The sequence below is a fragment of the Telopea speciosissima genome, chromosome 1 (assembly GCF_018873765.1).
Source record: "Telopea speciosissima isolate NSW1024214 ecotype Mountain lineage chromosome 1, Tspe_v1, whole genome shotgun sequence".
NCBI lineage: Eukaryota > Viridiplantae > Streptophyta > Magnoliopsida > Proteales > Proteaceae > Telopea > Telopea speciosissima.
The window spans coordinates 37,914,796-37,986,884 of record NC_057916.1 but is presented as its reverse complement, the minus strand read 5'-3'; the positions used below and the strand labels follow the sequence as shown (position 1 = coordinate 37,986,884).

The 72,089-nt window shown below is 39.6% G+C and overlaps 3 protein-coding genes and 2 long non-coding RNA genes across 7 annotated transcripts; 1 reads left to right on the top strand and 4 right to left on the bottom strand.

The window, feature by feature from the left end:
- The first annotated feature begins 18,239 nt into the window (after nucleotides 1-18,239).
- Nucleotides 18,240-39,666, top strand: LOC122661389. The gene is made up of 3 exons (XR_006332880.1): nucleotides 18,240-18,251; nucleotides 20,780-20,782; nucleotides 39,492-39,666. It is a non-coding gene; the product is annotated as an uncharacterized LOC122661389 (long non-coding RNA).
- On the bottom strand, nucleotides 30,784-32,594 carry LOC122661379. 3 transcript variants are annotated; one of them, XR_006332877.1, is made up of 3 exons: nucleotides 32,169-32,594; nucleotides 31,522-32,073; nucleotides 30,784-31,015 (listed from the first exon to the last, which is right to left on the bottom strand). It is a non-coding gene; the product is annotated as an uncharacterized LOC122661379 (long non-coding RNA). The 3 variants fall into 3 exon arrangements; XR_006332878.1 differs by lacking the exon at nucleotides 30,784-31,015 and having other exon boundaries at nucleotides 31,536-31,620; nucleotides 32,020-32,073; XR_006332879.1 differs by lacking the exon at nucleotides 30,784-31,015 and having other exon boundaries at nucleotides 31,536-32,073; nucleotides 32,169-32,313; nucleotides 32,358-32,594.
- Nucleotides 39,667-43,456: 3,790 nt separating the features above from the next.
- LOC122649043 (disease resistance protein TAO1-like) lies at nucleotides 43,457-47,649 on the bottom strand. The gene is made up of 3 exons (XM_043842398.1): nucleotides 46,605-47,649; nucleotides 46,169-46,456; nucleotides 43,457-46,045 (listed from the first exon to the last, which is right to left on the bottom strand). The coding sequence occupies exons 1-3, from the start codon at nucleotides 47,589-47,591 to the stop codon at nucleotides 43,457-43,459; spliced, it is 3,864 nt and encodes a 1,287-aa protein (XP_043698333.1). The 5' UTR covers nucleotides 47,592-47,649.
- A 568-nt stretch (nucleotides 47,650-48,217) lies between these two features.
- LOC122649034 (disease resistance protein L6-like) lies at nucleotides 48,218-48,727 on the bottom strand. Its single transcript, XM_043842386.1, has one exon. It carries the CDS (start codon nucleotides 48,725-48,727, stop codon nucleotides 48,218-48,220), a length of 510 nt encoding a protein of 169 aa, XP_043698321.1.
- Nucleotides 48,728-64,055: 15,328 nt separating this feature from the next.
- LOC122648229 (peroxiredoxin-2F, mitochondrial-like) lies at nucleotides 64,056-71,694 on the bottom strand. Its single transcript, XM_043841478.1, has 5 exons — nucleotides 71,393-71,694; nucleotides 71,263-71,292; nucleotides 70,539-70,694; nucleotides 64,487-64,581; nucleotides 64,056-64,307 (listed from the first exon to the last, which is right to left on the bottom strand). Exons 1-5 carry the CDS (start codon nucleotides 71,603-71,605, stop codon nucleotides 64,202-64,204), a joined length of 600 nt encoding a protein of 199 aa, XP_043697413.1. The 5' UTR covers nucleotides 71,606-71,694; the 3' UTR covers nucleotides 64,056-64,201.
- Between the last annotated feature and the right edge of the window lie 395 nt (nucleotides 71,695-72,089).

Here is a 72,089-nt window from a genome sequence, read left to right as displayed (position 1 = left end):
ATGATTTCCATATGGAACAAAATTGTGTTAGAATAATATTTGGAATGTAATACTATATTTCCTATTATGGATTAATATTAAATAAAGTGAAACTCAGGCTAATTATGATATTGGTCTAATTAAGGGGGTCATTGAGTTATATTAGGAATCCTATGTGGACTGGCTTTAGCGTGGGCAGATAGATTCCTTTTGGGATTGTGATGAGTCAGACCCTATATGAATTACTATATAAAGAGAGCTAGGTCTCCCCTCTACCCATTATTACAACTTCTAATTCTCAATTGCTATTGAGGAGTGCATTCTAGTCAGAGAGGGAGATATTCAGTGTTCATCATCCCTTGCATTCGGTATTCTCATCAAGCCAGTTACTTTGGGAATAGAGGGGAAGCACCTTGTTCTTTGGTCTTTATTTTCCGTTCCAATCATCGTCATGAATTCGAAACAAGGTTGGTGGTTTTATCCCTGTTGTCTATTATTTATTTGATTGTGTTTTTGAATGCCCTATGGAGATCCTGGCTTTTGGGATTTTGTCCCTATTCAGATCGATTTAGTCTAACATGTGGTATCAGAGCCTCCATAGATCCGTTTTTGAACCTATATGGATTCAAAATAATAGAACATGTTGAGGGAATCGAAAATTTTTCGGTTCGAATCAAGGTTTTTAGGGTTTTTTCAATTTTGCAAAAAATCCGTACGGACACTGGCTTTTTGCTGGATTTTTTCTCCGACGAAAGTCGAAACAGAGGATACAGGCATGTGGAGCTTAGTTTTCTGAGCAATCCGGTGGGTGGATCATCACCGGCGGCCGTCGGACGAGCCGTCACTCGTCGATGGCAGTGGCGAGTGGATCTCACTCTCTGATAATGTTTAAAAAAAAAAAAAAAAAGGGAATCTAAGGGGTTTTCTATCGTGCGCCTATTACTATTTTTTAGATTTGCTAACGTGCGCCGTCGGGTCGGGTCGACCCATTTCCCGAACCAAAGATCCGACCCGATACCCAAAAGTTTGACCCGACTAAGGGTTGACTGGACCAGTTGGACCAGGATTGGTTCGATACAGTTGGACCGGGGTCGAACTGTATTGACTTGGTTTTATCGTTTGGACCGGTTTGACCAGTACAATCAACCGGATTTGGGCTTGAACTTTGACCGGGCTTTCTGGGGGCAATGAGACTCCGTTTTGGGTCCCGTTTTTTGCGTTGGCTATGTTTTTCTGTGTTCCACACAGTGGTGCCCTCTGTTTTGGTCAGATATTCATATTTCAAATATTTTTGGTATTCTTTTGATACATGTCTTTTTATGGAATTTGTGCGATTCGTTCCATTGGGAACCGAATCGATTTCTGACTTACTGGAATACCTACCTTGATGAACAGAATCATTGATTTTTTGTATTAGTTTTAAGACATTTAAGCCCCTTGTCATAAATTATAAAATAACACAAATTGTTTAAGGATGTAAGTAATTTTGGAAAATCCCAAGAGAGGGTTCCATGGGTTCGACAGGATGCAGCCGCCAAATCGACCTTCCTTATTGGATTTGTGAAACACCGGTCTCATAAAGTTGTGGGATGTCCTTCAACTCTGATGTGTGGCCATACACCCAAAGGTGGTGATCATGTATTGGTACTTTAAGGGGTACATATACAGTATGCATGTGAATAGGCTGACCCTAGAATTCTGCATACCCAAAGGTGGTGGATTTTGAAAGTTGAGTTGTATTCCCATGGCCACTAGTTTATAGGGATTTTTACAATTGCATGTTGGGAATTCAGCCCAAATGTGTTTTCACAATGATGTGTGTAAAATTCTCGTTGGCTTATAAGGTTTTAAGCTATACTTACATAATGCTGATTATTGTACTGTTCATTGTTTAAATATTCAGTCACCTTTTCTGTCAACAATAACATGGTCACTATTGAGGTTTTTATTAGGTCAAAATTTAAGAAGTGGAAAGAGGACATTATGTTTGCTATGGAAATGGTAGATGTGTACACGTCCTTTGTTATGGATAAACCAATGGATCTAACTACTGATAGTACTGAGGATGAAAAGTCTGTGCATGTTGCATGGCAAAAGAGTAATTGACTCATTATACTGTCCATAAGGAGGTCGATACCGGAACACCTAAAAAGTGGTCTGCCTGACCAATGTACTGCCAGGGAATTGCTAGATGCAATTTTCAAGAGATACACGGTTTCATTCAATGCTGAGATTGGGACACTTCTGCAAGGGTTGTTTAATATGGAATATGATGGTTCTGGGGGTGTTAGGGATTACATTATCAGGATGGTTGATTACCAAACTAAACTCAAGGCCTTGAACATTCCTCTTTCAGATGCCCCAATTGTCCATTAAGCCCTAAATACCCTACCTTCTGAATTTGGCATCATTCAAACCAACTACATTTCCGAAGATGGAGTCTGGAGTATTAATGACCTAATTTCTAGGGTTGTATCTGAGGAAGAGAAACTGAAGAAAGAAAAAAAACCTGCTGCCCTGGTTACTTCCAAAGCCTGTAAGAGTAAAAAGTCTAAAAATCATACTCATAAGTCTGCCAACAAACAATCCGATCAGACTAACAATTTGGGGCCCAAGAAAGACTCTTTAAAGAAAGAGAGTGATCGCTGCTTCTTTTGCAAGAAGAAGGGTCACATGAAGAAGGACTGCGGCAAATACAAGGCTTGGTTACTCAAGCCCAAGCAGCCATTAGGTAATGATTCTTTGGCTTTTGTTTGTGAATCCAATCTATCAAAAGCCTCATCCAGTTCTTATTGGCTAGATAGCGGTGCAACTAACCATGTTGCTTTTACCATACATGGGTTCATAAATCGGAGGAAGCCAAACAAGGATGAATCAAGGCTGGTCGTAGAAAACGATGGACATTCTAACGTAGAGTTCGTGGGAGATGTCATTTTATTATTAGATTTTGGTTTTAAATTGACTTTAAAGAACATTTTTTATGTACCGTCCTTCAGACGAAACTTAATTTCGATTTCAGTTTTGGACATTAGTGGTTTCCATTTTGAAATAAAGAACATTATGGTTAATTTGTTTTTTAATTCAACTAAAGTTGGTTCCTGCCTTATGTCCAATGGATTGTACAGATTGTGTTTGTCTCCCAATGATACCTACGTCTCTTGTAATGTTGAAAGCGTTGTTTCTAAAAGACCCTTACCTAAAGAACGGTCTTTCACATTGTGGTATAAGAGGCTAGGTCATATTTCTAAGGCAAGAGTAGAAAGGCTGATAAAGTCTAACATCCTACCTACTCTCGAAAGTGATCTAGAAACTTGTGTAGACTGTTGTAAGGGAAAGATGACCAAAATAAAGAAGAAAACTACAATCCGTAGTTCTGACTTGTTGGAGGTCATTCACACTAACATCAGTGGTCCCTATTCAACCACATTGTGTAGAAATTTTTATTTCATCACCTTTACAGATGACTATTCCTGATATGGATACCTGTACTTAATTAAAGAAAAGTCTGAATCTCTTGACAAGTTCAAGATTTTAAAGACTGAAGTTGAGAAACAGTTAGGGAAAGTTATTAAAATTATTAGATCTGATCGTGGGGGTGAGTATTATGGCAGACATGGTGATGCTGGACAGCTTAAGGGCTCATTTGCTAAATACCTTGAGGACTTTGGAATAGTTAGTCAGTTTACTATGCCAGAAAGTCCTGAACAAAATGGGGTCGCCAAAAGGCATAACCGCACCCTTATAGACATGGTGAGGAGTATGGTTAGTAGGACAAATTTACCTAAGTTCTTATGGGGTGAAGCCTTGAAAACTGCTCATTATATCCTTAACCGTGTGCCTACTAAAGCCGCTCCTCTTACACCGTTTGAGTTGTGGACCAATCGTAAACCCAGTTTAAACCATCTTAGAGTTTGGGGTTGCCCTGTAGAAGTAAAGTTGTATAATTTGACTTTAAACAAGTTGGATCCCAAAACTACTTATTGCTACTTTGTCGGCTATCCAGATCATTCGAAGGGATATAAATTTTATAATCCATGCAGAGGCACTAGGATTGTGGAGTCACAGACAGCGAAGTTTTTGAAATTTGATGTGGCCGAAAAGAATGATTGTTCTTAGACTATTCAAGATAGTCACATGGTTGGTACATCAGTACCTATTCTTCTACCTATTCAGACGGATGTGGGGCATACTGCGCCATTGGTTACACCTGTTGGAGTTTAGGAGCCTGACATTGATACGGTCCCTGACATTTATGTAGCACCTGATGAGATTCCTCTTACTCAGGATGCGGTTGAGGATCCTATCATTGATGCAGTTCCAGCTGAGATTCCTCATATTCAGGTTGAGGCAATAGTAGCACCATTACGGAGATCCACCAGGGAGAGAAAGTCAGCTATATCATCTATCTATGAGGTCTATCTGGGAGAACATGACTATGACATTGGTTGTGTGGTTGATCCAGTTACTTATTCAGGCGCTGTTTCTAGTCCTCAATCAGATTTGTGGTTAGATGCGATAAGAGATGAAATGCAATCGATGAAACATAATGATGTTTGGGAGCTTATTGATTTACCTAAAGGTTGTAAGTCCATTGGTTGCAAATGAGTGTATAAAACCAAAAGGGATTCCAAGGGAAAAGTTGAGAAGTTTAAAGCCAGACTGGTAGCCAAGGGATTCACTTAGAGAGAGGGAATAGACTATAATCGGACCTTTTCTCCAGCCTCTTCGAAGATTCTTTTAGGGTGATCATGGCATTGGTAGCTCATTTTGATATGGAGCTTCATCAGATGGATGTTAAAATCGCCTTTCTCAATGGCAATCTTGATGAGGAAGTCTATATGGTTCAGTCTGAAGGTTTTGCAGTGGATGGTTCAGATCATCTTGTGTGTAGACTCAAAAAGTCTATCTACAGCCTCAAACAAACTTCTAGGCAGTGGTATCTGAAGCTCGACAGTGTTGTGAGTTCATTTGGTTTTGTAGAAAACAAAGTGAATCAATGCATATATTACAAGGTCAGTGGGAGCAAATTCTGTTTCCTCATTCTTTATGTGGATGACATTCTACTTGCAAGAAGTGACCTAGGGATGTTGCATAATACAAAACAACTATTATCTAGAGAATTTGACATGAAGGACCTTGGTGAGGCTTCTTTTGTCCTTGGCATTGGGATCCATAGGGATCGTTCTCGCCGTATTTTAAGTCTTTCTCAGAGGGCTTATGTTGATCGTGTTCTGGAGAGGTTCAGTATGCTGGATTGCAAACCTGGGAATGTTCCTATTCTCAAGGGTGACAAACTGAGTTCAACATAGTGCCCAAAAAAATGAAGCTGAGAGGGATGAAATGAAGAAGGTGCCTTATGCTAGCGCACTTGGTAGTATCATGTATGCTCAGGTCTGTACCAGATCGGATATTGCTTTTGTGATCGGACTTCTTGACAGATATCAGTCAGATCCTAGTCCTAACCACTGTGTTGCTGCCAAGAAAGTATTGAGGTACTTAAAGGGGATAAGAGATTATATGCTGACTTACAGACACGTTCCTGAGCTCAAGCTAGTGTGGTATACAGACTCTGACTTTGCTGGCTGTGAGGATGACAGGAAATCCACATCAGGTTATGTTTTCTTGATGGCAGGAGGGGCAGTATCATGGAAGAGTAAAAAGTAGACATTGGTGATCACTTCGACTATGCAGACAGAGTTTGTAGCATGCTATGAGGCTACTACTTAGGTTATTTGGCTCAGAAATCTCATAAAAGAATTGACCATTGTAGATTTTATGGACAGACCCATCAAGATATACTGTGACAACAACTCTACTGTGTTGGTTATAAACAACAATAAAGGACTTAGAGGGTCTAAACATACGGAGGTAAAGTATTTGACCATAAAGGAGAGAGTAAAGAAAGGTGACATTGCAATGGAGCATATTTGTACAGATGATATGGTTGCAGATCCCCTAACCAAAGGTCTTCACCCTTGTGTTTTTGAGAGACATGTCTTGAGCATGGGTTTAGTTGCATCATGGGATGCGGTTAGTTAGTGGGAGTTTATTTTATTTTGCTTCATTGTAATTTAAAGTTTATGTTCATCTGTATTTTTGTCCTATGGTAAACTTTGGTTTATATATATTAGCTGTCATTGCATACAGTTTCTTTTAAACACATATGTGTTTTATTTATTGACATGATGTATATATTTTTGGTTTTAAAGTCTTAAGGAATGTGTTAACCTTAAACAAGGTTGGGGCATTAAGTTATTAGCCTAAAGGTATGTCTTGTAACATATAAAGTATAACTCGAGTTATTTCTGATGAGACATACAGATTCGTTGGAATCATAAAGATTATTTCTCTAGTGAGCTTGTGCTACTTAAAGAAGAGAAATTTTAGACTGACAAGTGGATAATACATAAAGAATCACTACATGAGTATTATCTTGTTGCCACACTACCACATTACATCCATGTTAGTAGAGTTGAGGGCTCTCGTGACCATGGAAGGCTCTGTGTCGCTTGATCATAGATGCAGTCATCGCCATGATTCGGTGCCTAAAACTCTATGGGACAGGATTGATTTTCTAATATGACCTCTAGACCAATTTGTTTTCTAAAAAATGTGCACATAAAATTTTCATAAAGGGTTGTTAACCTGTGATTTGTTTTGGTCAAAATTGTTTTTAAATCTCTTAAAAAATGAGTGATTTAATATAAGCCCAAATGGAAGAATGTTAGAATTATATTTGGAATATAATACTATATTTCCTATTATGGACTAATATTAAATAAAGTGAAACTTAGGCTAATTATGGTATTGGTCTAATTAAGGGGGTCATTGAGTTATATTAAGAATCCTATGTGGACTGACTTTAGTGTGGGCAGATAGATTCCTTTTGAGACTATGATGAGTCAGGCCCTATAAGGATTACTATATAAAGAGAGCTAGGTCCCCCCTCTACCCACTATTACAACTTCTAATTCTCAATTGCTATTGAGGAGTGCATTCTAGTCAGAGAGTGAGATATTCAGTGTTCATCATCCCTTGCATTCGGTATTCTCATCAAGCCAGTTACTTTGGGAATAGAGGGGAAACACCTTGTTCTTTGATCTTTATTTTCGGCTGCAATCATCGTCATGGATTCGAAACAAGGTTGGTGGTTTTATCCCTGTTGCCTATTATTTATTTGATTATGTTCTTGAACGCCCTATGGAGATCTTGGCTTTTGGGATTTTGTCCCTATTCGGATCGATTTAGTCTAACAAATTGTGCCTTCTATCCAAGGCCTGATGAGTTAGAAATCTTTAAGATAGAAGTGTTCCGAACATTAGAGATAGTGATTCCTTCCATAGTATTCACAATCTTCAACAAAATCGAAACAAGATGCCAGGGCCAATTTGCCTTGGATGGGATAGTTAAAAGATTGAGGAGCTCCAGGTTGTCGCACCAAATTTCCTTAATTTTATGCCCCAATTGAACTGCATGGTCAAGACCCTTGGCGAGACTGATGATGTCTGGTCCAAAAAAACATATAGAATCCAATGCCCCTACAACTACCAAAATAAAATGTCCTTCCAACAAAATGCTATATGTCCAACCAGAACTGTTCAAGAGACAGTTAGAAGTCCATGCACAGATCAAATAGGATAGTGTAATAAAGGCAAGGAGTAAACATAGTTAGAAGGAGAGCCACCAAGTATATCTTGCTTAAATACATTGATGGGAATAATAGGGGATAGGAGAAATGAGCAAATCATTCAGCCATTGAGTGACATTACGGAGAACCCACTCGGGATCAAACTTAGCATGTCCATGCACCATCTTGTTCCTAAGTTGCCGTACAAAAAAACAAATGATGATAAAAACCAAGAAAAACCATATGAGGGAGAGTTTATCAAGAAGATTGTTAGAGAGGATGGTAATGCATAGCTGTTCCAACGAACGAAGGAGATATATTTGGTTCTCAATCCCAAGGTATCAGATGGATTCAACACAAGATCCACAAAATATAAAATAGGAATCGAGCTATATCCATTGACAGTGTCTCTTTGACTGGGATTCATGCATGTAAAACACGCCAAAAAAAAACATTGAAACTTTGGGTGAATAGGAAGTTCACCACTTAGAACTCCTAGAAGTTTTAGGTGGACATAGAGAAGATCGTAAAAAAATAACAACTAGTTTGGTAGAAAAATATCATCCTTGGATAGAGTACACTTCCAACTGTTAGCATCATTAGAGACTGTAATGTTAGAAAGTGATGATATGAAAAAGGAAGGCAGGGAGTGGGGGGAAAGATGATATAGTCCATTGATTATCTAAATGAGTCTGCTGACAAGATCTTTTATGTCACTACCATTGGCCAGATGAGTGAGGCAGTGCCTAGGGATAGTGGACACTCAGGGGTTCGTCCAGAAATAAGAAGATCTTCCATTCCCAATATTGTGGATCACAATAGATTTGAGGACGGGAGAACTTGGGTGATAGTATTCCAGGACTGTCAGACTTTTTTCGTAAGAACCTTAGGATAAAAAATAGATTGGTGGGGAAAATAACGAGCTTCAATCACCTTATCCCATAAGGCATTGGGGTTAGTAATTAACCTCCACCCTAATCTGAGAATGTGAGCCTTATTATGGATATCAGCTTTGTGAATACCCAAACCTCCTAATGAGGGCCGGGGGGGGGGGGGGGGGAACAAATCTTATCCCAAACTATAAGACATAGTTTTCTTTTACCTAACCCAGTGGTTCCATTCTAAAAATTAAGGCAGATAGAATTGACGCTCTTGCAAATCTTAAGTGGAAAGAGAAAATAAGACATTAAATGGGTAGGAATTGAACTTAACACAAATTGAATGAGAACTTTACATCTTGCAAGAGATATCTGGTTAGATTTCCAAGTAGATAATTTGTTCTTCATCCTCTTGACAATGTAACCCAAATCCTTGACTTTTGAGCGAGAGTGGAATAGGTTTGAATCAAGATAAATGGACTCCTTAGGCATTTCTTTAATGCCCATCAGAGAACACAAAACAATTTGTTCTAAAATGGGTACATTATTACTAAAGTATAAACCACTCTTACTCAAGTTAATTTTCAGGCCTGATAGGTCAAAGAAAAGATCTAGAACAGCCTTGATGGTAAGCATATCATCCACATTAGCTCTGTAGAAAACAAAAGTGTCATCAGCAAAGATGAGATGGGATATTTTTGGAGCTAAGCTAGCCAACTTGATTCTTTTAAAGAGTCCTAGTGTTATACCTACACCCCGGGAGTATAATTAATTATTATTTCTTCCCCGTGACGTGTAGTTATCACTGCCACGTATGCTGGTAAGCTGTTCTCACTGGTGGTCAAACCCAGCTACAAAATTATTGACCACAGTACGGGCTTGCTTGTGGAGGAAAGGTTCCTCAACCATCGGTGGGGGAAATTCGTTGCGGCGACTTCGTTGATTTTTCTCTAAGTACTAGTCCGGGAAGTGAAGAGTACCGGAGCGTGTACCTCGAGCGTCGCCTCACTTGGACACTTCGTTCGGTGATGAGCTTGACACTGCCGTGGCGAGACCGTTGGGGTCATGGGGGACAAACCATGACGCTGAGAAGTAAGTTTTAACCCTTAATTTTATTTATTTACCCTTTCCTTCGATGTTCTCGAAGTGCGGGTCAAGGTTTGAACCGTTCGAGCTATTTTAATGGTGTAGAAAATATTCCATTTGTGGGTCCCACTTATTTAAGGGAGCGTGTGATGGGCTTATAATCCCATGGTGGATGGACCCATCCCCAAGTGGGTTCTTTTCTATTTGAAACTGTGGGCAGCCCATTTAGTTAAGAGGCCCATTTAACTTGAGAGCCCATTTGACTTTATTTGACCCAAAGATGGGTTAACCCATTCCTTTACCCTAAATAAGACCATGGGTCGACCCATACCTCTTGACCCATTTGACTTAAAAGATCTAAGACCCATTTTTAGGAATAAGTCTAAAGGTGGAGAGAGCACTCATCCCTCATTACTTCTTCCATCCAAGCCTAAAACGTAGAGGAGAGACAGAGGAAGGGGAGAAAGGAGAAGAGGTGTGGAGGAGCTTGAAAGGGGGCTTGAGGATCTTACTTCTTGGAGCCTCAAAGTGGAGTATCACTTCCTTGAGGTAGGTAAGCCATTATGGCCCTCTCCCTTCTTTTATTTTGATTTTGGGGTTGGGAGATGGGAGAGAATCGATCTAAGGTTTACTTTGAAACCCAAAAATCGATGGGAACTCATGGCCTTGATTTTGTGGAGCTATTTGACTTCATTGGCTAACCCCAAAGCTCCCAATCCCATCCCCATCGATAGACATAGGATTTCTACCCTATTATGCCCTAAATGAAATTCTCCTTGCTTTCCTGTATTGAATCCATGGGTTGCATAGGCCTAATGGGGTCTTAGGACCCTAATGTACCAAGGAGAAAGCCCTCTTGGTGATTCCTTTCCTCCAATCTACTTGGAAATGGAAGCTTTGGTGAAGAATCCTTTGATTTTGGGGTTTTGGAGACACGCGATTTTACCTGCGATTTCAAGACCTACGAGAAACCGCCCCTGCAACCACCCTGAGACCATCTCTTAAGAAGCTCTCTGTTGAAGTCGGTTTTACCTACGGTTTCACATCTGAGGTAAAATCACATGTAAAATCGCACCTAGTAGAACCCTTCCTAAGCCCCTGTTAAGGGTGGTTTTACATATGATTTTAGGTTTGGGCATGAAACCACCCATAAAACCACCCTACCTTTAAAATCTACACCTTAGGTAATTTGTGGGGGGACCTTTTGCGAACCCTCCCCTTTGACATAATTAACCCTATTCTCACTCTTTCATTAGGGTAAATCTCCCATTCTTGTAAGTGCTACTTAACCACAGCGACAACTCATAACTACGGGACATAACACATAAAGTGAGTGGGTTTGGTTGTTTGGGCTTGATATTATTATTGCATTGTATATTATGTTATCATTATAAATCATTAAGCATGCTTGCGCATATTGCATACTTTTATATATGATTGTTATAATATTGATTGGAGATGCTTTACTTTGATGGGTCTTGGTGCCGGTGGGTGCCGGTGGGTGCCGGTGCCAGAACCCCGGATACTATATACATTTATGAAGTAATTATGTTGAATGTCATGTTGAACTGTATGCGCCGTGCCTTGCTGGTAACCGGGCACTAAACCAGATGAAAAGTTGATGCGCCCGGATTACCTCTCGGGACGATAGGACTTGCATGTAGTATATCTGCGGCTAGGATTTTACACCCTTATGCTACGACCCTTACCAACAGGGGTTTAGGTGTTGGGTAATCGTCACGGATTCTGTGGAGGTGGGAGAGGCCATCATGGTAGTATTGGTTATCGGGTGCACTTGAGTGGTCTTGGAGGCTTCGATCGACGTAGGTCCCAGGTGACAATTGAGGTTTCATTGTAGCGATAAGTTAAGTGACCCACAGTGTCTCCCGAGTTGTTGCAGTAGCATATACCTTTGACTTAGTTGTGATGTTAGGTGGAAAATTTATTTAATATATGCATGCATCATTGGACTATGTGAATTGTGTGTTTGTGCATCCCCATCCCCTCAGCTCATGGAGCTAACCCCCTCGTGTACACACTTTTTTTAGATTATGATGCGTGCACGGAGGAGTCGGAAGCTGTGTTAGAGGAACATGGCAACGGGTGTCCTTGTGATGATTGTGCCTACGGGCCATGAGAATTCTAGGGACTTGTTCCCCTTTTGTTTATTTTAGGGCTTAAAGCCCATGTATAAACATTTACTATTATACCCTTGTTGATAGTTATTAGATGGTAATGAAAAATGGATTAATTATAGTAGTTATCATCTAGGCCTTGATCATCTTGTAACTATTTGATTTTATACGCTTCCGCAAAACTATTGATCTTTTGGAATGTAATATTCTCCTTTTCGCACTCTGATATTATATTGGTTTAATATTGGTTATGACTGTGCGTTGGGACACTGCGTCAGTGATCCTGACAGCTTAGTAGGATGACACGCGTCGTCCTAGTCACCCCTTATAATGTATTTTATCCCTTGTTTGGGATGGGGGCGTGACACCTAGGTCTCTGTAAGCCATCAACAGTCGTGATAGAATTTCCATGGCAGTGATAAATACATAGGGGCTAAGGAAGCATCCTTGCCTAATTCCCTTGGAGGCTGTGAACCAATTTTTTTTTTTTGTAAATATGAAAGATATGTTTATAGATTAGCTAGTACGGTCAATTCGATACCAATACCTAAAACTATGTGCTCGAGGTAGAAACTCTCTCTCTCACATGCTCACTATTTTTTTCTTGCTATGTTAACATTTGAGTGGTTTTTTTTTTTTGTTTTTTTTATTTTTGGTAAAAGATGAATTTATTGATTGTGGCGTGAAGTGGCCGAGGACTCCAAGTTACAGAGCTGTTGGAACCAAGGATTGAATATAGGCCATACTATCTTACACGACATCGACAGAGTCTTTCGGGCTAGGGAGTCAGCAATTCTGTTTTGCTCCCTAGGAACAAAAAGGAAAGAACATTCAAGGATAAAAAGTAGCTAAATAAATATATCATGGATGATGGACGATGAATCCAAGGGGCAAGCTTGGAAGGGTTGCTGATGAACTCTATAAGTTCCTTACTATTAGACTCCACAATGATTCTATTGACACATTTGATATGGAATGGAGGAGAGTTGTGCTCATTGAGAGAGCTTCACTAAGAAGAATAGAGGGGAATTGAGCTAGATCAAAGCTTGCAAATCGATAGGACCCCAAGTGATCGTGACATATAAAGCCTAAACCGCCTTTATGTGAATTAGGAGGCAGAGCAGCATTACAATTCAACTTTAGAATTCTCATCACTGGTGGGCTCCAATTGCTCGAATCATGAGGCAGTATAGGAGATCTAGGAGAAGGGGAAGTGGTTTCCTGAGGCTGCGTTGCTTGAAGATATTCCAAATGAACCTTTTGAGCAACCACAACTTCTAATGGATTCCAGATTTTCCTATTGAAGATCATATCAAATGAAAGATGCCAACCCCAAAGTTTCTTTGTTTTTAATCTTACTACCAGTATTGATTGAGTCCCAACTTCTAATCCAAAGGTGAACCTTGGGTTCCTCCATGTGGCGAACACAATATGAAAGAGAACTGCCAAACCATACCACTCTCACAAATAGGCAACTGAGTAAGATATGGTGATTTGTCTTATAGATGCACCAACATCGTTGGCACAATGGATCAATAGGGGTGTGGTGACGATGAAGACCTTGAGCACGCACTCTTCATAGGAAATTTTTAACTGGGAAGAGTTTGGCAGTTCCATATCTGTTTCCAAACCTTGTCGAGTGGGATTGCTAGTGAGAGCTTGCCTAAGCTATGAATTCAACTGCTGATCGATTTAAGAGAAGGTAATATGTAGATTTGACTGAATATATACCATTCTTTGAAACTCCCTATATTTGCATATCAGGCTGTAGAAACAGACCTGATTGGATTTTCCAGATCATTTGAATATCACTTGGGTGAAGATATTGTTCTAAAATTTCAGTTCTCCAGGTTCTGTTATTAGGGTCAATGAGCTCAGAGACCAATGAGATGGGGTAGCCATCAGCCTTAGGGTGCTGCAATTTAAAGTTCTTGGATGAAGGGACCCATTGGTCTTCCCATTTTCGAATTGGTTCACTTGTACCAATTTTCCAAATTAATCCCGTTGTGAGAACATTCCTAGCCTGAATTCACTTTATATCAATAACCTAATAACAATACTAAGTCCCAGGTAATATACTACTGCAACACATTAGGATGTATCTCTAGGCCCCGAATGCGTCTTGGGTTACCATGTGATACAACCCTAGCTGCGAATGGGAGCTTGTTGGTCCCTGAATGCGCCATGGGTCTCCTAGCAAACCCCAGCAAACCCCAATCAGACCCCGTCATTCCCTGAATTACCATTGGACCTCCGGCTCGGCCCACCTCTGGAAATTATCACATCGTATCGCAAAAGTGGCATTCAGGAAAATTATCCTCCAATATACCACAAAAGGACATCCAACACGTAACCCCCTGTTGGATAGGGGTTGTAGCAACCGGATTGGTTATCCTAACCACCATTCAATCTAAGTGTACAACATGAGTCACATGTATACATATATGTCTAAAGGCCAAGATCATGGTACCGGAATCCACCTCGGCCACACCATCCTCCCGTCTCCTTTAACATATACATAAACATATACATACACATACAACGAGTATGGCGAATACGGTACCGGAATCCACCTTGGCCACAATGCAACCCATTTCCAAGCTTAATGCATCACATGTTTTTATTACAATAGTTATAATTATAAATACAGTTAGTATAACAATACGGTACCGGAATCCACCTCGGCCACACCACATCCCATTTGCAAGCCTATCTCCAATGCACATGATGCACATGATCAATTCATTAGTATGACGATGGCATTCTCGGTACCGGAACCACCTCAGCCACACCGGATTCCATTTTCCAAACACATTCCACATCCAATGTCAAGGTGTTTTAACATAAATAGTGAGATCGATAACCAAGCATATATATTTGTTTTTTGTAATTAACTAATCATGCATACATGTATCGCACCATTAATTAAAATACAAAACACTCCTTAAAATAAATTAAACTACACCTACTCACCTTTTTGAATGATTAGGTGGTTCAATTCCAAAATCAAAGCTCAAAAGATTCCCAAAACGTCTCACTGTTACTCTTGTTTCAAACCTATAAAGGTATACGTTAGGTTAGCCTAAGTATTGAGCCAATGCCCGAAGAATTCCCAAAAGCACAGAGTCACTTTCAACCCTGGGAACCAATCTGTAGAAGTAACCAGTTGATCAGTGATCAACAGGTACCTCATGGTATGATCAAGCGGTACCTGAAGTAGGAGCTACAGATCCCAATTTTCACCAGCCGGTTGTACATTAGGTTGGCGTAAGTAGCCAATGCCTAATGAATTCCCAAAAGGGCAGAGTCACTTTCAACCCTGGGAACCAACCGGTAGAAGTAACCAGTTGATCAGTGATAAACTGGTACCTTTTTTTTTTGCTAAAAGACCACTGTATTAAAGAGAAAAGACCAAAGGGGTTAAAGACCCAAACACAAGACCGCCAGTAGACCACTACCAAGGGCCATGACAACCAACCTTCTCCCCCCTAACATTATTAAAATATGTATCTGGGCATGCCCATTGCATCACGAGCCAGTTGATCTTCAATATGTCTAGGGAAGACATGGCTTGACATGGACTCTCCAGTTTTAGCTGCATGCTTTACCATGTAGTTTGCAATTGGATTTGCTCATGATATGATCAGACGATACCTGAAGCAGGAGCTTCAGATCCCAATTTTCACCAGTCGGTAGAAGTAGGTGGCTGATCTGGACTTTTACCAGAATGTTCTACCGGTAGGCAGTCCATGAGGTTTTCCAGTTAGGCTTCTCTCAACGTCGCATCGGGGCCACTTCTATTCCATAGAGATTATAGGGGATTGCTCCGCCTACGATTTAAGCCTAACAGCCTCGAGTTTGACCTGTTGAAACAGGAGATATAACTGATTCTCCGATTCGAAACCCTAATGTTAGGGTTTTGGCCATTTTTGCCCAAACCTTAATGGAATCGATTTCTGATGGGGATTGGGAGTGTGCAAGAGGATCATGTACCCTCACACAACCACACTCCAGCTGGCTTCCACTCACGACATTGGGTTCCAATTGAAACCCAGTGAAAAACCCTAGTTCTAGGTTTAGAATAGCAAGAATGGAAAGAGAGGAGTTGGGAGCAGCACTCCAACCTGGGATGGAGCAGGGACGATAATAGTCTGTGGCCTAGTTCTCCTCTTCCTCTTCCTTTCCTTTCTTCTTTCTTCTTTCCCTCTCATGACTTGTAAAGGTGAGAAATGAGCATTAAAGCTTAAGTCTCCCTTTTATAGGTTCTTAGACCACTAGGGTTCGTTAACCTACGACCAGTCGGTTAACAGTCAACCACTCTACCACTGAGCTACTGAGGAACAACGGGAGATTAGATCTCATACAGTTCAATTCCCATTCTCAACCCATGACCAATATGAACCCGAAGCTTCCTTCGTAACTCCCGAAACTTCTTCGTAGTTGCTCCGTTTCATGCCTCATTTCATAGGGAACCTCAAAGTGGATCTATTTCATTATATTCCATCCATATCCCAATTCCATTCATTTAATATCCCTTTGGTGTCTTTGGCATAGGAGACGTCTTTTCTAGTCTATCTCTTTCTATTTATATATATGGAAAGTGAATAAATCATCATATAATAATCGAGAAATTTCTAAATTGGTCAAAACTGATTATTCAATTAGTTGGACCAAGTCGGCCCATCTTTTTGACTTCATAGTGGGTATGAAAGTAAAGACAGGTTTTATTTTGAGTTTGGACTCACAGGAGAAAAATTATTATCGAGCATCAGACCCCATATGTAAAAGTCCAATTTCTAGGAGCAGGACCAATCGACAGAAGGGAACGGCTGATTTGAGTCACCCCATGGTGATTGGCTGGTTAGCCATTTATTGACCTGTTTCAGCTGAAAACTCAACAATGTCTTTCCTACTCTCAAGGCACTTATGGGGTTCTATGCAGGGTATTTTTATCAGTATATTACCATGCATTCAAGGACAAAATAGTCAAGGGTAATTACCTTAGATCAATTATCCGGCAGTGGGTTCGGATGTTCATCTCTATGATATGGAGGAAGGTCTACCTATTAACCACGGTCCTAGTATCACTACGATACTTCAACAATGATCTTATATGGATATTCAATGTTTGCAACCTACATGCTGACGTCATTGAGTATTGTTGCTAAAGTACCTATACATAAAGTCTAAATTAGGACTGATTTTGGCACGTGTGTAACATTCCCCCATCTTATAAGAAATTTTGTACTTGAAATTTAACGTACCTGTTGGATCAATTAGATAAGGGTACTTTGTCTTCAACTCCTCTTCTTGTTCCTAAAAGGCTTCCTTGACAGGATGATTCCTCCACCGCACCTTAATAAAGGAACAATGCGATTGCAGAGTTGATGGTCCTTACAATCAAGAAGCTCCATAAGTATCTCCTCATACATCATGTCGACAGCTAGGCCAGGTGGCTCTTGTGCTAAGATATGCGTCGGGTCATGAACATACTTTCATAGCATCGACACATGGAACACATCATGGAAGCTTGCCAAAGTTCGGGGTAACGCCAATCTATATACTACCGATCCAATTCTGGCAAGAATCTCATACGATTCAATGAACTTAGGACTCAGCTTGCCCTTCTTACTGAACCGCATAACACCTTGTGTTGGAGACACCCGAAGGAATACCTTCTCAGCCACAACAAACTCCAGATCCTTCCACCTCGAGTCTGCATAACTCTTCTTCCTGGATTGTGCTGCCTTGATCCGCTCCCTGATCATATCTATCTTCTCACAGGTTTCCTGAATCAGTTTCGAACCCAAGATACAACGTTTACCCACTTCATCTTAATACAATGGCGTACGACACTTCCTACCATATACTAAGCGTCAAATGGTGTAATGCCAATGGTTACCTGGTGACTGTTGTTGTAGGCAAACTTAATAAGAGAAATGTGCTCGTCCCAAGAACCTCTCAAGTCAATAACACAAGCTCTGAACATGTCCTCCAAGGTCTGAATTGTCCTTTTGGATTGTCCGTTAGTCTAAGGGTGGCAAGCCATGCTAAAATTCAGAAAGGTCCCCATAGCTGTCTGAAAATCTTTCAGAACTTTGATGTAAATCTGGGATCGCATACAACTTTGCCAGCTTGTCTATGGGCAAGGTAACACACATGGTAATGAAAAGTGCTACCTTCACCAAACGGTCCACGACAACCCATATGGCATACATGCCTTTATACGTTCGAGGCAACCCAGTGACAAAGTCCATGGTGACGTGCTTCCATTTTCATTCTGGAATAGGTAGTGACTATAACAACCCGTGTGGCCTCTACCTTTCTGCCTTAACTTGTTGACAGGTAAGACATTTTGACACATGAGTAGCTACATTTGCTTTCATTTCTCTCTACCAGTAGAACTTCTTCAAATCCTTATACATCTTGGTACTACCGGGATGTATAGAATAGGGAGAATAGTGCACCTCGCTCAAAATAGAATTTCTCAGCTCCACATCAGTAGGTACACAAAACCGATCTCTGTACTTGAGGACCCCATCCTTTGTCAAGCTGAAATTTGTGTCTTGCTATCCACTCTCTCAAATATCACTTTCCAATTTTAGCAAGGACTCATCGGCCGGTTGGGCTTCCATAATCTTCTCCATAAGAGAAGACTGTACCACCAATGTTGCCAGTGAAATGGTGGCACCTTCGATCAACAGTTCTAGGTCTAACCTCCTGGCTTCCTCAATGAGCTGCTCATTGACTGCCAATGATACAAGTGACAGAGTTTGTGATTTTTTGCTAAGTGCATCGGCTACTACATTGGCTTTCCCTGGATGGTAATGGATGGTACAATCAATATTTCATCAACTCTAACCACCGCCTCTATCTCATGTTGAGCTCTTTCTGGGTGAAAAAGTATTTCAGACTCTTATGGTCGCTATAAATCTCACTCTTCTCACCATACAGATAGTACGCCAAAACTTCAAGGTGAATACAATAGCCGCCAACTCTAGATCATGGGTAGGGTAGTTCTTCTAATAGTCCTTTAGTTTTCATGAAGCATAAGCAACTACCTTCCCTTCTTGCATCAGTACATAGCCAAAGCCTAGATTGGATGCATCGCTATTTACTACCATTCCACCTGTACCGGTCAGAATAGTAAGTACTGGTGCTATTACTAACCGCTGTCTTAATTCTTGAAAACCCTTCTCATAGTATTCGGTCCACTCAAATTTCATACCCTTACGTGTCAATCGAGTCATTGGGGCCAAAATAGGTGAGAAGTTCTCGATAAATCTCCGATAATAATCGGCTAATCCCAAGAAGTTATGAATTTCTGCCACATTCTTCGGAGTATCTCATTCCAGTACTACCTTCACCTTCCATGGGTCAACTTCAATACCCCTATCTGAGACGATATGTCCCAGAAATGCTACCTGAGGAAGCCAAATTTCACACTAGCTGAATTTTGCATACAATTGCTTCTCTCTCAAGTGTTACAATACTAATCCTAGGTGCTTGGCATGATCTTCAGCATTCTTGGAGTACATCAGGATGTCATCGATAAAACCTATAACATACTTGTCCAACACATCCTGAAAGACCTTGTTCATCAACTCCATGAAAGCAACCAATGCATTGGTTAGTTCGAAGGACACAACAAAAAACTCATAATGTACCATCTTACTGATGTCACTCTCCTTGATCTTGAGCTGGTGATAGCCCGATATGAGTTTGATCTTGGAGAACACTTTCCCACCCTACAATTGATTGAACAAATCATCGATTCTATGCAATGGATACTGGTTCTTGATGGTAAGCTTGTTGAGCTCTCGGTAATCAATGCACATTCTCATACTTCCATCTTTCTTTTTAACAAATAGGACCGGTGCTCCCCACGGAGATACATTGGGCCTAAGAAATTCCTTCTTTAGAAGGTCTTGTAGTTGTACCTGCAACTCCTTTAATTCTATTGGTACCATCCGGTACGATGCCTTTGACACTGGTGCCAACCCTGGAAGCAAGTCTATAACAAACTCGATTTCCCGGTCCTGCGGTGTCTCTATCAAATCATCTGGGAACACATCTGGATAGTCCCTTACTACATCTAACTCGAATGATGGTTTAACCTTTGCCTTGGTGTCTATTACTGAAGCTAGATACCCTTGACATCCTTGGTTCAAGAGTTTCTTCGTCTGGGGCAGATATAATTAACTTCATTGGCTTCTTCACTTTATCTCCCACAAAAGTGAACTCACCTCCATTTAGTGGTCTAAACATCACTTTCCTCTCTGCACATAGCACATTAGCTCAATATGCAGTCAACCAGTCCATTCCAAGGCTCACATCAAAGTCAGTTATGTTAAGCTTGATAAGGTACGCAATCATGTCCCGACCACTAATGGTCACTAGACAAGGCTTGTAGACTTTATCCAATCCCACAACACTCCCTGTGGGGGTGCTAACTTTCAAGCTATGTTTTAGACTCTTCGGAGAAATTCCCATTTTGCTAGCGAAGGTGGGAGGCATAAACGAATTAGATGCACCAGAATCGAATAACACGTGCGCGGGTTGCAAAAAAATCTCAACAGTACCTAACACATGCTATTTAATTATTAGCACATATAAACATGATGCTATACAGGTATAAATTGGTCAAGGTAGAAAACCTGTCATCACGCTAAGGTTAGTCTCTGCATCCTCTGCAATCACAGAGAACACCTTTCCCTGAGGCATGTTGCCCTGTTGGAACTACATAGGCCAGTTAGCAAGTTGAGACTACTAAAGTTGAGGGGAAGGCATGCTCGATGCATCGCCAGGTTTGCGCTGTGGGCAAGTCCTAGACATGTGTCCCAGCTGGTTGCATGTGAAGCAACGAGTGTTTGGTCCCACGGGCTATGATGCCACTGTAGACCAGAATGATTGGGACGATTAAGAGGTCTGACTTGTCCCTGGCCTTCTGAACTACAAGGGAGACGGGCTGAGGAAGGACGGGAATGGTTACGTACGACAATTAATCGGTTCACATGACAATAGTTCATTTTCAAAAAATTTGGCGCAATAAAATGCGTACGAATATGATACAGTACGTGTTTTAATATGGTTGCTCTCAAATAGTACGGGAGCAAAAATATGGGTATCCAAATAAAAAAAAACCCGAAAGTTGTCTTAAAAACTACGATAATTCATTCTATTGATACCTATTCATTAAGAATAACACTCAACTGGCCACCAAAACTATTAAACAATTGCATCACCCAACCATTTATAATCAACAAATAAGAAAATATTAACATAGAATTTATTACCCTAATAAAATGCAGAAATATACCAATTTGGATATAGATTTAGGAGGATCGAGGGATTATTTTTCTTACAAGCTTTGTTATCATTGCTCCCTAGACCCTAACTATAAAATCCTTTTCTTGAGATCCAAAGGACAACAGATTTAATTTATGGAGCCAATGGAGGGCCACCACGACTTTGATCCCATATGAACCGGTACATACCAAGACATTGCTTTATCACAATATAAGTTAAAAAATGAACTCACATCTTTATGGACTCTGACTATTTGTAACTATTCAAAAATATATAGAGAGAACCCAGGGCTTTATTTAGAACAACTACGTGCAAACATAAAGAACTCTCTGAGAAAGTTGAGTACCGGAAGCGGTTGAAGACTGTTGAAAACCCAGGACCTATAACCAGTAACTTTAGGGACAAGAAAAGAGAAGAAGATGAGGAAGAGGAGAGAACTGTTGAATTATCAGTCTCCCTCATAATGCTTGTATTTATAATCTCAAATTACAATAGAAAGGGGAACTCCTAATCAGATTAGGAATTCTTAATCATGATAGGATTCCAAGTTACAATAGGAAAAGAACTAGAACTAACAACTCAAACTGAAACTAAGATTAACAACTCACAGTAGAGTTAGGACTTGGACATAATTAGAAACTAGGACTCCAATTAGGACTAGAAAAATAGAAGATACACATATAAACCAAATCACTGTTCACGTGAACAGTACTTCAACACTCCCCCTCAAGCTGGATTATACAAATAAGTAAAGAAAGAAGATCCAGCTTGAACTAAAAAGAAAAAAAAACTCCATAATAATGCAAACACTCCCCCTCAAGTTGGCGCATACAAGGTATTAATGCCCAACTTGAACAAAATGAGAAGAAACTAAGTTGCAGCAAAATCCAGCTTGATAGATGAATGTAGCTCCCAAATAAACCTTCAAGAACTTGAAATAATTGATCTTCAAAATCTGGACAGACATGATCAGCAAACCGGGACTAGAAATTCTTCCAAAAAAAGGCAGCTTTTAACGATCTTCAATAGCTAACCAGTGATGAATCTCAGATTATCATAATGACATAAAATCTTGAAGTTAAATAACTAGAGCAGCAAGCAGCGGAAAAACACTGTATCAACCCAACTGAAAGTCCTCAAATAGGCAACAACTAAATATCTTCAATACTCTTCAATACTTCAATCTCCCCCTTACGACAAACTCAACCCAATAACGAAAGATACCCAACGGCAATGGTGGAGAAAACTGATCTTCTATGTTTTGCACCAATGTTCTTGCAAGTTCTGCGTTCTGCAATGTCTGCAGGTGTATTGTACATAATCCCCCCTTCACGTGGAGTACACGTGGACATAACAGAGATGATGTAAGAGATAGGGCAAAAACATAATATTCCAGAATTTTCCAAGAGGTGCGAAGGGTAATGGAAAAGGAAGAAAAGGCAAATTAGAGAATACCATGAACTTCCAAAGAAGTTATGGGTATATGCCAAAGGCATGGGATATGAAGGGAATTAGAATTATTGAAAGGGAACGGTGTTGGAAAAAAAGGATGGCATGGCTGTAATTGGGCATAAATCCACTTTTAAATACAATCCAAACTAAAGGGTAAACTGGTAATAAACCAAAAATTTTAAGGGTCAATTGGGTAGTCAAATAGATGAATGTATGAAAAAGTAATGGCAGTTCCGTAAATAATCAGAATTTTGCAAGGGCTTTTCGGTAAACAAAAAGCAATGGGATGCAATGAGTAAAATAATGGCTATGGAGAGTGGCAATTTGGTAAATAACCAAAATTTTTGAGGGGTTATTGAAAAATAATGAAGCAAGGGGACAGATTTGAAAAATAATTTAATTCCCTAATAGAAAGGGTAAACTTGGAAAGAAAAAAAACAAAAGGATATAGATGGAATTAGTATTTATAGATGGGGGACAACTTGGAAAGAACAAACTCTTAATGACAAGATGTAAATAATATGAAAAGGATGGGTAATAATTAAAGGTAGGGTAATAGGAGCATTAAATACCAAATAGGTTAATAGGGGAGAATGAACTGTGAGTAAGGAGAAGCTCATCATCTTCAACCTCAAGGCTCCAAACAGCAGCGGAAACCAGGGAAGAAGAGGAAACAGTGGTAGCGGCAGCGTATCGACTTCAACCCTACGAAACCCAGCCACAACTCCAAACTCTCCTCCACGCAACCAAGAAAAAGAACAGGCGGAGATCTGAAACCTGTAACAACCAGCAGTGCTTCTCGGTGAAGGAGGAAATTAGTAATATGGTGTGTTGCAGGTCTTCTTCTCAGACCCAATGGTACCGTCAAACAGTAATAGATGCCAGCAATAAAAGCGATATTCAAAGCAAACCCTTCAATCTCCAGATGAAAGGAATAAACAACAACAATCGATTTATACAAGAATCAGAAATTAGAAGCAGGATTCTTCAACTAGAAGTCCAAATCAATAGCAGCCATCAACTCCATCCGTCAAACCACAAAATACCAGACCCCTAGTAGTGGTAGCCAGAGGTGTAGAACCAGAGGCGGAAACAACATCTCCTCTTTGAGGTTGATTGTAGCAACGATACTAGGGAAGGACTTTAAAGAATCGTGGACCAAGGCAGGGAATGAAGAAAGCAGATTCGAACAAATTTGAAGCAGCAAAAATGAGAGTTCCAACAGATCAATTCAGCAAATCGATGCATGTTCTTCAAAAAACCAGATCTGAAACCTTGAAGGCAAAATCGAGTTTGAAAATCCCTGCAAGATGGAGAAGGAAAAACCTGCAACTGAATCTGACGATAGCAGCTTTATCACAAGGACTCCATAAAAAAGCTTCAAACAATCAAGGGTATCGCAGTAGCAGCAGGGCATCCACTCAACCATATTCTGCAATCAACTCCTTTAGAGTCAATTCCAGCGACAAAAAAGGGCATAATAGCATTTGATAATCATAGCAGCGGCAATAACATGTCGATAGCAGTAGTAGCAGATGCAGACCAAGAATGATAGCCTGCGGTGCTGAAACAACTAGAGGAAGAAACCAAAACGAACAAGAAACAAAACCCTAGTTCTCCTTCTTTTATGAACTAGGGTTTCTCCATAAATCGGAGAACCTTGAAACAAGTCTCAAACCGGCAATCTTGGAGAGAATCAGTCACTGGTTGCCTAGCTCTGATACCATGTTGAAAACCTAGGACCTATAACCAGTAACTTTAGGGACGAGAAAAGAGAAGAAGATGAGGAAGAGGAGAGAACTGTTGAATTATCAGTCTCCCTCATAATGCTTGTATTTATAATCTCAAATTACAATAGAAAGGGGAATTCCTAATCATGATAGGATTCCAAGTTACAATAGGAAAAGAACTAGAACTAACAACTCAAACTGAAACTAAGACTAACAACTCACAGTAGAGTTAGGACTTGACATAATTAGAAACTAGGACTCCAATTAGGACTAGAAAAATAGAAGATACACATATAAACCAAATCACTGTTCACGTGAACAGTACTTCAACAAAGACAAATGGGGTCTGTGCAGATTCCAGACTAATAAGGTCACATGCAACAAAACAAAAGAAAAAAAAGAAGAAAGGAATTACCCTGCATCATTAATTGAAAAAACAATTAAACAAATAAAAAAAAACCCTAGTTTGTGAAGATTTGCAGATCTATATAAATTTTATCAACACAAACACAGACAGAGAGAGAGCGAGAAAGAAAGAAAGACCAAAGATACCTAGATTTGATGGATATGAACTAGAACCAGGGTGCTTGAGAGTAGATGGTTTGCTAGAAGCCTAGAAGGAGAGTCTTCTTTTTTTTTTTTGGTGCAGTAGAACGAGAGTCTTCGGGTGTTGGGGGTTTTCTCACTGGTTTTTGGATTTTTAGGTTTTAGTTTTTATTTTGTTTAATTAAATTAAAAACACATAAATATGTATTATTGCTGCAATTAATACGGTTGTCTTAAGAGTCGCGTACAAAATTAAGCTACCTCATAAAATACGATAAGAGTCGGGTTATTGAATTATACGGTCGGATACGACAATTAATACGTAAACTTACTAACTATGGTAGGGTCCTCGAGAAGACTTGCCAGATCCCCTCAGATCCTACAACATCATGCGCCTCTTCCTAGATCCTTGCTGAGCAATGAAATTGTCGTGCTGCCTATCCTCAACTGTCTTGGTCACTTGAACGACTTGAGCATAGGTTTGAAGCTCTTGGGCCGCAATTATAGAACCGAGCCTAGGCCTAAGCCCCTTCTCGAACTTCTTTGCCTTAACCCTATCAATTCTTTGTGTGGTCAGGGGAAAAATAGTGAAGGTCTTTGAACCTTTGTTAGTACTCAAGCACTGATCTAGGTCCTTGCGTTAGTGCCACGAACTCCGCCTCCTTCCTATCCCTGAAGCTTTTGGGGAAGTAGTTCCCGAAGAAGATCTCTCGAAAATCCTCCCATATGGGATTTGGATGTGTAGCTACAAGAATGGGTTGTGAAGCCCTCCACCAGGTGTCTGCTTCATTCTGTAGCTAGTATCCCGCACAAATGAGCTTGTACTCATCTGTACAACCCAGTATAGTGAAGACCTTCTCATTACCTCAGATCCATCTGGCTGGCTGAGGATCCTGACTTACCCCAGTGACGTACCTTGTAGCTTTTGGGACCTCTCCATTATTTGGAGGTATTAGTAACCATGGGCACCTGTAGCTGGCCCGGAGGTGTGACAGGAGCAGGATATGGTGTAGGAGTAGGTGTTATGATCATAGGTAGATGGGCTATTGTGTTGGGTTAGTCTATTTGGGGTAGATGGGTAATTTTGTGTTGGATTAGTCTACTAAGGATAATTAGATAATTAGAGGGTAAATGATTGTTATAAATTGAGGAACGAGGGTCATGTAGAGGCATAAAGAATTAATCAAACTCTCTTCTTCTTCTTCTTCTTCTTATTCTTCGTCTTCTTCCTCTGTCTCTGACTCCCCCCTTCTTCTATTCCAGTCGTACACGCATCATTGGTCCGACCTGCCTCGGCTCTTCTGCATTGGTCATTACATTGGTGCTTTCATTGAGAGATATTAGCAACCAACCATGGCCGATGAACTCCGCCTCATCCCATCGTTCGCCTTTGCTCAGGAATTGAAGGACATTCGAGCCTTGTTGCTTGATTGCAAGAAGAACTGCATCAAGATGCTAAACAACATATCAGATCTGCAGCTTAGTTCCGTGGCAATCAATGAACAATCAAAGGAACTGCAGCGTCTGGTACGTGAATTAATCGATGAAGAAAATTCCAACGCCATGGCAGATCTTGAATCTCTAGCGCACGACGATGCACATGCCGACTCCACGGCTTTGGTTTCGGCACTCGTGGATCAGATCCAGCTACCAGCGTCGTGGATGACCACCTTCATACCATTAGCGTCGACCACAATCAGCAGGCGACGAACCATCGGATTCCCAGGGAGCCAGCATCGCTTCCTTCTTCGACCCCTGCCCTGATGGATCAGATTCCAGATCAGCAGGAATCTGGGATTGATGTCGTCATCGATCTTGGAAACCAGACCTTCAACGATGCAGCCATGGAGCAGAATCTGGTTGCTTCAACGATCGTGGCAGCAGCGCTCGTCCCTTCCTTCGTCGGTCAGAATCCAACCGGAACAGAGCTCATTCTTGCCGTTGAATCTTCCCGAATGCACAAAGCCGATCTGGAAATCACCGCCGGCACAGCTCTGCCTCATCGTTTCACGGCGACGGAAAGGAGGCTCCAATCTGTTCATCTCACACCCCCTGTTTTCTTTGGCCTCGTCGTCATACCAGAAGCGTATAGGATCGACAAGCTCCATCTTGAGAAGAAGCTCCCCAGCGTCACGAGCATCGGCCACAGCCAGCCTTTTGATCCTGGAGGGGTTTGCCGCCAGTACTCACCTACGCAGGTTCTGAAGAACTTCAATAAGATCCGTTGGCTCCGACTTGAGTTCCCAAACGACGAGTCAGAAGGTGATTACAGGTCGTCTTCCTATTCTTCCGTTTATAGAAGAACTGATAGGTGGGAATCTCGTATCTGGGATCGTGGGAAGAATGTCAATACATCTTTGAGGCTCCGACAAAGAGTCGATGAGCAGCAGTTCAATCATGTGGAGACTCTGATTTGTTCCAAGCTAGAAACACCACCAGCCACTTCGATTCTTGGCGCCACCCAAAACGTGAAATCTATTTCAGGTTTCTTGGGATTTTTGCTCGTTCTGCCGTGGCCACCACCTCGAAATCATTGGAATGAGATTCCAAGCGACAGCGCGGAAGCAAGTGGTGCTCTGCCATGTTCAAGGACAACTGATCCATTTCACTCATTTTTGGGGTCTTCGTCGACTCCTGTTGCCTTGCCATTCGAAGTTTCTGCATCTGGAGCGAGTATCGGTTCGCCTCCAACCGTTCTGGGTGTCCACCACATGAGGGCCATAGGGAGAGCTGGGGACTGGTATCCTCGGTCGCCACCGGAGCCACCACCACCACCTCTACGCGCATCACAGGGTGTTTTGTTTGTTGTGTTCAGAACTTGCAGAGAAGAAGAAGAACAGAAAGAGAGCGACACGCCATGGGCTGCAATTTTAGCTTATAAGCGGATAGTGCAAATTGGGTTATTAGCTGCCAAGTACACTTTCCCAGTGCTTCTCAAGTCCTGTGTCAAGGTTATGGGGATTGGAGAAGGGAAACAGGTCCATGGTGATGGTGAGGATGGGTTTGGAATCCGTGACCTGTTTGCGAATCTCTTGAGGAGTGTTGAGAGGGTTGGTAATGGTGATGATAGCACCAGGGGACATGACGGAGAGAGAAATGATAGGGAAGAAAATGGAGTTGGTGGAGAGGAGGACCACGTGACCCTTTTGTATGCCCATCTCCGGCATGCTCACGGTGGTGGTCATGCCTCTTAGTCGATTCTTCTTTTCTTTTCAGAAGTAGTGGTAGTGGAAGACGAGGACTGCTTGCAACCATTGGATTGGGCTTTGTAGCCGTTGGATTGGGCAGCCTCATTGTTTGGATGGTTCCATTTGGAGACAAAACAAATGGACATTTATGAGTGGGCCCTACAGGTCAATAACATTACAGGTAGCCCATTTGGAGTTAAATTGGCCACAAGAGGTGAATTGGTTTTCATTGAGCGAGAGAAGAAGAAGCGCAGGTGTGGAGAACGGGTTGTCTTACCACGTGTCCGTTATTGCTGGCTTTGGTACTCCTTCGGTCATCCTTTGGGTTGTAATTGAAGGGCCCTTCCCAAATCCAAAATTGGTTCCGGTCCAGCTTGGTTCGATTCAACAACAAATGGCTTCGTTGTGGGCGAGATGGTTTGAAATAAGCTATATTTTAGCATGAACCTTGAGGACAAGGTTCTCTGAAGGGGTTGGCAATGTTATGATCATAGGTAGATGGGCTATTGTGTTGGGTTAGTCTATTTGGGGTAGATGGGTAATTTTGTGTTGGATTAGTCTACTAAGGATAATTAGATAATTAGAGGGTAAATGATTGTTATAAATTGAGGAACGAGGGTCATGTAGAGGCATAAAGAATTAATCAAACTCTCTTCTTCTTCTTATTCTTATTCTTATTCTTCGTCTTCTTCCTCTGTCTCTGACTCCCCCCTTCTTCTATTCCAGTCGTACACGCATCAGTAGGTGTCGCGGGAGCAGGAGGTGTCTGCGGCTTACCCTGTGACTAAAATGCAACCCAGACCTGAGCCTGTATATCACTCATAAACTGTTGTTGCTACTGCTGTTGCTATTCTTGATGTTGCTGCTACTGAATGCTGATGCATATGCATCATATTATCCATGATGGCAGTGACATCATGGGCCGTAAGCACAGGTGGTGCATCAGGCTCATCGGACCCAGATGGTCCAACTCTTTCCTAATTCAGAGAAGGCAGATTACCGCTTGATTGAGTTAGGCGGCAAGGCATTATTTAATTTCTGTAAAGGAATCCAAATAATCAAACCACGTATGCGACAGGTATATCAATACAATAGTCGCGGCATACATAGCTAGATGTCTACGCATGTACAAATAACAGTGTACCGCTACAATTAGACAGTACACAAAATTCTAAGAAATTACACCATTTTCCCACATACCGATAAAACCTACCAGCTGATCTATGATCGACCATACCCAAAGCAGAAGCAAAAATTAAAAATTTTTGGCTATCGGTAGAAGCTGCTGGCAGATCTAAGTCATCTACCGGTAGGCGGAACGGGTTTCATTTCTAAACCTTTCCAAAATGGATTTGGGGAGCGAGAGAAGTATAGAGAACGACCGGAGAGGTACTCCAAGCCATTCAAGCATCATTGTCACTCTCCAATCCATCAATTCACCATCCAAGAACGAAAATAGGTTGGTTTTGATCATTTTTGAGCCATTTTTCGTTTTCTTTGGTTTACAAAACCCTAGTTTTGATGTAGTTGATGATTTTACTTGGTTTTCTCTAATCTTTCTTGTTGAAACCACTATGTATTGCATTCTATAAGTTTGAATCAAGGTTTGTGAACCTTCTATGTGAAAATCTAAGGATTTTATACTACACATTGATGTGAAGTTAGGATTTTACATCTCAAAATTTAGGTTTTTCCTATTTCTAGTGTTTCTAGTTGAAATGTTTTATTGATTTCTGTCAGAATCAATGTATAATTATCCCCTATTATGCCTTTACATCTATTGCTTCATCTCCATGTTGAAATTTCAATTTTTGATATACATTGGTATAAAATTTCCAAGTCTTTGCTTTGGGGTAATGTGCGTGATGAATGACTCATAGTTTTAATTATAAAATCTTATATGATTCCTTCATTGTTAATATAATATTTTTTAAAACCCCAACCCAACCCAGCCCAGCCCAGTCAAACTCAACCCAACCCAATCCTAATTGACCCTAATTGGGATGGGCTGGACCAGGTTGGCCCTTATTGATCCTGTCGGCCCCTGATTTTGCCCCTATATTTTTTTGTTTGTGTCCCTATATTCACTAACAAAAAGGGAGAAAAATGAAACATCACCTACACCAATCACTGTTAAAAAAATATTGTTAGCCCTATTGTAATAAATTGAGAAAACATAAGCTCATAAAGAGTGTGAGTGATATGGATAAATTAAAAAATAATGTGTGGGTGGTGTTTGTATATATTTATAATTTATTTAAATACATTATACATAGGGTCAGGCAGGGCTGGGCCTGACTCAGCCCAAGACCTCAACCCGGGCCCTGCCCCAGCCTGCCTAGCAGATTGAGAAGCTTTGCCTAGGCCCTGTTCGGGCTCAAGGTGGGCTCAGGTTGGCCAGACCAAATTGACATCCATACGTGCAGATAAAACTATACAAATTCAACATTTACATCATGAAACATTTTCAATACTAGATACTTACTATACACATTTTGCATTTAAACAATTCAAAAATTATCAACATTAGATAAAACTATACAAATATTCCTCAACTAATTTCATTCCTCAAAATTCAACAACAACAACATGAGATTCTTCAATTTAAACGCTATAAACATTAGTATAATATACTAGATCTTTGGCACACACTTAATCACAAGAAAGGATTTTAGCATCAGTAATTACCCAAGCTAAATAAGGAAAACCACCGCTGGAAGATTTGATGGTGGTTTTTTTTACCGTATCCAAACTGTTGCAAAATGTCTCACAACTATTTATTAGCAGCAGTTTATGCTACCAACCGTGTTTTATCTTTTTAACAGCAGAACAAAACTGCCATTAAAGGTTTTTCTCAATCTCCCAAGCTTTCTCATGTGCTCTTGAAAATCTTTCCTACCCACTTTGTTCATATGCCTGAACTTCTTCACAACCATGACTTTCCTAATAGTCAAAACAGCCTTATAAGAAGACCCAAAAAGATCCACTGCGCAACACTTCAGTTGAGGCTCTAAGCAAGTCTTGCAACTCAAACATCCCTCTGTTATTTCTCACAAAGGACAACTTCCCATGTTCGGCCACGGGCCTATAAATTGTAAAACAAGTTAGTCACTCATCATCAAATAGAGCACAAGTCAATTTTATGCAAAATGAAAATCATGAAATACATGTATTGGTCAAGTGCCCTTTGCATTGATCTTAGGTACCTTAGAAAAATGAGTCTTATTGATTTTGATGTTTTACAAATATGAAATTTTGAGAATGAACAGAGTTACAGTAGCCACTGCAATTCATCAAAATCATATCCAAGATGTATAAATCAGGTGAGCAACTTTGCAGTGGAATATATCATGATCCGACATCACATCGGCCTTAAGACATTTCAAATTTATCATCTCATCTTTTCCATATAAGTTTCCTTGGTAGTGTCTCTGCTCTATAACTCAGACTTTTGCAACCAACCACAATCTACTGTTCATGAAAAGAAACATTGAGCAAATGAAAATTCTATCCAACAATATTTTTGGATAATATATCAACATACAATGTAGAGATAATCAAATGTGAGAACAGAAGATTGTTTAATAGAACCTGCTTCATCATCTGTTCAAACCATGCACCAAAGAAAAGCCTTTTTGTTCCTGTTTGCTGCTACCAGCCCCACTCCTATCAGCACAATAAAAACAGCAACTGCAATAGATGCCAACACACAATCAATCCAACGAATCAAATGTAAGTTAGTATAGGAATAAAAATATAGCTTTGAACACCAATGTTACCTCAAGTTCTAGCTACTTGGGGTCACAAAGCTGGGCAACATTGTAACAAGAGAACATAACTTACAACAAATGACATACAAATCAAGCATCACATAATTGCTCAATTTAAAGAGGGGTGAGGCAAATAGACCTTTATCACATCTCTTAACCAAATTAAAAGATAATTTCCTAGATAGATAGGATATGATGAAACTGTGGAACTACTCCATTATATATCCATCACAGCCAATTGAATGGTGCCAGTGAGAGAGAGAGAGAGAGAGAGAGAGATTAATACAATTCAGATTGTGAAATTCAAGAAACTCATTACCTGTAGAATAAGATTAGATGAGTGCAAGACAGCTTGTGCAATCGCCTCATTAACCTATTGGTCAAATGAATCGCTGACCACAATTAGTAACAGAAAGTTGTAATTAAATAGTCATAGAGATAGAGAAATTAATATTGACTCATCAGTACCAAAATTAATTGAATCCTGTGAGCTTCTATTCATCATGGGTTGTGTAAGATTGTCTAGCTGTGATTGCATACTGGAAAGAGCTGTTGCATTCTTCTTCTTTTCTTCTTCCATCTCTTGCTTCATCCAGTTTCTTTCTTCTGCCAACTCTTCCTTCATTTGGTTTCTTTCTTCTGCCAATTCTTCCTAACTCTTCCTTCATATTCTTTCTTTTGCCATTTCTTGCTTCAACTCCGCCACTTGACACTGCATCTTTGTGTTATGGCACATTTTTTGTTAGCATAAAGTCCTTTGGGCTTTACTCCAACTCTGAGTATATAGATGCACTCAACCATGGGTATCATTGCCAATTACCTTGGTGAAGATGCCTTCTTTGAGTGCTTTGTCATTTCTTATTTCCTTGGGCAGCTGATTCAACTCCTATGTGAACATTGAATAAGTATTCATATGTCATTTGTGTCCATAATCTCAAACTTTCTCATAGTGCTCTGGAGAGAAATCCTAGCTTTTTATGTAGGAAAACTACACATTTCAAATCTGAGCATGTTGTGATTTGTGAAGTTGCAGATTGAACATTGAATTTTGTTGAAGGCTGTCTACCTATTACAGTAAGTTGAACAATGAGCAAGGCACGAACTTGCAGAATGATAGGTTGAGCAGAAAACTCACAACACAATTCCAGCCAAATAAGAAGCTGACAAGGATAGTTTTGCCTGGAACTGTAACATACACCAGACACTCTGTCACACCATCACAAATGATTCAGGACAGGAGAAAAAAAGCTGATTCTAACAACAATGCACTCCAAATTACAATGTACAGTCTCAACCAAATCTGTCCCCGGTTGCTTTCAAAATTCGTGACAGGTTGATTCTATTGTATGGTCTATAGATTAAACCCAACAAATCTCCTTGAAGACCAGTCAATAGAAATATACATAATCTCAAACTTAATAAGATAGGGTTTCCTAGAGTATCAAGGTCTGTAAAATATCCAACAAAAATAAAGAGACTGAGGTAGGGATTCTAATTTTATTGATATTGCTGCTCAGATTTAATATTTTCTAGAATAAATTCTGAAACAACAATAACTGACCAAAGTAACTCAAATTTATGGCCTTGTATTTTGTAAAAGTATCAATTAAATACTTAATAACAACAAGAATTGACAACTTATTTCCTTCTAGATTTGTGCAGTTGACGATAAACAACAGTGAAAGATAAAGAAGATGATAATAGCAGGGGCTTCAAACAACTCTGACCATATGAAGAATGAAAGTAGACCATCTTCTCTCCTTAGAAGTTTGATTTAAACAACATATAAACAAAAGAAGAGATAATTCAGGGGCCATGACCATATGATATTTATGATAAAAAAATAAAAAAATGCTCCTTAAATTTAAGAAAGCAAGCAAAAATACATGGCATCTTAACTTGGAATTTCTTACCTTCTTAGGGATGGAAGGTTAGAAGAAAAAAAAGAAGAATGGCCTAATTATGATGATTAGTTGGGTGGACATACTTGGCTTGGAACATGATCAGTTTTGGCTTTCCTTCTTTCTCCTCACTACTTTCTGTTGATATTCGCAATCAAGGAGAGAGAGAGAGAGGGAGAGATCCTATGTTACCTGGAACGAGTCACCAAGAAAAATAAATAATGACAAACAACTATCAGTTGATCAGTAGGTTATTCTGGAGATTGAAAAACATGAGAAAAATATGTTCCTAATTATGTGTTTTTAGTTAAACAGAGCATCCTTCTATAATAATACTTCTCTCGCACCAGAACATGGGAAACTCTCCCACCAATGGTATTAAATCCTACTTGCCAAGAGGATACAGATATGGAACTGTTCAAACAAATGCATGATAACATTATTATGTCATCCAGCTGAGCAACCAAGGTACATAAAACTAAGAGAAAATTGTGTAGCATCGACATACATAAACAAGCATGTAATAACAGCTAGTGCCATTGAGCAGTTGAGAACTTGGCCATGGATTCAAAAATCGCTGCCAGGATCAAACAAGTCCCATAGAAGATACCTGATCAAATGAAAGTATCCAAATGCCGAATGAGCTTTGTATGCAAGAGTTGCCTTCTCTTCCATTTAATATTAAAGCTTTAAATAATCAATAACATGTTTTTGTTAACATTGAAAATATGACCAAGAATACTAAATCCAGCCAAAGAAGCAAGGGGATAATACTCCCTCTAACTGGTCTAAAATTCATTATATAATGGAGTTTACTGGTGGTGAAAAAATACCTCCACTAAAACGTAATATTCGTGGTAGTATTTTTATATGCCGATAAAACCTCCGAAAAAGTGCATCCAAAAGCCACTTTTTTTTTTTTTTTTTTTTTAGTGTTAAGGATTATTAATTAAAGACATAATTAATTACAGACAAAAAAATTTCCATTCACCTCGAGCTTTAGATCAAAATGATCACATGGATACTATGTATGGGATGGACGATATTCATGATTTGAAACCTAAAAAAATGGAAATTCTGTCTCCATTTAAAAAATTAACAGACTATATTAATGACATTATAAGATGTAAAGAATTTGGAAACAGCCTCTCCTGCAAAGAAGGGGGTAAGGCTGAGTACATTTTCCCCTCCCAGACCCTGCAATAGCAAAAGCCTTGTGCACTAGGTAGCTCTCTATATGATATAAAGAAGCCATGGGAAAGTACAAATATCTGTAATCTATGTGCCTGGTTGATTGTTTCCTATCAGAAGTTGCATTGGCTTGCATTAAAGAGATTTCCTTGTTTTGTTCAAGAATCTTTCTCAAAGCTCTTACCTCACTTTGCAACTCGACATTCTCCCACATAAAGGCAACCCATTTGCTACTTGATGGCCCATTTAAATCCTTGTACTCCGATTCTTTCCAGGCACACTTGGTATGAGTATCATCTTGATGCAGCATCGGATATGGCCGATCGGATGGCCACGATCGCAACCACCCCAAAGAGCTTAGGCGTTCCACACGGGCACGCCAACCATCCCAACGCCTTCGCCACGTCACCTAGGTGCCACATCATTCCTTGGAGCACAAGATATTGGGGCCTGGCATATCTTTAGATTTTAGAATATGTTATAGAATATTTACCTTCCAATTTATTAGTTTCTATATGTATGTAGGATTATTGGCTTTCCTATTTACTAGTTTCCTCATGTGCTTAGGATCCTTTGAGATATGCAACTTGGGTTGCAAGTTTTAGTAGTTTAGGAAGGTTTCCTATTATTTCTAGATTTTATTTTCTACTCTTACCAATATTTGTAATCAATTCTTGGGCTATAAATCCCTAACCATGGAATGGAATTGATAGAGAATTTTGAAGAGAAATATTGTGCAGCCTTTGCCCCAATCGATCCTATTGTGATCACCCCTCCTTGGCCTTGAAGAGCCACCTATTGTGATCACCCCTCCCTACACGTTACCCTCTCCATTATCCCTTTCCCATAATTACACCATTAATCCCTCTCTCTCCACATAAAATATTAAATCCACCTTCCCTTTATCACCACATGTATTAAATCCCGCCTACTCAATCTCTCTTCATTGTGCGATCCTTGACCTCTCGAAGGAGGTCCCCATTATTTGGTATCAGAGCCAACTGGAGATCTGTCATGGCACCCATGCATAGAGGCGGCCACACAGCTCTAGTTGAAACGATCAATTTTGGAGAGGAGAATCGACAACTTTGCCAACAAGTTACAGATGATCGATTCACCACACAAGTTGATTTCAGCAAAACTTCGATGTTCGATGAGTACCCGGATGAGGAAGTCGACGAACACGGTAGTTTTGATATGCTTGGATCAGAACTTGCATCAGAACCGCAACATAAATTTTGGCCATTTCACAGTGCGCCAGCAGCACTTGACCCATTGACTGTGATGAAGGGAATGACTACATCCCAACATGTTCACAAATTCAATGAGAAGAAATCTGGCTCATATTTGGCAGCCAAGATAGTTGCTGCCTTGGCCACGATCATAGTGCAACTATTGGAGGAACATAGGGAAGATTTGATCGAGTGTTTTTCCAACAACACAGAGGTTGCAGCCCGCAATATCATCACAGATTCATCTGTCAAGTTTATTGGTTTGCCTTCCTATTTTCGCAGATTTCCAAAAGAAGAAGATGCAGCTTGCGTATCCTCCCTTGTTTCCATATTTGTTGGTTGTATGATGGAAAAGGATCCACAAAATCCGGGATTGGTAATGGAGAAGATCACATATGTTGGAAGATTTGTCGCCAACTCATTGTCTGCAAGAATAGAAGGAATAACTTCTAATAAGGAAAGAGAAACGGTGAAGGATGGAAGATCTAATTTGGGTTTCATGTTTGCATGTGCCGTTATAGCTTGCATTTCCATATTTGAAGAATATTTCACAAAGAATGACAAGAGATACGGGAAAGAGAATAAAAGGGATAATACTCTTAAAAGGTTTATTGCAGTGCATGACAGTGTATGGTGCACGTTGTACACTCCCCATTGGATCAGCTCCTTTAATGGGTTTCATGACCCATTCCTAGAAAAGTCTGTTTTGCCGTCTCAAATTCAACTTCTTCGAGCCATAAATTTCATCAACCGTTCAAAGTTGATCACATTGTGCAACAACACTTCCATCAACAAATCAGAAGTGAGAGAATGGGATCTTTTTCATCTAGTATCCAATTTGATTGCGAAAGGTGCCAAAATGATTACTAAAACTCAAGGAAGAGTTTTCTTTTTCATTTGTATTCCAATTTTGTTCGTACTTGAGATGTGCAAGTGTCTTTGTACAATCAACAACACCATGGTACATTTCAAATTGTTTTCGTTTGATCCGGGTGGACGACAAACACCATTGATTGGAACAAGAATTCGGGGACGAATTCTTCTAAACCGGGAGGGAATGATGCAGCATCAGATATGGCCGATCGGGTGGACCACGATCGCAACCACCCCAAAGAGCTTAGGCGTCCCACACGGGTGCGCCAACCATCCCAACGCCTTCGCCATGTCACCTAGGCGCCACATCATTCCTTGGAGCACAAGATATTGGGGCCTAGCATATCTTTAGATTTTAGAATATGTTTTAGAATATTTACCTTCCAATTTATTAGTTTCAATATGTATGTAGGATTATTGGCTTTGAGATATGCAACTTGGGTTGCAAGTTTTAGTAGTTTAGGAAGGTTTCCTATTATTTCTAGATTTTTTTTTCTACTCTTACCAATATTTGTAATCAATTCTTGGGCTATAAATCCCCAACCATGTAATGGAATTGATAGAGATTTTGAAGAGAATTATTTGTGCAGCCTTGCTCCAACCGATCCTAGAAGAGATCGCCCCTCCTTGGCCTTGAAGAGCCACCCTTGGCAGCCTAGAAGAGCGCCACCCCACGCCTAGAAGAGCGCCCAGCCACGGCCTAGAAGAGCCGTAGCTCCTCTCACCTTCACCTCCACCATGCCACCTTCCATTCCCCATTCCACCTTCTTTTCCATCCCTCTCTCCCTCCACGTTACCCCCTCCATTAATCTCTCTCCATCCATTAACCTCTCTCTCACATTACCCCTCCATCTCTCTCCCTACATGTTACCCTCTCCATTATTCCTTTCCCATAATTACCCCATTAATCCCTCTCTCTCCATATAAAATATTAAATACGCCTTCCCTTTATCACCACATGTATTAAATCCCGCCTACTCAATCTCTCTTCATTGTGCGATCCTCGACCTCTCGAAGGAGGTCCCCATTACATCTCCCATTACTTGGGTGAAGATCTCCACATGCACTGCCTTATCTCTTTATGTTTCCTCAGGTTTCTTATTAAGGCGGTTTAAAATTTATGTCTGCAAGTCATATTAAAGATAGTGATTGAGTGTGTAGGAAAGATTACAGAAAAAAAAAAAAAAAAAAAAAAAATAAAAGAGAAACAAAAATTAAGAGAAATTCAGACTTGGATCAGTAACCATGGTATTCTTGGACTTAATTCTAAATTTCTTCTACTAATTTAACTTGCAAAGATGAAAAACCATATAAGTTCAATCCCATATTGATTTCTATTGGATCATTAACTACATTGGACGGAAGATCCTAAATGTCAAAGCTAATCATTCCCCTCACTACCACTCCTAGGCCCAAGCCACCTTACCAAATGATGAAATGGTAAGCAGAGGCCTCGGTTTCATTTTGACTAATTAGTTTGCTGGTTCTTTGTCTGCCGGATTTCTTTTTTGTTGATGGTAATGTTGAAGGTGGTTAAGTAATCTGATTTTTATTGTTGGTTTTCAGTTTTCTGTTGATTTATTTCATTCATTCTTTTCTAATAAAATCAATTGCTAATTCCTAGAAGAAAAAAAAATGTGAATTTGTGGTGCTGCTGGGGCAGGGGGCATAAAGGACTAAAGATCCTTTCATGTTTCAATCTTTCATCAACAAGAGGTATCTTGCTTGAGAGAATAGATTGGTAACCTACATACCTATTTGGTTAGAAGTGATTCAAGTGAAGGGAGTGAAAAAGCCAAAAATAAAATAAAATCCATTTCCTTTTTCCTCTTTACTTCCAACCAAATCTCCCCTATTGAAAGATTTCTTATGCTTTTTTCATTTGACTTCATTTTACCAATGCATATTTGATATTGCTTCACTTCTAACAAAATTGGGTTAGATCCTTTTCTTATAGAGTGGCAAAGAAACAAATATGTAAACAAAATCTGTCTTAAGCATTATTATGCATATTAATTGCTGAACCTGAATACAAATTGAAATCTGAGAGAGAGATTACCATGATAAAGATCTATGAAGATTGGCGAATGAATCCATTAAAACTTGAGACCTAAAGAACTAAGAAGATATTTATCATTAAAACCAACAGCTATAGACATGTTTCATTTGCCAAGATACCTTGCCCATTGCAATGGCCAACAAAGAAGGGATAACGAACAACCAACAACTATAGACATGTCTCATTCTACAGTGCTGGTACTTTTGACAGCTCCTGGCTTGATGGATGATTTCAAAGGAGAAGTAGGCAGCTTTTAGTATAGGAAGCCTGAGGAGTGATGTATTTGTTAATAGCAGGAAAGCTCTGACTACATTCTTACTCCATTGACTACTTCTCCTCTTCATGTTATCCTGTAATGGAGTGTAGAATAACTGCCCTGTAGAGCAGCAGCTCTTGAAGTGGATTATGAATACATCAACAATGGAAGGGGCTAGCGTATGGGAAGAAAACCTAGGGGAAATCTCTCCATCTATTCACCATTTTTGCTTCTATTTTTTTTTCTCTTCTTTGAAGTATTGCCTGCTTTGCAGGACAGCACTTCCATGATAAAGCAACGAAAACCCTATGCTGACAAACAGAGTAAAGAGGCATCTCACTCACTAGACTTATTATAGATAGACAAAGATATCCTTGATTTTTAAGATTTGGCACACTGTGCCTGTGAGGTCTTGGGATTGGTTTAGCCACCCAAATCCAACCCACTTAACCCAAATGCATAGGAAAATCTAGGTAGGGTTTCCACTTATATCAGGACTATTTCTTGGCAGAGGAGAAGAAATATTTGACCTATTAGGATGGAAAAAAAAGATCTGAATGTCTTGTTGATCGAATGACTATGGAAAGTTGTATTTAGTGCCATAGAAGTGATTCCATTGTATTGTTATGTTCTTTTCTACTGTCAAATTTATCTGTTTTTCATCTAGAAATAGAATGCATGGCTCAACTACTCATCAAGGCCATAGCCCAACAAGTTGATATCCACCACTCCCTCTAGTTAAGAGTGTGATCTTATGTTGAGCATACATGACATATTGCTTATTTGATTTAACCACAGCCTTACTGAAAAAACCCCACTCTGTATTGGAACTAAAAAATGTGTAGAAAGACTACTAACTATAATTTAAATTGCCTTGACTAGAGAACTTTGCTACCTTAAGGTTTCAATAATTTCAACTTGAGAAGTTACCTCCTTTCTCCATCCGTAATTCCAGTTAAATAAGATGTGAAAACTGTGTACAACCGCGATAGCATTAGTTACTCAAGGGCCAAAACCTTGATTTCAGCCAAAAAGCTTGAAAAATATGTTTGCACCACCAATGGAAATTGGAAAATCAAAATTATTTAACTAGTCTGAAGTCTTAGCAACAAATAAGAAATAATGGCAATGCTATTAAAATCTAAAGCTACTGTGTACTTCTGCTTTTCTAAAGTGATTATTTACAGAATAAATTGTTTGGCTTTTGCAACTGATTCTTGTTGTCATTCGAGCGACAAAGGGTTGAGTTTCTAGGGCAGGATTGAAGGCAATAATTTACAGTTCATTCATTGAAATTTTGGTGTTTTATCCTGTGCCCACTTAATCAAATAAACCTGCTATGATTTTCAGTCCACGGGTCCCAAGTTGTAGTCTACAATGCAGTGGGATTTAGAATCCTCGGCTACAACTCCAAAGAGTAAATCTCACAGCATAAGAGACTGTGCTACCTCTCATGTGGATCCCAAATTCTAGATTTCCCGTCTACCAAATACTTAGCACCAAAAAAAAGAAGAGGAAAGGGAACGAGAAATGGATGATATTACTTCCATAGAAGGTGATGTTCGAAATCTGAAACTGAGAAGTGAAAAAGAAAGAAAAAAATCTATGGAATTCGCTGATCAACTTAGAGCATCATAGGTTAAATTAAACTATTGGTTTAACAATCATACCATTCTCACCCCTGATATGTTGTTTACAGGAGATCCATTCTTATCAATGTCTACAGGAGATCCATTCTTATCAATGTAGCTATCCCCGCCTCCGAACATTCCATCAAAGTGGATGACCACCCTTCAAGTATAGGTGATAAATCTGAATGCACATGAACCATGCCATTGTGAATAGTGTACCTAACAATGGCAATATATCAATAACCATGGATGTAAATAATGGAAGGTGAAAACATGTAATTTCCTATCTAAACAACAAACATAATGCTATCAATGCCATAATATGAAAATAGATCAAGGAGCTAAAGAATTATATGCACAAGATGCTTAATGGATCAGGGGCCTTGCAACATAAACTAATGTCTCCCGCTGAAATTTAATTTGGTCCTTATAGAAGTTCGGTTAATGAAATAGGTTTTTGATGTGAAACCGTTTTGCATTGCTCGAGGTCTCATAATTTATTATGACATGAGCAGGAACTAGAATAAAGTAAAACTTTTATGCTAAAGATTATAAGATACATAGGAATTTTATTGAAGAAACTGTGCATGAATACAAGGAAAAGTATAGACTGAATTTAAGTTAGACAATTGACTCTAGTAAGGTCTGTGAAACAAAGTCCATACCTTGGATATTACTTTGATTAACTTGCAAGCTACACTTTGGACTAATCTGCATGGGGTAGTCTTTTGGGAAGTTCTCTTGCCACTTGAGAAACCAATCAAAAGGAAGGTGATCTCATGACCCAACAACTTTACATTGACTGCTCTCTCCTTGTCCTTTTTTCCAAATCAAAACTTTTCAAGGATCTGATTTTGAGAAGATTAGTTGATATCAAATTTTTTAAGGAAAGAAGAACTTATTAATGTTGAAAAACAGGAGAGCAAAGGACCAAAAATCCCAAAATTTAACAGAGTCAATGAACCCTTAACAACAAAAAAAAAAAAAAAAAAAAAAAGAAACTATATCATGCAAACAAAGACTACTGAAATTGAAAATGAAACTAAAAAAGTCTATAAGCCACACACAAAAACAGTAGAGTAGAGGGCCAAATAACTCAAAGTTTACAGAGTTGCTTACATCTTCAAGCATAAATATATAAAATAAAAAAGGGGGAAAGTTCTCTGTCCGGGAGTGTGGCCTATGCCAGCACTCCCATGGGTCTATCTCTCTCCTCCCCATATGAAAAGACATCTTTGCCCCCTTGTTTTGGGGAGGAGAGAGATAGACTCATGGGAGTGCTGGCGTAGGCCACACTCCCGGACAGAAAACTGTTTCCCAATAAAAAAATTAATGGAAAGTACAGATATGTCCATTGTTTATATATGTTGGAATTTTCTGTCCCAATCAAATATTTCAAGATGATCTTTCTCCCATCTCAAATTTTTTAGAGTAAAAGGTCCCAAAAACTAAGTTATCAAATTTCATATCAGCTATTGTGCTACATCATCAAGCATCCACTTTACTGGGCATGAATGAAAACTGTCACTGTAAAGCTAAGATAACATGTATGAGAAGATGAGACTATTGTGCTACATCATCAAGCATCCACTTTATGAGAACATTTTTTCCTTTTAAAAGTAGATGCAGCTTGCTGATATGAAATTTTTTGATAATTATAATAATAAGCTATGACAATGGTCAACTTAGTTTTGAGTCTTTTTTGTCTCCAAAATTTTAAGATAGAAATATGGCTAAGGAGTCCAAACAACATGAGAAGTGTGCTTATTAGTACTTTCACCATATTTTAAAGGCAAAAGTATGTATGAACTGACTCGTGTAGAGAGTTTTTGGGATGAACATGGCTAATGTTTTCTTTGTGGAAGGGGGATTTGACAATTATGACCGTCAGACAGATAGGGGATAGTTTGATTGACCATGTGTAAAATTTTAGACCCAAAGTTAATCATTTAATAATGAGATTCCCTTCCCTTCCATGTATGTCCAAACACTCTCACGTGGTCGACACACTCTTTGTGGTCTTTAATTAAATGCTTTATTTTGTCATTTGAACAACTCACTTTTGGGTTAAAACTTGACATGTGAGTCGGAGGCTTGGGGTCATCGTTATAAGAATCGAGAATCGGATCGGTGATTCAGCTGATTCAGATCGGAGTCGGCTAACACCGATCCTGATTTCCATCATTCCTAATTGTTGCTTCCTAAATCGGAATCAGAATAGTCAACTCAGAATCGGGTCGGCCGATTCTTAGTCATTTTCTCTATAAATCATTTTGAATTGGACTGATTCATGAGCCAATTCCCGATTCCTAAACCAATTCGATTTCACCATAAAATAGCTTAGGTTCCCGATTCTTTAACTGATTCAGGCCAATTCTGATCCAATTCGGGTCAGAATCCACTCTGACAGATTCCAAGTCTTAAAACCTTGCTTGGGGAATGATCACTTATTCATAAAATTTTCACCCTATTTAATTTTTTTCACATGGCAAAAATAGCACATTTAAGAAAACCAGACTGAAATTTAAATGCAAAAAAGTCAGATTCATTTGAAGAGAGAGAGAGAGAGAGAGAGAGGGGCTTACCTTGAATAAATTTGTCGCGTACATGAAATCATAGTGTGTGTGTAGGCTGCAGGTTTGACAAACCTAGTTGTAATTTTGTGCACCCACCATTGATCAAGAGTTTCTCTATTCCAGCAATATCAGGTAGGCGGTACACACCATTTAGTGACTGCAATTCCTTTGACTTTGTCAGATCTGGTAATTTTTCCAAGGATATACAACCCCTAACTTCCAAGCATTTCAAAGATTTCAATCCATTATTTGCTTGAATCTCAGTTAGCTTCTTGCAATCCTTAGCTATTAGTGTCCTTAAGTCTTTCAAGTTTGACACATCCGGTAATCTTTCCAAAGACTCGCACCCATAAATATTCAATTCCTCTAACAACTCTAATCCGCCAACACCATGAATCTCGGTTAGATTCTTGCAGCCTTTAATCTTTAGATGCTTCAATTTTTTCAAGTTTGAGAGATCAGCAGGTAATCTTTCCAAGGACTCGCAGTATCTAATAACCAAAATCTCTAAGTTTTCCAATCTGTCGATACCATGAATCTGGGTGATTAGATTCTTGCAGCCTTTAATCTTTAGAAGCTTCAATTTTTTAAGGTTTGACAGATCAGCCGGTAATCTTTCCAAGGACTCGCAGTATCTAATAACCAAAATCTCTAAGTTTTCCAATCTGTCGATACCATGAATCTGGGTGGTTAGATTCTTGCAGCCTTTAATCTTTGGACGCTTCAATTTTTTCAAGTTTGACAGATCAGGTAATCTTTCCAAAGACTCGCAGTCACTAATAACCAAAATCTCTAAGTTTTCCAATCTGTCAATACCATGCATCTCGGCTAGATTCTTGCAGCCTTGAATCATCAGATCATTCAAATTGTTTTTTAAGTTTGACAGATCCGGTAATCCTCGAATGCCTCTGCATCCTGCTATTCCCAATTTTTGCAAGGACTCCAATCTGTTAAGGCCTGGAATTTTGGTTAATTCCATATCCTCCTTTGATAATTCCCATGAATAATCCTTGAATAAGTTCCCGCAATTACCAATATATAATTGCCTCAACTCTTTAAAGGTTGAAAGATCAGGTAATCTTTCCATGGAGTAGCAGCACCTACTTATTCCAAAATACCTCAGGGTTGTTGAGAATGAGAATGAGATATCCTTCGGTAATGTTTTAAATGATCTGGCCCCATTAATTGTTAATTCTTGTAAGGATTCATAGTCCTCAAGTCCCTCAATCTCTGATAATTCCTCACACTCTTCGATTTTTAGTATCCTCAGCCTTTTCGAATCTCGCAGATATGGTATTTTTCTTAATGATTTGCAAAACCATATCCCCAACTCCTCCAGGGACTCCATCCCCTCCCCCCCGCCTTCAAAATCGGTTATCACGTCGTTCCAACCCAGCCTTAAAGTCCTTATATTTTTCGACCCCGTCAGTTTTGGTAATTTTTTTAATGATCTGCAGAAAACAATATCGAATAACTTCAGGGAGTCCATTAATTTCTTCTCGTCAACACCTTCAATTTCTTCTAGGCTCTTGCAATCCGAAAGTCGTAATGTCTTTAAATTTCTCAAGCCTACTGATGTACTTGATAGTTTTACCATTGAGTTGCAGTTACAAATATCTAGGCTGGTCAAACTTGAGGGAAGACCTGAGATGTATCGAATTGAAGAGCAGTGCTCAACTTCAAGGCTGGTCAAACTTGATGGAAGACAAAGGCCCGTCAAACTTTCGCATGAAATTAACCTGAAGCTTTTGACAGAAGTCAACTTACAAATTTCACTTGGGAGATCCACTAGTCTCTTGCAGTCTGATAAATCGAGTTTTTGGAGAGAAGTCAATTTATAAATTTCACTTGGGAGATCCACTAGATTTTCGCACCATCCTAAATCAAGTTCTGTCAAGGATATCATGCAGCCCAATTTCTCTGGCAACTTCTTTAGACTTGTGCATCCTTGTAATTTGAGTTTTTGGAGAAATGTCAACTTACAAATTTCACTTGGGAGATCCACTAGATTCCCGCACCATTGTAAATCAAGTTCTGTCAAGGATATCAAATGGCCCAATATCTCCGGCAACTTCTTTAAACTTCTGCATAATTGTAAGTTGAGTTTTTGGAGAGAAGTCAACTTACAAATTTCACTTGGGAGATCCACTAGATTCTTGCACCATCCTAAATCAAGTTCTATCAAGGATATCAGATGGCCCAATTTCTCCGGCAACTTCTGTAGACTTTCGCATTCACATAAATTGAGTTTTTGGAGAGAAGTCAACTTACAAATTTCACTTGGGAGATCCACTAGATTCTTGCACCATCCTAAATCAAGTTTTGTCAAGGATATCAAATGGCCCAATTTCTCCGGCAACTTCTTTAAACTTTTGCATCCTTGTAAGTTGAGTTTTTGGAGAGATGTCAATTGACAAATTTCACTTGGGAGATCCTTTAGTCTACTACAGCCACTCATGTTTAATTTGACTAAGTTCGTGAGACAACAAATGGATGTATCAATCTCATCCAAATTTTCACAATTTTCAAGGAGCAATACCTCCAACAGTCGATTTGCTGAAACATCAGGAATTCTAGATAGTTGACAACAAGACGTGAGATTTAGAACTTTTAGATTTTCCACCATCTACAAAATAAATAAATAAATCATATAGTAATTTATCTAATTAACTTAAGAAGGACAATAATAAGTTTTTTAAAGACTTTTGATATAAAAAAAAATAAATAAAAGAGAGAAGTTCTACAAGACCTTGATGTAGTTCCAACCTAGCCAATTTTCTGTGATCTCACTATCTGATAGATCAAGAACTACTAGTTTCCGTGGACGAAAATTGGTTTGGAAATATTGGTCAGGGCATCCTTTCCAACTAAGCCATCTCAGTTCTGAAAAAGAATGAGTGAAATTCCAAGAACATTGTGCATAATCGACTCGGAGTAACCTTAGTCTTGTCATTGCAGCAAATCCTTCGCTCATCAAACATGGGCTCCTTGATATACTTCTGAATTCAATACTGAGTCCTTTAACATTACTTGTTCCCTATCCCCCAGAAACAAAAACCAAAAAAAAAAAGAGAACCTCCATTAGCTAACTATTTAAGGTTTTTGTACCAAACCAAGAAAAATCCATCACAGATCTAATTCACAAGGTCCTCACAAAAAATAACTTATGTATATTCAGTACCTACCGTTTGTGTATCCAGTACATCCAAGACATCCTCTTGAGACCATATTCGATTACGCTTCCCTGGCTCATCTTTGTTCTCTTGATAAACAATATACCTTCCAAGATCCCGAAGTAGATCATGCATACCTAACTCACCTTTTTCACCAATCGTTACCAAAGACCTTACACAAAGAGCATCAAGCCCTACTTGAAAAGAAATCCCACACCCATCCCATATGTGACATACAATATCTTTTTTCATTCCGATGAAAAAACAAGCAGTATCAAGAAACATTTCCTGCTCCTCATCTTCTAATGCATCATAACTTATTTTCAACCTTTGCATCACATCATTATTGGGAACTTTTTGCAACTTTTTTAGCATGCCTTTCCATACTGATTTTTCCTTTAAATATAAAGATGAACTTATGACTTGAAGAGCCAAGGGAAGTCCTCCAGTAATTTTTACCATAGCTTCTGAGAGATCCAAATAATCTTCTGGAGGTTGGTCCCTTCTGAATGCATGATGGCTAAAAAGTTCAAGAGACTTATATGAATCCATTACTCTGGGCTCATAAATCGCATCTGCTTCTTGAACACGTAAAATTTGTCTGTCTCTGCTTGTGATAATGATCTTACTTCCAGCACCAAACCATTTGCGGTCCCCAACTAAAGATGTTACTTGAATATCCCGATCCACATCATCAAGAACAATTAGAACTTTTTTTGCACAGAATCTTTGCTGGATCACATTAATTCCATCATCCACAGTAGCAATATCTTGATTTTCTTGTTTCAGAATATCAAAGATAAGTTGCTTTTGCAAATGAACAAGTCCATTATAATGTTGAGCAGTATCTCGAACATTTGCAATAAAGCTACACCCTTCAAAGTGATGAAAGACTGTATTGTAGACAGCCCTAGCGATCGTTGTCTTTCCAATGCCACCGAGACCATGGATCCCCACAATTTTCCTATCGTTAGATTCAATATCTAACAACATCAACATTTCATTTATATGATATTGGATTCCAACTAGGTTGTTAGAAACACTCAAGAATCTCTTGTTCAATGTATCCCCAACTGTTTTTATTAACTTTCCTTCATACCTACATAATTCAAACAAAAATAAATAAAAACTTTGGATGATAAATTATATACATAAGGAAACGAATCAAAAAATTCAGCATGGAAAAACCATAAGTAAATTATACAAGTCTTACCTAAAAGTAAATACATACTAAAACTGATCAGAAAATACCTATCAAAAAAGAAAGGAGAAGAGGGTGACAACAAATATTTTTCTCTAATACATTAAAAATATTTGGATAATATTATGTTAAAAGAAACCAAAATTCAACATCATTTTACTAAAAATATTTATAATTAACACATGGAACTTGAACCTATCTTACTATGATCATTTCTTTCCTTTTTTAGTTTCCCACCCTTTTATAGTCCGGATTTTGTTAGATACAAGCAGTCTCTGCAATCTTGTAACTAAGAAGAATATATATTCACCAACAAAATATGAGCTTAATTATTAAGATGATGAGAACAAGCAACCAGAGAGAACTTGATTTAGGATGGGAAGCAATTAAATTAAAAACAAAACTGTAGGGAATTCCTTCCTACTTACGTAGTGTCTTTTTCCGAATGCCATCCTTTCAAATTTCCAACCTCTTTCAGAGCATTTCGCCACTTTTGTATGGTTGTCTCGTTGAACCGCATCTGGTGTTCTTGAAAGACCTTCTCAAATGTACCGGTCTGGTTTCGCACATCGGTTGGTCCAACTTTGTAGAAAATGGGCATCACGATCTGATCCTTTGTTCTTCTACATTCAGATATCTCGGCTACCTCATTCAGACACCATTTGCTTGATGTATAATTCTCCGAGAAGATAGGAATGCAGATTCTAGACTTTTGGATTGCATCGAGGAGCTCCGGGCCAATCTCTTTTCCCTCACGGAGTTCATCCTCATCCCTAAATGTTTTAATTCCAGCATTAATCAAGGCATGGTAGAGGTGATCGGCGAAATTTTGGCGAACGTCTTTGCCGTGAAAGCTCAAGAAAACATCATAAGTAGCTGAACCAGAAGAGGATGATGATGATGATGAAGAAGAAGAAGCCTGAGCTGCAGCCATTCTTTCTATCAAATTGCTTGAATTAATTGCTACTAGCAAGAACAACAACTTCTTAGCTAGCAAGAATTTACTTAGCTTTTAGAATGAGACCCTCCACAATTTTTAATTAAGGTCATACAATAATTTTGTATATTCAAGAAAAAGTTAATGGCCTCAATCCAATGAAATCTCATCCGAACATGGAACTTTAATGTGATTTTCTTTCTCATCAAAAGAGAAAGTTAATGGTCGCAAAGAGGCATTTATAGTCCGCCCTGAGGAACATTACACTTTCTATTCACATTTCCATGCCTCTTTTCATTGATTCCAATTTTCCATTAAAAACTTTTTCTGATGCTGTATGCACTTAGTTCTATGATATAGTAAAATTAATTAATTAGTAGGATATACCGTCTCTGACGTACGATAGTAGAAACGTACATGTGAGAGTCAACCACCTATCCTATGTTTACCATTTATAAGGTGAGGAGGGGTTTTTATAAAGATAAAATTAAAATGTGATTGGCTCTCACATGTACGTTCGCCTGTTGCTACCTACAGATGATCCATTCTTGGGTGTACCTAGGGGTGTCAACGGGCCGGTTCGGGTCGGTTTCGGTTCGGGCTTTTCGGTTTCGGTGTGACTTTTATAGAAACCGAAACCAAACCATTAAGAAATGTTCGGTTTCGGTGCGGTTTCGGTTTCGGTGCGGTTTGGTTTTGTGTCGATTTCGGTTTATGATAACGGTTTGGATTCGGTTTGGTACCGGTTTTATACAACTAGTAAGGTCCGGTTAGTGCTAATTTTTATTCTCTTTCTCTTTTAAGTACATAAAATATTTCAAATACAATGCATCTTTCTATCCTATGTCCTATGGCCTATGGATACAATTAGTTGGGTAATCACTAACAAAGGATATGAGATAAAGTGAGAAACTATCACAACACATTTAGGGGGCAATGGGGCATTAGGCATTTACTGATTTAGTCATTTATCGGGTTAGGTCGGTTCGGTTTGGGTTCGGGCCTAACAGTTCGGGCTACCGGTGCACCGTCGGGCTAGCCCAAACCAAACCAAACCGTTTGCCTCTTTGGATCCACAAACCGAACCGAACCATTAAGAGTTCGGTCCGGTGTGGTCCGGGCTCATTCGGGCTGGTTTGAGCCGGTTTTATCGGTTCGGGTTGGGTATTGACACCCCTAGGTGTACCTATCAGAGACTACTTGTTGTTAACATGTAAAATTACTTACAATTAATCATAATCGTCCTCTAAGCATATATCCATCGAGAGAAACTTTTTTCCGTTTGATTGGGTTAATTTGTTTGATTAGTCATTTGCTTCTCTTCTCATTCTTTAATTCAAACTTATATTTTTTAAACTAATGGTCGAAAGATTTGTGGCAATATTAATATTGTGTCGTCATAGTTGCTACTAAACACTCTCTTCCTCTTTACAAAGAAGGAAAAAAAGTAAAGCACACTTTTGACAAAATGATGGGTAAAGTCTCCCCCTTTAAAAAAGATAAAGTGCATTAGAGGCTTAGAGATGTATTTCCTTGAAACTACTTAGCACTCCTGGTAAGTAAAACCACATGCGCATTCCTTGTATTAGAGATGGAAGTTTCTTACAAGATTTCGGTCAAACAGGATGCGCTTGTATAGCTATTTCAAATCATTCCTTTATTTTGGCTTCTATGGACTTTGGTTTCATAGGAACAATACAGGAAGCACATAGGAACAATACAGGAAGCAGAGGTAAGAGGTCTTCTCTCAGGCTTAGAACTCACCAAAGGCTTGACCGATAAAGACCTGGAGATCTGAAGAGATTGTGAAGATATGGTTCGTTGGCTTATAGTGGAGGTTTTGAAATGGCCCTGAGAGATCTTTACCTTTTTGTGGGATATTCACTCTTCTCTTAAAGTTTTTCCTTCTGTAAATATTGTTAAGAAAGATGGAGTACTAATTTCTGTGGCACATGATCTTGCTCCCCCCAATGGTCTTTTAAAGTCAAGCACATCAAAGGAAAGGAAAACATTCTTGCAGATTTTCTCTCACGAACCAAGATTCCTATCCACACCTCCATCCCTGTTTTATGTATGCCTCTTTGGCCTTTTTCTGTTTATCTTGGCAGTTCTTTGCAAAGTGGCATGATTTGCCGCAAGAGAAACATTTGTCTATGGTCTTGCCATGAAATTTTTTTCTCTTAAAATATTTGTATCATCTGCATTTTTGTGGCCTGGTAGATGGTCGAGAGTGTTTATGATGGTAAGAGGGGGATCTGTGGATCTTGTGCCTGGAATGATGGGGTTTCTTCTTTGTAGAGCAATTGCAACTCTGGTCTTTGCATTTGATTTTCAGGAAGAAGGTGTCACAAGTATCCTTGAGCTTTTCAGTGGTCTTTTTCCATGTTTTGAAAAACTGTTGTTGGTCACACAGTCTTTGGAGAGTTGTCTGGATTTTCTGGTAGAGGCGACCAAGAGAGATCTGGTGCAATTGGAGTCCTTGGTTGTGGAGATTCTTGAAAGCATCTTTTCCCAAAGGTTCGAGGAAAGAGTTTAGGAATACTTGCTTCATGTTAACATCATCCATTCCACCAAGGATATAAAAGTGATCCATCATCCGAGTGAAATATCCTTCAAGGTCTGATTTTTTGAAGGAACAACATTTCATCTGGAAGTATTCTTCTCTGGCTTTGACTCTATTACTTTCAAGAGGGCCAATGAATTCGTTATATAGTTGAAGAACAAATTCATCAACACTAAGCTGGACCCATTGTAATTTCCGATAGGGACCCAAAGACATGTACCATTCTCTGAGGGTACCATGAGTGCGGGCTAAGAACTTTGTGATAGCTGCTCATGGGGTCATTCCTTCTTGAAGGAGTTCAGCAGTAAGCCAGACATGAAATTCTAAAATCTTTTGAGGCCACCTGTGTAACGGGGCGCCATAAAAAATAAACAGTTGCTTTGGATCTTGGTTCTGGTAAGGATGGAAATCTGGAACGGGTGTCGTCTGAGGGACTGGAGAGTGATTTTCATCTTCTTCAGAGAGAACCTCAGTGGTGACTCCAGTCGGGTGATCGGGATCATTTTTAATGTTGGGAGACAAAAATAGGGGGCAAGTCATCCTCAGAATCAAAAGATTCAGATTCGATTGTACTGGGCTCATCCTGGATAGAGAGAACAGGGATCTTTGGTGGAAAAGAGGTGGTGTAGAGCTGCTTTAGGAAGGTGCTTAATGAATTTGGGTGTTGTGCAGGAAGTAATGGGGAACAAGCAGGTTGGGTAGATGGAGGTTTGGATGGGGGAATGTATGGTATGAAAGCCAGAGGAGGTGGTTTGGAGTGAGTTGGTTGGAAGGTGGGTTGGGAGTAAGATTGGTATGGTTGGTATGATACTGATGGTCCTTGGGATAACTGGTGTAGAGAAGAAGATTGAGATCCTGATCTTGAGGATGATGATCTTGATGTCTTTCGCTGGCCCATTTGTCTCTGTTCCTGTTGAAGTTCCTTGAACATTTCTGTCGGGAAACTATGGTGTCTCGGAGAAACAGCATATTCAATGACAGGAGAAAAATCTGGATAATTGTCTTGAGACGGCTGTAGGGGGGCTTGTGCCCAACTGAGCTGGTCTTCAAGTTTCTTCTTTTCTCTTTCTCTGGAAGAGATGAGACTGGATGCATAAGCTAAATCTTTCACCGTTGTGGCTATATGCATTAGCTCCTAATGCAATGCTTCAATCTTGCCTTTAAGGTAAGCAACATCCAATTCCTGCTTGTGGAGAGCTAGAGAAGTGTGATCTTGAGATGCTGTAATCTTTTTGAGGTACTGGTTCTGGACAATTGCATTTTCAGCTTGCCAGTTAAGCTGGGCTTCAATTGAAGAATTGCTAGGCTTATGGCCATGCTGATCAACTGTGTTGGGTGGAGTTATTTTCCACCTATGCTTGCGCTGGTTCTAGTCCTCATAATCAGCAGTAGGAGAAAAATTTGTGTTGATGGAGGCTGAGCCTGAACTTCCACTATTTTCAAGCATATAGCAAGGAGTTGCTGGAGCTGGTGGAGGTGGAGGATCAGGAGGTGCACAGCGTACAGTTGGTGTCAGGGGTGCTGAAGGAGGCTTTTGAGGAACAGCATCCTAATGAGCACGATTTACTGAAACCATACTCAACAATGATCTAATATCTGCCAGGGTCATCACCAAGAGGGCCAACATTCGGGCATCCATTTTGGTAACGGAGCCACAATGGATATGGGGTCTTCCTTTTGGCCTTAGGTCGGCGACAACGGGAAGTGTCATCATCATCATCCAGGTGGCAGCAGTCTGGGCAGTCACAGATATCGAACCATTTGTGTCCGGTCGAGCTCTGAAATCTATAAACAGGATTGCCTTGGGCATCAAAAGCATCGATTGGAACACCAGCTAGGCGATTTGGAAGTTCTTCAAAGAGTTGTGGGAGCATTGGACCATGTCAGTTGGCTTAGGGAAACTGACTAGTGTACGACCACCTTCAAGTCGTTTATAAGTGGGATCCGTAGACTGGAGGAGAGGAATAGTGTCTTCCTCATGAGTAGACTCGTAGGTTGTGATCCATGAGTCAGGAATCAGGCAAATAAGATCAGACCTACTCATCTGCGGGGGGACATGTGTCACCGTTGGTGTCCGTTCAGAATCAATTTGTAAAAACAATACAGAGTCATTACTGGAATGGCCAGTATATAGATCAAATGCATGATTCTACAGGCGGTAGCAAATCTGGTAGTGCAAAGTTGCAACAATAGAAGAGGCAACCTGTGGTGCTCCATTAATATGGATGAGAAACTTAAGGGCTGTTGGAAGATTGGGATCTTTCAGAGAGATGTTGTAGTTTGGGTACAACGTATACAAGACTGTGCCATCGTTCAAAGTGGTCTGGACATTTGTGATTGTAGCATGTTGATACAGCTTGAATCTGGTATCTAAAAGATCCAGTTTCATAATCATCGGCAAGCCTTTGTGTCCATGTAAGGTGAGGGTCATCTTGACATCACTTAGATGGAGGTGAGTGTAACCCAAATTCAGCCATTAGCAGATAAGATCCGGAGGAAAATCAATCGGGAAATACTGTTCTTTGCCTGAAGCATCTACTTGGTTTTGGGAGAATGGAGAAGCTTGAACATATTCTTTTAAACCAGGGGATTTTTTGGGAGAAAGAAGAGTCCGTACCTTCTTGGTGAAGGACAAGGAATCTTTAGGGAAAACATCATATGGGTTGAGAATAGGGAAATTGGTTGGATGGATTTGTTGGTCAGCAGGGGTGTAGCTGAATTCATATAGGTAATCAACCTTGGATGCATGGGATTGGGGAAAAATAACAGATGAACAGTTGGAAGCAGTCATTCGTGAAGACAAAGCACATGATGGGTCTAAAGCCATAATTGGATAGAGAAGGTTCACTTACTGAGAAAAGATGCTCCTCCGGAGTGGTCTAGCCTGAGGTAAGGAAATTATAACATCGTCCGGCAAGGGTCTGAATGAATATACAAAGAAGGTATTCCGAACGTAAACAGGGATAAAAATGGCCATCATGCCTAGATCCCTCACGGTGCTCAAGGACATTTATCTGGATATACCAATTCAGAACTCTATTAGACTAGGGCTTACCTGTTCTGATGGAGAAGATCCGTAAAAACGGTAACTCCAGAGCATACTAAGGTAAAGCTCATAAGAAAATCTCATTCAAACCAGTCGAAAGAAGAGCAGAGCTCCTCCTAGTAAGTGAAAAGGAAACTTAGAACATGGCTCGGATACCAAGAGAAGGAAGAAGGAGAAGAAGCAAGAGAAGGAAGAAGCACATAAAACCAGTAGTTTATTTTTATACCGGAATACCTTCTGTGTATATTCATTCAGACCCTTGCCGGACGATGTTATAATTTCCTTACCTCAGGCTAGACCATTCCGGAGGAGCATCTTTTCTCAGTAAGTGAACCTTCTCTATCCAATTATGGCTTTAGACCCACCCCGTGCTTCGTCTTCATCCTTTTCACTTATTAGGAGGAGCTCTGCTCTTCTTTCGACTGGTTTGAATGAGGTTTTCTTTTGAGCTTTACCTTAGTATGCTCTGGAGTCGCCGTTTTTATGGATCTTCTCCATCAAAATAGGATAAGCCCTAGTCTAACAGAGTTCTGAATTGGTATATCCAGATAAGAGTCCTTGAGCACTGTGAGGGATCCAGGCATGATGGCCGTTTTTAGAAGAAGCAGGAGAATGAAGAAGCACACAAAACCAGTAATTTATTATTAATCTCTGGAGACTATGCTCCTCATTTTCTTTGCACAGAGCATGATTCCATGTTGGATGGTGAGGTCATAGAACTGGGAGAGAAGGTGTTGGTGCTCTTCTTCTGTTTTGGAGAAAAGAAGAATATCATCAATATAGATGAGGGCCTGCTTCTGGATTGGAGCATAGATGGTCATCGGTATAACCGGCAGAATAGGGTTGTAACAGACAATGTATCTTCTTTTTTGTTTAATTAAATCTTTTCTTTTCCAAAAAAAAAAATAAAAAAAGAAAAAGTTATTGGCCGGCAAAGAGGCCACTTTCTTCATTCACATTTCCATGTTTTTTTCATTGGCTTCTAGTTTTCTTGATTGTCGTGTTTAGAAACTTTTCTTTTAGATGGATGAGCTGTTGTGCACTTAGTTCTATGATGTAGCAAAATTAATTAATTAGTAGGGTCTATCGAGTTCGATTTCTCTGCACGTACCAATGGGTGAACGTACATGTGAAAGCCAACCACCTGTCCTATTTTTGCCATTTACAAGGGGAGGAGGGGGTTTTATGGACACAAAATTGAAATGTGATTGATTCTCACATGTACGTTCACCTGTTGGTATGTACAAATGATCCATTCTCGGGTATACTTACTAGAGACTACTTCTTGTTAACATGTAAAATTACGAACCAATGGCTGAAACACTTGTGGCAATATTATTGTGTCATAATAATTGCTACCGAACACTCTCTTTCTCTTTAAAAAAAAATAAAGTGCACTTTTGACAAAATGATGGGTAAAGTCTCTCTTTTTACAAAAGATAAATTGCATTAGAGGCTTAGAGCTGTATTTCCTTGAAACTACTCGACACTTCAGCTGGTAAAGTAAAACCACATGCGCATTCCTTTAATTTGTGATGGAAGTTTCCTTGAAGCTACTTAGCACTCTGGTAAAGTAAAACCACAAGTGCATTCCTTCTTCATGAGTTGTTTGAGAACCTCATTTTCTGGTTCTATTGTGGTATGGTTCTGATTCTAGTTCCTTACCAACTCTACTAGGTTGTCAACATTGAATCGAGTTGATCTGAAATTCTTCCCACTTCTAGTATTTTCAAATTTTTTTTTTTGCTAAAGGTCAGCAATGTATATATTAATGAAAAAAAGAAAGAAAGACACAAAATGACTAGAAAATTGCCAAAGACCCATTTTAGGAATCTGAATTTTCACCTTCGGCATTGCCATCAACAAAAAGGCAAATCCCAAGCAAACACTACACTGGGCAAGTCCTCAAAGAACGAAAGAGCAAAAGAATTATGAAAATCTATAGTAGGGACGACATTGCCCTTCCCAAGACACGGTTTGGGCAATGAAGGTAGGTGCAGAATGCCATAAACTTGACGTTTTTGTTTTTGCCCTTCCCACTTCCTGTATTTGCATTGTTACACTCTTCATTAAATGGGAAGCATAGCTTTGAATCAAACTGGGCTAGAAGATGATTGACATCCTAATCTGATTCTCCATTACTTATGATGATCATGTTGATTTCGGGTTAATTGGTCATTGCTCTAAGTTCTTGCAGCTTGTCACAAAGCCCCCACACTAAGGCTTCAATTGTCCATGTCTCTTCATCGAGATCATGGAGATGGTCAAAGATGTCATCATCCTGGCTAGGGAATGGTAGGCTGGTGTCTCTCCTCATGCCTAGGTTCAGTCTTCCGGGCACGTTTCTGCGAATGTAGGCATTGATGGCATTGACTTGGCCGGTCACGAACACTGTTCCAGAGGTCAAGTAATTGTTTGAAAAGTTGGGTACTTTAAGAAAAAGGGCAATAGCCTAGGGAAAAACTCTGTGTGCGAGTGTGGCCTACGCCAGCATTTCCATGAGTCTATCTCTCTCATCCCCATATAAAAAGACACCTCTACCCCTTGTTTTGAGGAGGAGAGAGATAGACACATGGGAGTGCTGGTGTAGGCCACACACCCGGACAAAAAACTACTTCCCTATATTATAATCAAGGAAAGTGGTTCTTTATCTAAAACGTGGCCTACGCCAGCATTCCCTATGTCGATCTTTCTCCTCCTCCAACCAAAGGATAGGCAAACAACCGCTAGCTCGGTTGGTTGGAGGCATTACAAGTTGAGTGCATGCCCCCTAGGAGGTCAAGGGATCGACTCTCCTGGATTGCATACTGTGCCAAAAAGGCACCGCTCTCTCCCCTCCCCCTCCCCTAGTTGTAGATTGTGGGCGTGTCTTAGTCTTCCCCCTTAGCTTGTAGTTGGCCTGTGGGCCCTTGAGTAGGATAGACCCAACAAAAAAAAAAAAAAAAAAAAAAAAACCAAAGGATAGAGATATCTTTTTACACGGGGAGGAAAGAGATAGGCACATGGGAGCATTAACATAACATTCTTAGATAGAGCTCTTTTTCCTTGTAATCAAATACACTCCCATGTATTAATGTGCATTTCATAGTAGATCCGTGTACTTTTTTTTTGGGTAGAAATGTCCATGTACATTTATAGTTCTAATAAACAGTACTGTGCTCTACCTTTTAATCCTGGATTTTCAAAGTTTACCACGTAAACTCCGAAAGAGTTGAAACTTGACATCTCAATAGGGGTGACCAATTATATATATAAAGTTTGAGTCCCATCTAATCAATCATATGTTGGTTATTAGCATTTTAAAGTGGCTTCATGGGAAAGGATTCCTCCCACGGTTTGCAGAAGTGACTCTGATTTGGAAACTCTTGGCCACTGTCCATCTCTCAATCATGGTTTCAAAAATCGAAACAAAATTGGTCAAATCGGCCAATTTGGATCAGAATCAACCGTGACTGATCCTATCAATCCCCATTGATTCCTCTCTAATTTTGACCGATTTTGATCAATTTCACCCGATTCCGATTAAAATCAGCACTGATTGATTAGATCCCCAGTTCCCTGTTTCAAAACCTTGCGCCCAATCCTCAATTTCGCTTTACTTTCACCAAAAGATCCTTTATCCCTTTCCTATGTTCCTGATGTTGAAAGTGCCACACACACACACACACTTAACCAAAAGCCTGAGTTTTTAGTTTTTATTTTTCATTTTTTGGGCAAATTACATGCACCCCTGGTGTTTGAAACAATAATAGAACACCCCCGTAGTTTCATCATTTATGTGGACCTCCTCTGGACAATTGTGTGCCTTACAAATAAGTCATTTCCATTAAATTGAAACCGTCAGATATAGTTAAACATTTAAAAATGGTCATATCACCCTTCAATATTTTTGACATTGACCATTTTACCCGTAACCCAAATCCATCTCCAAAATCTTCCATTGTCATCTTCTTTCATCTATCTCTTTCTTCTACAGCGATCTATGAAGAAAGTAATCATCGGAAAAATGGATTCTCTAATCTCTACTGCATTTGTCCGTTCTTGCCTTCTTGATTCTTTCTTCTACCCCCTCTCTCTCTCTACAGCCGGAATTAAAAGGATCAATCTCACGTTTTTTATAGAAAAGCAGGAATTTGTTGAAACCCAATTGGTTTTCCGTTAAACCCAACTAGAATCAATGATCAGATTAATATAGAGGAGAGGTTTTACTGACCCCCTCTCTCTCTCTTTCACTCACAGTTTATGGGTTTGGGGCGGAGTGTTTGTCACGGAGGTTGGAGGATGGAGGTTGGCTACATTAATATCTCATCATGTGGCGGGGGAAGGTTAAGGAGAAGCAAACAAAAATGGGATTTAAAAGCAAGGGAAAGGAAGAAAATATTTCGATTCTTTAATATTGTTCAACCCCATTTAAAGATGGCAGAGCTCATAGATTATATGGAGAGAGAGAGAGAGAGGGGTAAAGTAAATAAAGGGTTGTCACGGTCGTGGGACAGGGCACGGTTGAACTCTTGAGTCTTGACTCTTCACTTCTTCCTGTTCAGTACTCAGAAGAAATTAAGAATTCAGAAGCCATTAAAGAGAGATAAATGATGGTGTCTCTGGGTATCTATCCATCAAAAGATCCCCATTTCAATTGTTGCATCCGAGGACCCGAAACACCGCCCAACCCATTGCCGAGCATCTGCCGGGTGGGGTAGGGAATGTCCGTCGGAGATGGTTTGATCTTTTGCAACCTTCGCCGAAGTTGGTGTATACCAAAATTCTAGATCGATTTAGGGTTTTTTTTGTTGGAGAAGATGTAAATAAGAGTAAAATGATAATTAAATTAAGTCACTGATATAAAAAGGGTAAAATTATATTTTACCTTTCAAAATTAACAGTTCACTAACACCATCAGCCATCAGAGGCTTATATATAAATGGTAAAACTATGGGGTGCACTGTCACTGTTTCACACCAAGGGGTGCACTGATGTAAAAAGGATAAAATTATCTTTTACCTTTTAAAACTAACACCGTCAGCTATCAAGGGCTTATATGTAAATGGTGAAACTACAGTGGCGCTCTGTTATTGTTTCACACCAAAGGGGGTGCACGTAATTTGCTTTTATTTTTCTTTTGGGTTTTGGATGGTTGGGTGGGAAGCAAAAGGGGAAAAATAAAATATGTACCAAGTAAAAAAAAAAAAAAAAAAACCGAATTCTTAAGTTGTCGGTTTTGGTCAGTTCCGGTTTGGCAATTTTACGTTCTTTCCGATTTATCTTAATTGGGCTCTTATTAGTCTGCTATCAGTTAGTCACTGTTTCAGTTTTATATACATTAAAAGGAAAATAACAATTAAAAAAATACAAGATTCTACAAAATAGGGTTGTCTTTACAAAATTAACCACTCATTGTTTTAGTTAACAAAATTAATTAATATTGGGTTTGGATTTACAAAACTAACCAAAATTGTGATTTTCGTTCTTTCTCCTACACATTTTGACATTTTCGCCCCTAATTACCTTCCCACCCCTATTGTCTTCCACTTGCTACTGCCACCCCTCCCCCTCGTCTTCTCCGAACACTCCACCCCCATCCCACTGCCTGCTGCAATGTCCCATCCTCCTAGCGTGATCACTCCTTGTTTCCATGCCCCCACCTCCTTCCCAGCAACTCCACCTCCTATAATCCCACCGAAGGCGTACAAAGGGGCCTGGTTGTGTCGTTATCAGGGTTGTGACTGATGATGATGGCGTAAGCGCCAGAGAACCTAGCGATGGCATCTTGATCACCAACTTGGTGCTTGACATTGCAGACCACAACACCTTTAGGTACGGATCGGAGAGGCTAGACGTTCCCAAACAACAGAGTGGCCTTCTTGCCACTAAAGATGATTTGACTTGCGTACAAACCCTCAGCAATGGTGAAAAGCTCCTTCTGATGCTTGTAGCGGAAGGGATGACGAAAGGTGACTTGGGCGAGAGGGGCATCTCGGCCATAGCACCCAACCTTGCAAACACACATTGGTGGGCAATGGGTCTCGGTGCAAGCATGGTTGCAGGAGATGGGTTGTATGTTGCCAGGGGCTGGTTGCTATGGTAGGGCGGTGATACACTGAGCCTGAGGATGGGGTCGCAATTGGCAGAGGCAGAGGGCACAAGGCAGCGGTAGTGGGAGTTAATGAAACCGTGAAATAACAATAGGAGGGAGGAAACGAGGGGACGACGACGGTTGGTAAGAGGTATAGCAAGGCGGGAGGACTCGTGGGAAGTAGGAACAAAAAAGGGTGGAGGGTTGGGATAATGGGAGAGGTTTGAACAAAGGGGAGGGGGAAGGGGAGGGGAACAGAATTGAATCAAATGTTCCCGTAGCAATCACCTCCTGCAACATGTTTGATATATATGTCCATCAAACCCGGTTTGTTCCAATTCAGTCCAGTTTATTGTTTATTGAACCATTTATACATTTTAGTTTAATTTTATCACATGCGATATAAACTTTTTGAGCAATGTATGTCCGTAAGTTCACACTTAAAAAAGTAGTCGCGACTAGGGTTTGGGTTGAGCACCCTTATCATATGGTCGTCACATTGGGTATGTCTGGACATGTTGATGTCAGAGTACGAATGCGAGTACACATTGATGTGTATTGACGAAGAATCTGCTTGTGTCGATTCCCTCATGTATTACTGCTAGATGTAGGTTTGGGATAGATATGTGTCACCAAGACCTAGTACCTGAGAGGGCCTTGTCACTGCAAAATGTGAAAGCATTCTTTGATTCATCAATGACTAAGGTTCAAGAGAACCAAAACTGGTGTTCTGGGAATGCTGGAGCGTTTTGCGAGTGAAAGAGTCTCTTAACATGGTCTCCACTACCCGATTGGAGAACAGCAAAAAGAGATTGTCTATGGATGGTCGGATGAGAATCAAGATCCTGTATCGTTTTAGAAATGGTTTTGCAAAACGCAATTTCACATTAAATGATATATAATATGTATGTTTTGATTAAAATATTTTAAATCGTGTTTTGCGGATTCCGATCACGTACACAGACACTCTGATATAGACATGTATTGTGGAATGAAGTTTGGCAGTATTGATATACATGTCCTAGATTCCATAACGATGATGTTGATTAGTAGAGGGTTGGTGTGTAATAAGATGTTATTATGCAAGGATACTCTTGGGATTTGCAAATTCATAATTGATTTATTTAATTTTAAAGGATGTGATGCAATAATTTAAATGTCCATTAATGATTGAATTAATTAATTATTTATTTTTCCTTTTAGATTCTGCTTCTTCATCAATTAGAAACCCATCAAGAAAACCCATTGGATTTCAAGTCAAATTTGAGGAGCGAGAGAGATAGAGAGTCAAACTCTCACAAGGATTGATTGAGAAGTTCTTTAGAGCCCCACCTATTTATACACAAGGGAGAAGAGTCAGCCAAGCATGCTTGGCTGATTCTCACTCCCCTTAAGCACCCAACTCTCTCTCCTCTCTCTTGTTCACTTGCTCTCTTTTGAGTTGTGAGATTTTAGGGTTTTGGAAAACCCTAACTTTGAAAATATTGGATCTTTTTGTTGAAGAAGTTTGTTGTTTGGCTTAGGGAATCTTCGGCTACATCAAGAAAATTCAATAAGCATTTTCTTGAAGTGCTTGTTTGGAGAAGAACCATTTCCTTGAGAAGAAGCAACACTTGAAGCTCTCCAACTTAACGAATCTTGATGTTTTATTATCATACATTAAAGTTTTAATTATTTGTTATTCATAGAATACGAAAGAACACCCAAATCGATCTCTTTCCACTGTGCATTCAGGTATAGAATGATCTCCTCCTTTCATGTGATGGAAAGGGGTGATCTTTTTTCTTCTTGTCTTTACCCTAATTCTTATGAGATACAAAAAAGAGATCGATTTAACAAATTGTTTTGTTATACCATTGATTCTTTTGATTGGTTTTCCTTGGGTAACCATGGAAATGATCCCATGATTACCTAATACAACAATCCCCTTGCAATCGCAAAGTAGCTTTGAAAACTGAAGACCCAAAGTGGGCTTAAGGTGGAGGTTAGCGGAGAAGGGGAGGTGTGGGTAAAACGGTTAAAAAATATGTACGGTTGAGGGTAAAATACTGTCTTGGGTAGTTTTGTAAACCCAAACCCAAAAGTAGATGGTTTTGTAAACTTACACCCAAGGTGTAGAGTTTTGTAAAGAAAAACCCGATAGGCGATAGTAGGTAATCCAGTAGTTTTCCTAGACTTAAAAAAAAAACACATGGAATTCTCTCCCAGTTTTGTATGCATTTGCATTTCAGTGAACATTGGGTTTTGTTTTTGTGCCAGTTTTTAAAACCCCCAAACCAAACACAACCAATAAGAGAGCTTGTCCAGTCAATTCGATTTTTCAGTGGGTTTCGATTGATCCAACCAGTTCAGGCTGATTTTTTACACCTTAGATGATATGATGGCATTCAAGAACTCTTCACCAATTGACATCCATCCCTAGAGGAGTTACATGGATCAACCCCAAATCAACAGAATGCGCTCAAACAATATACTGGCACACGCCCAGATTACACCTAATTAATATGGGCTGAGCAAGAAATGAGTTATATCTTTTGGTCAACCACCCAAATTTCTTTGTTCATAATGAAAACTTTTTTAACTCCCTTGCATCTTAAGCTTAATCTCTTTCAAAGGCTAGATATGAATTTGCAGAATATCATGGAAAGCCAACCAGAATAGGTTGAAAGTGCTGGTGCCCACCAAGAAATAGGGACTTCATGATTACACTATGGATAGATCACATGAAAGTATATATATTTGTCTCAGCAGGGGAAGACTTCTAGCAAACTGAAAATGGAGGTTAATGCCTTGAAGAAAGGGATTAGTCAAGCCAAAGGAACTGCAGCTTCGAAGCACTGAAGTAAGAACAGATTATAAGACTTTTGTTGAATGTTTTAGAATCTTGAGTAACCATCATAAGTAATTGGATTGGACTTGGGTTTCCAATTCTTATTTATACATGGGACTGTGGGAATCAAATCTGAAATGAGGTGTTTACAGCGACATGCATCATCATCTTCATCCTAGGGTTTAGGGTAGGGATGTAAATGGATCGGATTCGGATCGGATACGGATCGGATGTGATCGAGCCGGATATTCCCTGGCGAATACGATACCTCAAAACGGATTCGATGCGGATCGGATTCAATTTTCGACCATCCGCTTACATACTGCCTTGTGTAACCCGGACCTTCCTCCCTAGCGGATACAATTCTCTCTCAATCCATATCTCTTAGATCATGATTCTCTTTTCATCATATTCTAGAACTTGTTTAATCTTCAAAACCCTAAAAATCATTATTTACTTAATTTTTATTATTAAGTATTCGGATTTTTTCGGACGGATTTTAATCAAGTATTCGGATTATTTTCCGGATATCTCTAAACGAATACGGATGCCCCTAAACGAATACGGATGCGAATTCGGATTCGGATTTCGGTTATCCATTTACATCCCTAGTTTAGGGTGGCTTTCCTGGGCTTTTCCAGCAGTCAGTGTAGGCCTCCTAAAACACAGTTCCTGGTTGCAAGTATTTTATCAACTAAAACAATGGTGGGACAAAAGGATTAGATTAGACCCACCAAAAAGTAAAGGGCAAATAACAAAAAAAAAAAAAAAGAGAGGAACACTGCCAAAACACACATATCACATGTGGTTATCAAAGTCACAATAATACTCACTGTATTTGATCATTAAAACAAAAAACAAAATTCATTGTAAACATCATGTTCTACTCTTATTAATGAGAAACCTATACCACTGACCTGAGAAACAAGCCAACACAAGGATCCTGAAATAAAATTGGCTCAGATCTGGCCCAAAATCACATCTCCACCAGAAACCTTAAACTCAGAAGGGACTGTCTCCACATTGAGAACCTTAACCTTTCCATCTTCCACGTAGGCCGACCATCTGAACAAAAAAAGCCAAACAACAGCATCAACAAAGAGGCCTTGACAACCCCCCAACAATTTAGGAGTACACATAATTGCTCAACTTCTCCAACATTAATGTCCAGACACATAAGGGGCCTGAATAGCAAGACCACAGTGATAGAAGTGTCATACAAGAAATCAAAAGAAAAGGCTCACCTCTGAGAACGAGGTCCGAGCAAAGCAGCAGACAGATCTTTGTCCAACTCAAGGCTCTTGTGGAAGCTCCCATTGAAGTCTCCATAAAATTCAATCTAGATAGGACAAACAGTAAATATATAAACCTTACACAGCGTTTCCCGTCACTTAAAATATTTGTCATTGTTTCTGCTTCTTCTTCTTCAGATTAACAAGTTCATAAAGATTAATTAAATCAGTACCATAATAAGCAACATTTTCATCAGGGTCAGCAAGGATTACGAGAGTCCAAAAAGCTGTGAGTTTGTTTACTTTTGACATTGGGAATTCCCATGATGAGTAGCCTAGCTTGCAGATTAAAGCCCATTAATGCAACTAATACCGGCATAAGAAGAGAAATTAAACTCCATTACTTTAGGTGGAGGTTTCCAATTCCCATTGGCCATGCAAATTGAAGCACACAGATCGAGGATCAATTCCAATGGTGCCCTACCTCTACATTGTCTACCATAAATTAGGGCAATTCCCAGTACTTTGGACTCTCGCAATCCAAACTGAGCCTAAACATTTTTTTTCCTTTCAATGTATAAAAAAATATTTGTATTGATTACCATTTCATGTCTCAAGCATATGTTCTTGCAAATTTAATAAAATAAATTTGAGTTGGTGATATTAAATCCGTTACATGCATAGTTGTCACGGTGGTTAGGCGACCAAAGCCGTTGGAGAGGGTAAAAAGCAAGGCAACACCAAGTAGGTGACCAAGGCATCCAGGGCGCCCGCCTGGGCGACCAAGGCGCCCAAGTCGACCAAAGCACCTGGATGCCTAGGCGACGCCTTAACAACTATGGTACTTACATGTGTTCTGATGCTAGTTGTTTCAAGGGTTTCAATTATGGGTTTGGATCGTGATTATAATAGGTCCAAATCCAACAAAGGGAAAGGTCAAGAATATCCAATTTCAACTCATCTTAGTCCTACTAGTTGGAGCCAGCTGAGTGAGTTCTCCACTACCACTCCACTCTATTCAAGGTCATAACTGCTGGCAAGTATTCATGTCTTATTCTCACCACTTCAAATTAGGTCATAACCACACCTTTCCCTAGTCCTTTCAACACCTCCAATTTGCATTAAATCACACTTCACTGGTGTATTAGGTGGTCTAAATTTCATATGTCCAAAGCAACTTAAACAACCTTCCTTTCTCAAAAGAATTCTTTGTCAGAGGTTAAGATAAAATATCTGGAGAGTATTAAGGTCGCTAGGGGTAATCTAGAGTGAAACAGGGCAGGTTGACAAAATTTGTGACATAAAATAAATGCAAGAACCATTTACAGAGTCTCACTGCAGGACGGCAGAAAAAATTAGCATCTTTAAAGGTAGGATGCTTTCATTTAAGAGAAAATTTGCGGGAATTGCTTATACAGGGTGAGTATTGGAATGGAATGTCAGATAAAGATTGGTTTATGTAAGCCTTTAGGTTCCATGTCTTTCAAACAGAAACAAAAAGGAAAATCAACTTCTATTTATAATATTTTTTTTGGGAATTGAAGGAACTAAAAGAGCCAGGGATGAACCTAAAATGACCTTAGGAGAAGTGGTGAGGAAAGACACACATAGCTTAGGCCTTGTATCAAGTATGACCTCAAATAGAGCTGATTGGAGGACAAGGATCCATGTAGCCGACCCCATTTAGTTGGGATAAGGATGAGTTGTTGTTGTTGCGGTTGGACATGGTTGGGTGAGGATCATAATCCAATCATATGGTGAGGGAGGTGTCCCCATTGATCCTAATAGCATCATTGGTCAAGTTACTTTAACCTATTCTTTTTTTTGTAGGAAAACAACACCTAGAATTATCAATTGGAAGATGTTTTCCAAATTTTTGTATTGCATTTCAGTAAAATAACTTTCACTTTCTTACATCTACACCAATTCATTTGGTTTTTAGGAGAATTGACGTAAAATATTTCTGTAGAATCAATTAGAGCCTTATGGTATGATGCAGTTACTCTAGTCTGGCAGAACAAACATGACCCACATTGGAAACCCAAACTAAGAACCGGTCCCAAACCAGTTTTATGGTCTGGTAAGGGCTGGTAGACTACATAGGATGCAATCTTTAGTTTGTTTTATTTTTATTTGTGTGGGTAGATTATGTAGGACTTATTTGCTTAACTCTATATTTGAGTTATTTCCTAGTGTGTTTAGTTTATATTTTGAGTCGGTTTTTATTATCATGCAAGGGAGTTTTTGTTTCTTTATATTGCTGTAATACGATGGACAAATTAGATTTGGAGAATGAAATTGGAGTCGAATGGAATCATTTGATTTGGAGTTGCTGCTAAGGTTGGCCATACATTTCCCTATTCCCTTCCCCTTCCCCTTCATCAATTCAGTTCTTCTCTCCCTTCGGTAATCTCTTAACTTTCCTTCTTCCCTAACCATTTAATATTCTTCTGTTCTTCTTCTTCCTTCTATCTTCGTTTCCAAGCTCTTCCCTGTTGGATGATACTTATAGCCTATACTTGGGTTTCGATCTACCTGATGCCCATCGATTTGTTCTAAAATTCTGGGTATAAGCTTCCCTGTCATAGGCAACTTTAGCCCCCAGTTCTTGTTCCCCAAATCATCTCCTGCTGTGAGATGTTCTACAGCAATCAAAACTGAGTTCTCTCCTACCGCCCGGAGAAATTTCAGAGCTTTGATACTTGACTAATGCTTGCTGTTTGACGTCATTGAGGCTTGGATTCAATGCAACTGGATGATACAAATCTGTTTACAAATTTTCTTGAGATTGGGAGCCTCAGTTAGGTGGTGGGATCAATTACCAGGTTTTTGGTTTTCCGCCTTGGCTATTCTCTTCTTTCGTGGAGAAGAAGGTATTGTTCAATATAATTACAAGTATGCCCTGTCCACTAAGATGAGTCCTATTTAATCCTATCATTGAACCAGATTTAACTAATTACCCTCTAGTGCTTTAGTTATATTGTTTCCCATTATTATTATTATTTTCCAGAATTACCCCCTTCTACATAACTCTAATGACAGCCACCAATTGTGCCTTCCATTCTTTGGTTAGTTTATTTTTCAATAAACTACAAAACTGCCATCCACTAGTAATTTGGGTTGTGTAGTATCCAGGTGGGCCCAGAGTGAACCCAATAGGGTATTTTGGCCCAGATTCCACATAATGGTAACTCGCCTAGGGTGTTCTCTCCTGGGCTTGTGAGAGCACAAACAGGTTCTCAAACAGTTTACTGAATTGGTTGAGAAAAAAGAAGGTTCTAGGCGGACAATTGAGGAGTCATAAGCAAGATGGTAGGATCAAAGTTTGAGAATAAAAAACACAAGTTCATCGCAATACAAAAGCCGCTTAAAAATATATTCTTTTCTCACAAGACTTTATTCTCCCCTTCACCTTTCACCCAAATACACATGCTACATCCCCCTCATCTCTTGATAATATTTTTGTATAGAGTAAGTAGGTTATTATATGGTGCAAAACCATCACTATAATCAGATTTCTTACTCAAACTTATGTTTTCATGTAGAAAAAAGGGAGAGTTTTGAAATGCCTGCTCGATTTTTGGTGCTTACGACTAACACCCCCCCCCCCAACACAAAAGGGGGAAGTTGTGATTTGATCACAAGTAGTGTCAACTAAAACATCCTTAGCAGCTAGGTTATCCGGTACCTTCAAATGTCTGTTTGTTACGTTGGTTGAGTCTAGGAAGTTGAGGTGGACGAGTGGTAAAACTAGAAAAGATAAAATAAAGAATGAACAAATTAGAGAAATTTTAGGAGTAGCTCTGATACATGATAAGTAGCGAGAAAGTTGTTTGAGGTAGCATGGACATGTGCAACGGAGACCTTTGAATGCTCTAGTATGGAGGGTATTTTGATTCAAATTGACGGAACTAACAGAGCCAGGGGTAGGCCTAAAACGAATCTAGGAGAAGTGGTGAGGAAAAACATGCGTAGTTTAAGACTAGTCATAAGTATGGCTTTGAATGGAGCTGATTGGAGAAAAAAGATTCATGTAGCGGAATAAGTTGGTGAGGTCTAGCAGGTTTTCTTTGCACTCCTTACCATAATCATGACTTCATTTTGTAATGAAAAAATTACACAGCAAGTGTACAAGTGTAGAACTACAGAATTAGGAGAAACAGCAAGAGTTAAGTCACCAGAAAATTTCCCATTGATGGCAGACCACATAGAATGATACTGTGACAGCATAAACATTGGGAAAATCCATGACAAGGGAATTAGGATAAAGACGCAGGAATTAGGATAAATCGTTCAGACAAGTAAGAGGTGCATTAAGTATGACAGTTGATAACATGGATCTTGCAAAAGCTTCAAAAATCACTATGTTTGATGTAGATCAAAACATTAAGAAGAAGAGGCCAAAACACTGTTCACGTTAACAGTGTCACAGCCCCCTGATTTGCTTGGTGAGAATATTACTAGAAGAATCGTGGGGGGAAGAATCGTGGGGGCAGTTTTGTCAATGTCTTAAAGTCTTTTTAACTGAACCAATGGAGACAACTTAAAGGGTGGGGACCACAAGCTATGGAGTTTGGCTGCACCTATTAAGCCATCTAAAGTGGGGTCCACATGATTCAGTTGAGGAAATTTGAAGGCTTTAGAATCAATTAGTATTTAGTAGTTTTTAATTCATGTCATTCCTAGTCACTAAATTTTATTAGTTTCTATTTCCAAGTAGTTTCTATTTTTTATTTTTACTTGAGGTGCAAGTTCTGCCCTCTATTTATTGCAAGGCTGTTAGGCCACTCCCCACGATTTTACATAGTTGAATGAAAGTTTGCTTGCTGCAATTATGATTGTTTCTCAAGTTGTGTGTGACTTGAAGGGCTGCAGGAGCCTGGCTAGGAGAGCCAAATCAATCTATCGCAACCCCTCCACTATCACCTTCTCCATTCTCTTTCTTCTCCATCAAGCCAAGGTTTCTGTGGTCATTCCTCTGCCCAGAAAGCCATTCGGGTGCTGTTGCTGCTGTTGCTGGAGATCATCAATTCATCAGTCAAAGTTGAAGACACCTCTTTCTCATTGTGATTGCTGCTATTAAGTGTACCATCGATTGGAACTGTTGCTGCACCTCTGCAACTCCTTTGGCTGCAACTTTCTAATTCCATAACTTTCCCAATTCTTCAACAACCCTGCTGGGTTTTGAAACACAGTTTCCCCCTGCCATTCCCTCTACTCGAGCTTCACTTCCACCCCATTCCAAAGGCTGAAACCTCCAAATTCCACTAACTTTCTATTTTCATTCTCCCTTCTCCCATCTCCACTTTATCCATCAAAATTGGCCCAAACTTGCAGGCCAAGCTTCAATCACCAGGTCCAACACTCTGCTACTGTTGGCGTCCTAGAACAGCACTGTTTTGGAAGGTTTTTTTTTAACCTTCTAATTTGGTGTCTCACTATTTTCTCCACATCAGGCCATCAGAACTGAACCAAATTTGGAGTCGAGCATCCTCTTAACTACATCTACACTCGATCCAAATTGGTTGGCCATCACTTGGCTGGTTTGACTTAGAAACCCTAACTTTCTAATTCTGAGTTTGTTCCAAGTTCAAGTTTTTTGTGGGTTTTTGGGACTAGTGCCCTAGTCTTACATTAATGTTACCCAACTAAATGCCTACTCTAGAGTTAAAATGGGCAGAGAATAGCTGAACTTAAACTTCCTCATACATCAAATCCAAAGGAAGAGGCAACTGCATCTCATACCAGAGCAGAGAAAAGATTAAAAAAAAAAAAAAAAAGGGTTCTTGTTTCCACTATTAAAACACTTATATGCCATTCAAAAGCAATGAGTTGTAAGAACAATGCAAATGATGATGAAAAGAAAATTAGATATGAAGAGCAAAAGAGGGAAAAGAAAAGGGAACTTGTTTCCACAACTCAAGCACCTTTGTGCCATTCAAAAGATGTGAATTGAAAGAGAGATGCAGATCTTAGTGAATTCAGAAACATGATCATAGCCAGTTAAAAATTCAAGGATAAAGAAGGTACTTTTGTGTGTGTGTGAGAGAGAGAGAGAACTTACATCATTTGCTTCAAGCTTCTCTGCCCATCCCTTCATAACATATGGGTCATTGACGGAAACACAAATTACAGAATCAATCCCTTTGGCCTTGAACTTATCGATGTTGTTTTTGTAACTAGGCACATGAGCCTTAGTACAAACCCCAGTGAATGCGCCCTGGAAAATGACAACCCCCAACACCACCCCACACCCGCCCCAAAAAAAAAAAAGGCAACAGAGGAAAATAATGAGATGGGTAGAGCATCAATTGTTTGTTTCTGATGACAAAGCAGACAAGATCTCACAAAAAAATACAGAATGCTGGCCAAAAGGAGTTTGCATAGGCCAACAAATAATATAGGACATCACAAATGCACAAAGGAATGCCAGGTAAAATAAATCTTTAAACGCTCAATTTATGTAATTATGTCAAGTTTCATCAAGGTCAAATTAACATTACGCAACTCATTTGGCAGAGCAAGCAACAAAAAAAAAATGAAAATTCTTAAATTTCAATACTAGGAACTTCGGGGGTGAAAGAAACTGTATCATCTGCCAAATTTCTTGAAAAAGCATCAGCTACCCATCAACATGAACAATAGGGCAAATGGAACAAAAATAAGAAACAAAAACTATTTCCAGTTACAGCAACGAAAGGCGATCAAATTCTACCAGGAAAAAAAAACTAAATAAGACGAGAAAAAACGAGGGCAAAAACTAAAAGGAGCAAAGTCAATGAACTTACAGGGAGCCCAAAGATGACGACTTTCTTGCCCTGAAAAACAAATTAATGAATCGACTGAGTTTGTTCTGAGTCGATTAAATTGAGACACAAACTAGCTCAATAGACAAGAACAGGGAAAGGGAGAGAGAACCTTGAAGATATCTTTAAGAGGTGTGGTGGAGAAATTAGAGGAGACCCCTTCGTCCCAGGTCCGAGCCTTTTGAAGAGAGACACCAGGAGCTGAATCGACTACGTCAGCTCCGACTGAAACCGACGCGAATGCCCTCGAAACAACAGCTCGGACCCCAGTTGTCATCCACTGCATCGAACTGCAGTTCGATCGCCTGAGTATCGCAGACGCCATGGCTGTCTCCTACCGTGTCTCCCTCTCCTTCGTTCGTCTAGTCTCTGGAAGAGAGTCAGCAAGGCTTGTTTTCTTCTCATAGTCTCTCTATCTCTCTTATTATTAGGAGAGAAGAAAGCTAGGGCGATCTCTCACGAATTGAATAGTGATAGGATCACCGATCACCGATCACCCGCAGGGATTGGGTACGTTTACCCACCCAAATCAAAAGTGGGAAAAGAGTATCTAACTCTTAAGAGCGTTTGTGACAATACATGACTGAAAGGAAATTATTTCCTGAAATGCCACACATCCCTCTTGAATTTTTATCTTCTTCTGTTTTTTTTTTTTTTGTAGAATCTTCTTCTGTTACAGTACGGTGCTGTAACGCATCGTGCGGCAGTTACAAAGGCCATATGTACCATGTGGGACCCACTGTGCCACATGGCCTTTACAGTGCCGCACGATGCGTTACAGCACCGTACTATAACAGGAGAGGATAACA

Coding starts and splice junctions, on each gene's coding strand:
- LOC122649043 (XM_043842398.1), bottom strand. CDS start 47,591: ATGTTGATGTTGTTAGATATTGAATCTAACGATAGGAAAATTGTGGGG. Junction 46,457..46,604: donor ATGTACTGGATACACAAACG/GTAGGTACTGAA, acceptor TCTGGGGGATAG/GGAACAAGTAATGTTAAAGG. Junction 46,046..46,168: donor TAGGTTGGAACTACATCAAG/GTCTTGTAGAAC, acceptor TTTATTTTGTAG/ATGGTGGAAAATCTAAAAGT.
- LOC122649034 (XM_043842386.1), bottom strand. CDS start 48,727: ATGGCTGCAGCTCAGGCTTCTTCTTCTTCATCATCATCATCATCCTCT.
- LOC122648229 (XM_043841478.1), bottom strand. CDS start 71,605: ATGGCGTCTGCGATACTCAGGCGATCGAACTGCAGTTCGATGCAGTGG. Junction 71,293..71,392: donor CTCTTAAAGATATCTTCAAG/GTTCTCTCTCCC, acceptor TTTGTTTTTCAG/GGCAAGAAAGTCGTCATCTT. Junction 64,582..70,538: donor AGAAGCTTGAAGCAAATGAT/GTAAGTTCTCTC, acceptor TGTCCTATCTAG/ATTGAATTTTATGGAGACTT.